The following is a 72,089-nucleotide window of genomic DNA, read 5'->3' as shown; positions in this document are numbered from 1 at the left end:
GAGTAGGAATAGGAAGGATAAGGTAGCAGGGAATACTTTATATGATTCAAGGAAATGCAATAATAGGAAAGAATGCAACACAGAAATAAACTTAATATGATTTCAATCAAAAGATAATATGGTCACTTTTTCCCCTGTGACTACTCACTCCCCCCACTATTATGCAATATGAGAGATGGAAATGAGTGCACACAGGTTTCAAGAATACAATCAATAATGCAGTTCAATTCCAGTTCCCTCCAGCAAGCTTAGAGAGACACAGGAATGATTTAAAAAAGGCAAAAATCCTTTTGAATGTGATTGCAATGAAGGTGAAAAATATGCTAAAATGATTCTAATTCACTAAATGAGATTCAGGATAAGTAAGAATCACTTTGGATTGGTTCAGGTCAACCCTAGTAATGATTCATGAATGTTTATCAGATGGAAAACGAAATTCAGCAATTGTAAACAAGAAACAGCTATTCTGACATGCGTTGAAATGGAGCTAAATGGCAATTCGTGGCAATTTTTCTTCGTGCGTGAAACGCGATTACGGAAACACTATAATGAATTGGATTGCCGTCTTAGGTTCGTTGGAAAGCTTAGGATCTTAGCCTCAAAATGACAGTTACATTTTGGTTCTAGGACGTACGGTTCAAAAGTTACGGAGGTTTTTGTGAAGGTAGATTTTTCAGAAATAAAGTCAAGATTTCTAGTATGACAGATCGCGCTTTAAAGGTTTACCAACAAGAATAGGCTTAAACTAAGGAGCTATGAAGAAGCAAGACATTCAACGGGCAGCCACAGAACTGCGGCACCACCGCCCTGGCCTCTGTCCATCAAAACACTTGTCCCTCTTCAGAAAATATCAGCGCAGAGATGATTATTGCTACAATTATCGAGACAATATAATGAGAATAATTCAGGATGCACAAGATTCTATAATGCAGTTCTGGACAGGTTGAAATGAATTGGATATGAATACTTTAAACTGAGAGATGACTATGTACAGTTCTAGACTAAATACTCACTCCTAGGCTTTGGGATAGAATGGAATGGGCCGTCACAGATCTGGTCAAAGCTTTGGACTCGCCACCGGACAGGTCTCAGGCACTGGGTTCTGCTCACAGCATGGCCTCTGGTCTGCTCGGTCTCTCAGACTGGATCGGACGGGTTCTGGGTTACAGCACTGCTCTCTCTGGGTCTGGATCTTGGTTCTAGCACAGGGTTCTTAGCTAGAAGCAACACAGCTCAGCCAGGCTGTTGAATGGTTTGGTTAGGCCCCGTGGAAGTTTAGGGCTTAGAATCAGGTTTGCAAAAGATTCTGAAGCCTGCTGAAAGGGGTTCAGCTTCTGGGTTAGGCCTCTATGCTTCAGGGTTCTAGAGTTTGGGTTCTAGAGTTTGGATCTATCTGGAGTCTGGATCTATCTGGAGTCTGAAGTCTGGAGTCTAAGTTCTGGACTCATGCAGGGCGCTTTGCCAGGAATAGTTGAGTAGTGGAAAAAAGTGTGTGTTATCTGGGTCTCAGCAGTCCCTATTTATGTGTTTCCAAAGTGGGTGGGGAGGCTGATAGGTCAGAGAATTTCCTGTCCCCTGATTTGAGACAGGAGCAGTGTGTCATATGTGTCAGAGTGATGCTGTGTTTTATGGCTTTACTGAAATCCCTCCCCTTTGCTTTTACATAGAAAATCTATTTTTCCCAAAAAACATATTTCCATGATGCACCACTTGTTCATAATACATATATACATCACAGATTAATTAAGGCGCGTCTCTGTTCAAGTCCCATGTTCCTACGAGCTTGGGTTCAGAAATGACCACTTATTTGCACTTTTGGTGGGTTTCCCAATATTGGTTCTGCACCAAAGTTTACACAGGCATACACACTCCATCTGAGCATATCTCTGTAATTGTTCCTGTTCATAGCAAAAACACTGCAGCTGCAATATTAATAAATTCCGGGGTTTGGTCTCAGAACATCACACGGTGTCCAGCTTAGTCTTAAATCGTGAGGGAATTTTTCATTTTAAGAACCTCAAAGTTTCCCATTTTTGTCAGCTTGGTACAATTTGTTATAAGCATTTTTATAAAACATACATTTGCTTTCAATTCAATTCCCACAATGGTTTGTCTCCGCCTCCTAGACCTGGTTGACTCAGAGGGTCATATGTCTTGCTTCTTGCTAGCAGTTTGAGGTCAGTCACACCCGAAATTAGCATTCCCTATTCAGTTGAAAAACACTATTGTCCCTTTCTCCTGCCAGCAGAGAAAATCCCCTCCCCATCTGATTAACATGTCCTCCCTTTTGGTGGGAAGGCCCAAGGTGTGAAGGGTTCTCAGGGGAAGCAAGCCTTTTGGAGTTTTAACTGCATCTGGTTACTTTCTGATCAATTGCAACATAGTTCCTTGTAAAAATAATACATTTATACATTTAAAATAAGCAACATATCTTTAAATCCAGTCGTTTTCAACATTAAATCAATGTGTGGCACTCTATGTCCTTTTGATGGATTTCTCTTCTTTTGGCATAGTTAACTTCTGAAACACAGCTCTCCTGTCAGAATTATAAATCGCCAGCACCTGTCAGAGGCGAGTAACGGTACTACACCCATTTTTGACAGCTGTCTTTCCATCAGTATCTTTAAAAGGGGATGTTGCTCTGATAGCATATGATTCTTGCTGACATTGTATTGATATGGATTCTCGCAGTAGAGTAATGTGGAACACCCAACAGAAGGTTGGATCTTTTTTGATGGTTTTGTGAGCCATGATTTTAGCACATTTTTGACAATCAAGAAAATGGATTCCCAAACAGCTCTGTGTTTCTTTTGGCAATCAGCATTGCTATTTCCAAGTGGTTTCTGGCTACTTTGTGGGTAGCCTAATGGTGGTTTTTGGCAGTGGTCTCCTGTGCTCACTAAAATAGGCAAAAGTGGATGGTGGCCTATTTTTCAAGTTTTCACTGTGCATTTTCTGGTGGTTTCTGGCGAGCAGCATGCTTTCTAGCGGCCATTATGATGTTTCTGCTGCCAGCAATGCACAGTGATGTTGCAGGGCTTGGACGAGTGGGTTGATACATCCCACAGTACTCTCCCACTCCACTAAGCATGCATCCCTGGGGCCTTTCTGATACCACCTCTTCATTACTTCTGCCATCTACCTGCCAATAAATCTGTTTAACATCATAACAATATGTCCCCTCCTCACAACACTACCAAAGTCTGATACAAACCTTTACAGTAAGTCATCTTAACTACTTTGCCCTCCTCTTCCTTGGCCCCATACTCCCACTTGACAAAGTACTCAACTTCGCCAACTGTACCCTCTGAAACCTTGCCAGATATTCTCTCACCTTGAAAAACTGCCTCAATGTTGGTTGGATTTCTGTGAAAAACTGGTCCCTTATTAAATGACTGCTTGATTCAATCCAATCTTTAGGCTTGTGCCCACCTACCCAACACTCTCCCTCTAATCTCCATGCACACTCTGCTCTAGTACAGCCCCTAATCCAGCTGTCCCTGGACTAAACAGTACCACCTCTTGCTTCTCTTCCTTCTCCCATCTTGTTCCCCACCATTGCAACTCCCTTTCTCTACATTTTAAAAAAGCAACTACTGTCCACTCACTGAAATAAGCACTGAAAACCCACCCATAAACCTAGAAGGAGCACCCTTTACTGACTCCCACACTTTCCCAACTCCCTGATTGACACAACATTTAATTTTTCGTACTTTCCTGTATATCGTCAGTCCCCTAGGACCACTGTCTGTATCGGTCTGTGCTGTCCTCGGTTTTTGTATGTTCTATTCCTTATCACCCCACAGTCAGCTGTTCACTAACTCGTCTACTAATATTCAGCTCCTGATATAGGACTTTGTTTTTCTCCCTCATGCATTGTGTGCAAAGAAGGAAAATGAGGGTCAATAAAACATTCCAATATGGCTGCCAAACAACTGGTGCTCAGCAACAGATTTGTGTTGTTTGACCGTAATGGAAATACTCTTGGTCGAAATGACCATAGCTAACTTACCCGTTACAGTCAAACAACCCATACACTACATATACACTCTCCCCCCTTACTTACCTTTTGGTGGCATTCACTGTGTGCTGCTGACTCTCTTGACTCCCTGCAACACCGATTCCCTGCACTTACGTGGGGCCTTTTAAAAAAAACTTGATTTCTCCATGCGAGGGACAGCCCGCAACCCCTGTTCCCATTATCGTGACCAAGGAGAGCAGGGGACACCCCCGCAACCCCTGGTCCCCTCGTTTGCTATAATGGATTTCAATGGCATATTTGATCACATTTTTGGTTGTACGAGATTTTCGTACAGCCTTAATTCGGTCAAATAAGCCATTCATGCTTTTTTATTCAGTTTTTGAGGGTATTTCCCTCAGCAGCCACAACACAAACATGTTCTCTGTCATGGAAACTTTGAAAGAGGAGGGGGCAGGCAACAGTGGCGACAGAGGTAGAGGAGGGCAGAGAGGAGGCCGCCATGAGAGGTCTGGGAAGTGAGGGACAGAGGGTCGGAGAAGTAGGCAACCAGAGAAGTTACTGAGATCCTGTCGGCCATCAGGACTGTGGAACCTTGAGTCACATCAGTGATTTTTAATTCGAAAGCCTGGAATCCGAGTGCCAGACAGGATCCCAACTTTCTATCCATGCAGCACATTTATTGTGTTATATTCTTGTATAGAGGATGCTGTATTAGGTATTTTTGCTTTAAAGCAATTTCTGCATAGATTTGTTAAGAAATTGACAGTCACTGTAAAAGAAACAGCATGGACCTACCATTACTCTCTGTTCAACTACTGGAGCACAAATCTGATCCAGCAAACACCTGGTAAAGAATGAAAGCACTTGGGTCAAGGTAGCATATGATTTAGAGTGCAGGGGATCAAAACGAGCAGGAGTGACCCTGGCACATGGGAACAGTATGACAAACCTTTTACACACAATAATCTTCTTATTCCTGGAAGTGAATCTTTTTTAAGCCATTTGCTTACAACCCCCAAACATTACTACTGCAGATTTCTCTGCAACCCCTTGAATTACTTTGTTGTGAAAAATACCTTTTTAATTATTTGAATTGTATTTGTATTCCCAGATATTTTGGGTTTATTCATCCTTGCGTGTTGTGGCCCCTATTTCCATTTGTATTTGATTGTATTATGGCGGACATGTCTCTCTTAGAGAAAACACCTACAACATATCAAACAGTAGGTTGGACAGTCCTGAGGTTAGGTGCCTTACAAAAGGATTTACAACCATTGGATAGTTGTAACATGATCTGGTTATTGGATCAATACATGAACCATGGACAAATACACAGGAGGACATATACTGAGAATTTAAGGGAGGGGGCATGTGGGGCAGTTGACAGCATTGATGGTAGGAAGGGAGGGTTCATGGGATTATGGCATGTGTGATGGTGGGTGCTTCTTTAAGGCTTAGGAGGTGGAGCTTGAGTGCTGATTTAAAAGAGGGAATAGTGGTGTTTTAATGTCAGGATGAAGGGAGTTTACACACATCAAAAACTCAGGAAATGCAATCAAACTAAAATAATAATAAAAAGCACAATGGTTTTAATCAGTAAGCCCGTGGTTGAATTCTTTGAGGTCCTTGTAGCTGCCTGTCCCCAGTTGTGTGTTAATGTATTATGCACACAAGGGCGGCATGCTATGGCGAGAAAAAGAAATGTCCAATCACTGAAGCTTTCTTGGGTTGGTGTAAAAAGGATTAGAGTGTGGTTTAAAAAAAAAACGCATGTTGAAAATATTACCACATGTGTATACTATTAAGACAAATGGAAGTTAAAACTTTTTATTGTTTCCTATGTCATATAGTCTAGTGAGTAAAAAAGTGCTGTTTGGACTTCCTGTCTATAATCAGGAGTGCCGCTAGCAAACGGCCGAGCTATACTCAGATTTTTGGGGAAATGGAGCAGCATTGCCTAGATTCGTATTTGTTGAATGGACGCTGTTAGTAGGGTGTTTCAGGTGGACCCCACGCCGTGTTGAGAAGAAATCCTGGTCAAAAGGTCCCGAATATGATTGCCGGTTATCTCTGTGGGTCTGTGCGGGTATTCTTCCGCATACCGCGGGGCTGTAGCTCACTGCTTCCCGTCAAATCTGATTTCGTATCTATTGTACATTCCTTTGTGATCAAAAGAGCATTGCTCCTCCTGTATATAAAATATAAAATACATAAATACATTTCCTTTACATTTAACAATATGAGTTGCGGGAAGTGGCAATGCATTCAATAAGGCTGACACATATTTCCCATTCAATATTGGGGTGTCTGTGAATCTTAAATACCCACACTGTTTCCAAAGTACTCTGAAGTCGTGAACAACCATGTGAGCATATCTGGAGTCTGTATAGATCATGGCCGATCTATTCCAGGCCAAGGTACAGGCACGGGTGAGAGCCACGAGTTCAGCAACCTGTTCAGATTTAGCATGGGTAATCAATATGCTTCTAGGGTGTATGGTGGGTACAGACAGAAAAAACAGAAACCAATTCCCCAGTTTCTGGGACACAGAGACATGATCCAAAGAATCAGATCGGGGTTCTGATTATTCATCTCAGAATGACATAAGCATTTTGACAACAATCTGACTGTCATGCATTTCCTCACATTGCAGGGTTGGCAGCAAAGAAGCAGGGTTCAGGACTGAACATCAGTTCAAAGTTACATTCACTGCAGAAATGAGCAACTTTTCATTTTGGGGGAGATTGAATCAGACACATGCTGTGTCTTCCCTTTAAGCAGTAATGACAGCACAAGCTGGGGAACTGCAATCGTAACAGGCTGACCCTGTACCAGTGAGTTTGTCTTTTCAATCACAGAGCGGCTACAGCGATGTGTAACTGAGTCAACACACCTTGAGCAAACCTGTTGCGTTTGTCCCAGTACAACACAAAGTGCTTGCTATAATTGGGCAAATCTTAAGCAAATCGTAAGCAGGAGACATTGTGAGTGCTTGCTTAATGGTGACAAAGCAATCTACTGCTTCCTGAGACCATGCCAGAGGTTTAGGGGGTTGAATAATGCATGAGGTTTTGAAAGGGCTTACTGTGGATACATATTCCATAACGCAATGTCTGCAGGAACTGACCATCCCAATCTTTCTGATCTTGTGCTTGGGGACTTTCAGGATCGCTGTAATTCGATTATGGGATAAATGTCTTTCTCCAGCTTAAATCTCTAGGCCCAGGTATCGCACATATGGCAGACACAACTGTAACTTTTCTTTAGATGCCTTGTGACCCTTTTTAGCAAGCGCTGTCAACAGATTGAGAGAGTCTTCCTCCCATGCTTACAGGCAGGGGGAGGAGAGGAGCAGATCATCTACATACTGCACCAGTGTCAACCCTCCTAGGAATCCAAATGAGTTAAGATCTCTCTTTAAAATTTGTGAAAACAGGGTCAGGCTCTCTAAGTATCCCATTAGAAGATGAGTGAACATATACTGCATAGATTTATGGGTAAACAGATGCTGGCTCTCAGGATGTATAGGTATGGAGAAAGATGATGAACACAGATCTACAACTGTAAAGTACTTGGCTGAGTAGGCAATGCATAACAGGATGGTGCCCGGGTTAGGTACAACAGGAAAAGCCGGTAAGACAGCTGCATTAACTGCACACAGGTCCTGAATGAAACGAAAAATGTCTTTACCTGACTTCTTTGTGGACAAAATCATAGTATTGCAGGGACTAAGGGTTGGTACAATAACACCTTGTTGGAGAAGAGGATTCTATTACAGGGAAAATGCCTTCTTCAGCCTGTTGGGAAATAAGATACTGCGGTACACATGGCAGGAGTTTGGCAGGATTTAGAGTAATTCTAACTGGTTCGCATCATTTGCATGGGTTGACCATAACTTGGCCGTGACTTGGTCCAACAGTTACTGTCATGAGCAGGGAGTGTCTACACGGTTCAAATGGGCAATTTCCTGTAATAATGCCAGTACCTCATTCTCTCTGTGATTGGGGAAGTCAAGGTATACACCAGAAGGGGAACAGTAAATAGGGCAACTTAACTTACATAATAAATTCAATCCAAACAAATTGAAGTGAGAACAGGGACTCAGCTAGAATGCATGTTGTTCAGAAATTGGACCTTACGTAACCATAAGCACAATAGACACAGGATGGGTATTGGCCTACCCCTATAGAAGCAGCATTAACAATTTAATCCGAATGCATCATTCGTGGAAACTCAGAGGCTTTTAATGTGGAGCGTGATGCTACGATTTCAACCAAACATTAAATCTTTTGACCAGCAATAACACAATCAAAGTTCAGGGCAGTAGAATCAATCGTTATAAGTGGTGCAACAAGTTCTGAGACCCCTGGAAATCCTAACCATCAGTCTGGAGTGGTGTTGGTGGAGGCTGGGGCCTAGTCATTCCACTTTCAGGGTTCAGACTCTTTGCAGTCATTACACTTATCACTGTACGTGTTTGTATAATACCTTTCAGCAGTTTGCTCTACTTCATGTGATTGGGGTGCTCCTCTCCTTCTCGCCCATCCTCGCCCTCTTTGTATGGGGCAATACCCTCCCCTTCCCTGGGAAGGGTGTACACTCTGTATCTGATATGCTATTTGTTTGGCTTCAGTAGTGTCTTTCTGTCTTTCGACCTTTTCATTAAAGTTTTGTTCAGCTAACTAAAGCACTAGTAAACCCTTTCCTTCCCACCCTATTAGCGCTGCCTTAATTTCCCTGTGATACATTGGGTTGCAAACCATAACAAACTGAGCCACCACAGTTTAAGGCGCTCTAATGGCTGCATCAATGATCAGAGAGAATATTATTTAACACATTGTTTCAAACGCTCAAGATATTCTGCAGGATTTTCACCCTTGGTTTGCTTGCATGCATTCGTTTTAGACCAATCAGTCTTTAGAGGGTAGATTTCAGGGATAGTTTGTACCAGCCCATCAGTAAAGGTGTTCATATACCTGGAGAGGGCAGGTTCTTTAGCTGGCCAATTGTGCACTTTTGGGTGGGTAAATGCATCTGTGGGCAGTAATGCTCAAGACAATTGATTCAAATGAACACACATGGGGTAATTACAGTCTATTACAACCTCAAGGTGAAAAAAGTTTGGAGAGCTGGGCTGAATGGATGAATGGGCCAACCATAGAATGTATTGGGGTGGACTGATGATAGGTTGGCAGTTTGGTAGATTCTGGCTAGCCGATTGTTGTTCGGTGCATCATTTAAAATAGTGGGATTGTAAATGTCCAGAAAATATTCAGGACTTTCCTTTGGCAGGGATCCCCTTGGATTGCAGGATATAAAAGTTTGTACCTGGCTTTGTGGGCTGGTACCTGCAGGCTAAAGTACTTGGTTTTCTGGGATTTAAGTTGCTCCTGTATCTTTTCTTTGGGGGGTCTTTCAGTGTCCGGGTCTTGGACTCAGTCTGTCTTTTACTAGCTTCAGTATGCCAATCTAGATAGCTGTCCCATTGTCGTTGATGTACATGTGCACCTTTCCTTTTTAACATCTTACGTAGGTTTGTTGTCTAAGCCATATGTGCCTTCCTGGGGGAAGTGTCTAGGTGACTCACTTTGTGTATATGTGTGCCATTTATGCAGATACTTGCAAGCTTTGGGCGAGTAATGAGTAAACATGAAGTGTGCTTGACTTCCTTTAGGAGGAAGTGGCACTTGTATAAACTGACCTGAACCCATTCTCACAGGGTAAGTCAAGTTATGACTTATTACAGATCCAGGTCCAATCTTAACTCAATCTGCATCGGGATGTTATTGTGTCCCATGGCTGGCAGCGTTGGTACGGCTCATAACTGACCTCTCTGCATCACCTATTCAGAGGCTCAGGTATCACTACCTGACCTTTGTTCCTCCCCGTACACAAATTTCAGTAACACCCATAGGGGTTGGTCAGATTCAAATGACTGTTACGCTACCCACAATGCAGAGCAGTATTTCAGCTTATTTCAGAGACTTAGGTAGGTGAGAGCCAAAGACAAGACACATAATTGGTAGAAACAAAGTCTGTTAAAGCTCCCATGCTAGCATAGAGGAGAGTGTGAAATATAAAGCAGAGTTGCACATTTAGGATTTCAAGTATCAAGGTACGGGTTTAGAAAGGATAATCATGGGGTTCTCTTACAACATATTTTCTTCACACTTACACAGAACACATCTATCCTAGTCCCTGATACATACTACAATACTCTGACCAGTGCAACGGTCTCATGTCCTCTTAAATCAGTAGGGAGCTTGGATGCACTAGTTTCATTTTTTGTTCTAAACTGTGATGGCCAACCGCTTTTACTTTTTCTTGTTCAGATAAACAGTTCTGTCGGCAGGGTACCTTCCTGCCTGTATCCTTGGATATTCATAACAGTGTTTAGATTTCAGAATTCTTTAACCAGAGACAAACATTTACCCCAAACCGTTTCGAACAATACTATACAAGACATGTCAATACACTGATGTAATTACGTGTATTCACCAACCCACAATTTTCGGTCTGCTCTTCTTCCGCATCTGCTCTGTCCACCTTCCATGAGACTCCGGGCACTCCAGCCAGCTCTCCCCTCTGACAAAATCATCTCTTCTGGGCCCACTGGTATCACCGGGAGGTGTGCCTGGTGACTCTTGGACTCGACACAGGGCAGTGGGAATCCGACATCGCAGCCACCAAACCTGTCGTCGAAAATTGACCACTGACTATTCTGGTAGATTGGTGAAGAATGTATTAGTAGAAAGCAAGCAACAGGACAAAACAAACGAATTACAGTACGAGACTTCGACGCAAGTGATAACCCCCCTCTCTCCGTGCACCATTCTCTTATGCCCAATGGAACACATGCATGTCAATGGAAGGGGAGGTCCAGACAGGGCCAGGAATCATACTGAAACAATTTTACAACAGGAAACACAGCCCCGCTATGCAAGTCTTTCATACCAGCTGCATTCTCGCATGCTGAGACAGTGTTATCAGGGAGGACAACATAAAGTGACACATTAGTGGAGCTGGATATACTCCTCAGAGGTTAACACATGGTCTGTGGCAAGCGAGCACACTTACAGTATGATGACTTCTGCCTGCTAAATCTGCCTTTCGTAAGAAAGCGGGAGCCTAAAACACACTTACATATGCCAACATGGATACATGTCAGAAGCGAGAGATGTGGAGGCACATTAGGCAAAGAGCCTTCCTTACAAGAACATGTGCACTAAAGCCTAACGCCTAAATCCTCAGCTCACATGGTCAAGAAACTGTTGTTTAAACATGGCAGTTTGTAGTACCTATTCAATATTATGACGCAGCAGGATGCAAGGGGAGTACAAGCCATTTTCAATTTCAGACTTCCCCCAAAGGGACAAGGGCACTGGTGGGGATTCCGGTGAGGAGAGCATTGCCATTGTCCATCTTGGACAGAATCAGTGCTTGAACTGCAGTGTAGAAATCGTCATGTGTCTGATCTTGAATAGAAGGTGTAGTTGTAAATTGCATGTTTTGGTGAAAGCAGCTACGTGGTGTGTGAAGCAAAGGTGGGTCTCAACGGTGAAGCTAAGGGATTTGACAGGTATATTAGTGGTTTGTCCGTGATGAGTTAATTGATCCAGGGGGTGAGGTCGGATTTATGTCTGGGGCAGGTATTCTGTTTTGGAAGGGTTGAGCTTGAGGAAGTGGGTGGCCATCCAGGTGGTGATTATGGAGAGACAGCTTTTGAGGCTGTGGAGCTGTGAAGGGGATGAGATTTGGAAGTATATGTGCGTGTCATCTGCGTGTTCGTGGAAGTGGACATTGTGTTTGCTAAGTGTCTGTCCAACAGATTCTAAATATAAGTTGAATAGAAATGGCAAACTTTGAGGGACCCCATACTTGACTATAGTGAGGTTGAATCGATATGGGTGCATGATGACAAAGTCTGTTCTGCCAGTGAGTAAGGCGGTGAACCTGTCGTGGATGGTGCCTAAGAGTTTAATCCTTTGGGATAGGATTTTGAGTAGAATGGAGGAGTACGAGTAGGGCTGTGTGTTCTTTGTCAGTGATGTTGTGGAGGTCATCAAGGATGTGAAGTGCAGTGGTGCTGGTGCTGTGTTCCGTGGTTCTGGTGAGGTATGGCAGGATAGTAAAGGGGTGGTCATCCACATATTTAATGAAAAAGGAGAAGAACTAGAAAAATCTCAGCTGTCAACCCGTGCAAAATGCTGCATCAAAGAATTACAATGCAGGAATATGAGGAGATCAGATAGCATCGATACAACTACGGGAAGGCAAAAGGAAACCTGGGCAAGAGGCAAGTCCACCACCATAATTGACTACATATACATGACCGAAAATATACATGAAGATCTGAGGGAATCCAGAAACATTAAAACAGAAGTAAGTGACCATTACATACTGTAAAGAACGTTGAACACTGAAAAAACTGCGAACAACAAAGCTGACTCAACCAAAATTGAAATAAACAACGGAAACAACAGATTAAGAATTGGGAAAAAAAGGATGGAAGAACTGCCAAAAATAATGAATAACTCAACACTAGACGAACTAGAAATAATCAATTATGGATGGCTACTTTTACCATACAGATGCCATAATATACAAAATGGAAAGTTAACAACAAAGAAACACACTCATGCATACAGCAATAAAATAACAATCAAGAAAAGAGAATTGAGAAGAAAAACAAACCTACTAATGAAACAAAACCTACCTGGCAAATATAAGGAAATCAAAACAGCAAAACAACATTACAGAAATTGGATAAAGAACAACAAAGCCATGATAATACAAGAGGACGCAGAGAATATGCTCCAGACACTAAAGAATAGAAATACGAAACAACTTTGGGCGTTATTACATGACCAAATCCAAACACAAAACAGTATGGTCACTGACGTGCCAGAAGCAAGATGGACGTAATATTTCACAGAGATCTACGGGAACAACAACACAACGAAAGAAGAAAACAATACACAACAAAACATATGGCAATGGGAATGGGACCACGAAGATCTAAAAAAGGCGATTAATACCCTAAACACCTCCAGAGCCCCAGGCCCAGACGGCCTTTCCAACACGATAATCAAGCAGAATGCAGCAGTGTGGACAGCGATATGCGAGAGCATCTTCAAGATGATACAAAACACAAGAAAGATCCAAAACACATGGAAACAAGCCACTATAATACCCATATTTAAGCAGGGAGATACAAAAGAACCACAAAACTATCGACCTCTGGCGCTCCTAGATCCTTTGGGTAAAATTTCTGCAAAAATACTACTAGAAAAACTGGACAGATGGGCAAACAAAGAAAAGAAATACGCAACAAGATAAACTGGATTCATCAAAACATTGGGTACCAACATCAACCTATTTTTATTAAACATACTGAAACATGAAGCCATAAGAAACAAAATACAAATCTATGTCGCCTTCGTAGACTTACGGTTAGCTTTTGACTCAGTGAACAGAGACATCCTATGGGAAAAACTGATTGCATGGAAGTGCCCAACTGACATCATCGAACCAATTAAACTCGTATACGAGGACACCAGTGTTAGAGTTAGACTATCGAAAGATGGATTACTCACGGAACAAATCAGAACATGGAATGGACTAAAACAAGGATGCCCATTAGCAGCCACTTTATTTCACCTCTACACGGCAGACCTTGAAATAAACATCTATTCACCGCAAACAAACCCTCCAAAAATTAATAACACAGCGATATCTTGCATTATGTACGCTGACGACATAGTGCTTCTGGCAAAAACCCCGAGAGGATTACAGATTGCACTTGGCAAACTAGAAACATACATGACAAAGAACAAACTGAAAATAAATATGAAAAAAACAAAAATCATGACTCTAAAAAAAGAAAACAATATCAATCGCCAGCTCTCTCCCTTCTATATAGGAAAGGAAAAAATGGAAACAGTAAAAACCATAAAATATCTTGGAATATGGATATCTCAATTGTCAACAGAAGAAGAATGGGCTGTACACCTTAAAGAAAAAACCTTGTCCCTAGCCCGGCAAGCAAAAATAATCCACCGAAAATATGGAAAATTCTCTATGACCCCAGTAGTTACATTCTACAAACAAAAAGTTACGGCCATCTTAACATATGGATAAACATTAACAACAACATCTGGGAGAAACTAGAAGGGTGTTTCTGGAAAAAAGTGCTAAACCTCCCAGCTTCACTATCCACCATACGAATCCGAGCTGAACTTGCACTTCAAGCGCTCGAATCCATTGTCTTATGGAAACAACTTGACTTATACAGGAAAATTATGACTAAAACCAACACCCCACCTCTGGAAATATTCAGAACAGAGAAAAACTGGAACAGAGATCATGCCTTAGAAAAATGGAAAACAGCGACAGAAAAGAAAAGAGAAGAGCAAGATATATCGATGGAAATGCTGTTAGAGAGACCACAAAAAGCGAAAATAAAACTAAAAGAGAATGACTGGCTGAAAACCAATCAAGAGAAAAATAAATACCGGCACAATATACACAACCCATCTGACAACAGAAGACTCAACAAACTACCTTCATATTTAAAAATATTTCCATCGTCAAAAACAAGAGATACATTCATGAGACTACGGCTAAACATCCTCCAGACCCGAGAAATAATGGCAGCCAGAAAACAAATCCCCAAAAGCAAAAAAATACTGCCGATTTTGCAAGAACCCCCAGACGACCGAGAGTCTACATCATATAATCATGATATGCCCGGCACTGAATGAAAAAAAAACAACAATCGAGAGAATGGTTCATGAACATACAAACTGTCCTAACACCTGAAGATCCCTGGGCGAGGATGATTTCTGGGAACGAAAAAAAACTGGTGTTTGCCCTAATATCATTTTGGAACAACATCATGAACAACAGACGAACAGAATAATACATATACACGAGAAAAGAAAACAAGAAGCAAGAAAAAGGACAAAACTCCAATAGCCCACGCTTTGTAACTTGAGCAATAACAATATGGAAAGCAAGATGAAAGGTTTAAATGCAAACCAAACATAAAAAAAAGGGGGTGGTCATTCCTAGGGAGTATTTGGCCGAGAGATGGTGTTTTGAGAAGGGGGAGAATCATCCAGTTTTGAGTGCAGAGGGGATAGCACCATTTGTGAGACAGGAGTTGATGTTGTTGAGCCTGTGTGGAGTGAGGGTGGTGATGCAATTGATGCAGCTTGAATTTGGCATGCATCTTCCATGAAGTGTGTAGGTTTTGTTTTAGCAGTAACAGTGATGATGGTGTCTCTGTCGGTGAGGTGGAAGGTGTCCAATGTATAGAATGTTTGGGAGCACAGGGTGACAGTGTGTCAGCAGAGGGGAGGGCTTGTCCAATGTGTATTTTGAAGTTGAAGCAGTGCACAAGTGAGTTACATACTGAAGTGGATAGCGATATGGAAGTTGTAGATGGTGGTTTGGGGAGGGACTTGATGATGCTGAAATGTTTCTGGATACGATTGTTGATGGATTAGAGATCTTGGAGGTAGGTCATGGCCTTGGCGTGGTGTATGGCTGTTTTTTTATTTGTATCAGCATTGTTTGAGTGGTGTTCTGGTGGTGGGTGCATGGATTCTTTAGTCAGGTTCTTTCTAGGCATCTGGCTTCCTGCTCAATAGAGAGGATCTGATTTCCCACAGAGACATGGTTTTTGCTTGAAATTGAAAGGTCAAGGGTGTTGTCAGATATGTGTGTGGTCCAGGTGATGAGTTGTGTGAGGTCATGGGGGTGAGTGGAGTGAGGATACTGTTTAGTATGGGACTGCTGTCTGGATGGGAACTACCAGGGTTGAAATCGCCAAGGTAGTTATTGGTGCAGGGGGAGCTGTGGTTGTTAGTTGTGAAATCAGTGAAGTCAGTGTAGAGGTTAGAATTGTATTTTGGGGGCTGGTAGATGAGATGGATAAAGGTGAGGTGTAGGTGAGATGGAGGCTTGCAAGTGAGAGCCAGCGCTTCATGGTGTATGGTGCGGGGCTGCTAAGTGTGAGGGAATCTTTGTAAATGATGGCAATGCCACCACCTTTTTGCATGGGCGGTCTCTGTGGTTGATGAGATAGTGTGGTGGGAGCATGTCAGGGATAATTGGAGTCATGTTTCTGTTAGAAAGAGTATGTCTTAGGAGTGTCTGTTAATTCGGTCATTGACTTAATGTGTTTGTGCACGTGCAGAGTGACAGCTGAGGAGAATGCAGGTGTATGTGATTAGTTATTTCAGTCGAATGTTGTGTTGGAGTTTGATTTGAAAGTTGTTTGCATGTTTTGTTTGAGGCATGTTTTGTGGCACCCACCGGCAAACAGGGGCTAACAAGGATCCAAGAATGAAAGAGAGAAAAAGATCATTCCAGGGTTCCTCTGCTCTGTCAGTCCTTAACAGAGGACAACAGCTTACAAACAATGAAACAGAGAAAAAGATAGTTGCAGGAGCCCTTAGTTCCATCAGCCTGTTGCTCTGTCAGCCCCAGCGAGTAGATGCCATAGGCAAAGTACATACATTCCCAAAGTAACTCGGAAGTACTTCAGCAGGAAACAGATGCAAACAGGAAACAGGAAGTCAGACTTCTTTTGGCAGTAAAGGCAGCGTCAGTAGAATCACAGAACGCAGGTAAGGAGCAGGGGAGGGTTGAAAAATATCATTGTACGTTGATGAAAGGAAGAGACAATACAGTCAGATACACAACAAGCCCTAGTTTTAAAAAGGTGAGATAAGATTGAAGTGCCATTGGCCGCCCATTATCATGCTATGGGTGATGAGTTGGCTGCGGATGGCATAGCTGGTCAGAGCTGGGGAGGTGAAGGAATGAGTTGGGTTGCCACAGGGGAACTGTAAACATTAGAATAGTGATTGGTGACAGGCATTAAGATTAGGTACGGATAGGGCGCGTGTCTACGAGGGCCATGTAGGAGGACGTGATCTGGAGGAGCTCCCGAGATCCTGAAATGATCCGGGCGAAAAAGTGCGCAACGATGGCCCGACGACCGCTGCAAATACACATGTCGGTGTGTGAATGATTGGGCCACGCTTGGTGGACTTCTGGAAGGTGTAGGAAGAACGGCGGCAGAGATCTGTGCCGAAAGGATAAGGAGCGCCAGAGACAAAAGACGACACAAAATGGCCGACCAATGTCCGGAACAAAGGAAGGAGCAGGCCACACGGTGACCGAGCGAAAGAGGCGTACTGGGTGCGCATTTGTCATTCGTGCAAAATACAGGTCCTCTGGGTCATGTCGAATAGAACGGTGAGGCCGAAGGCGAAACAGCCCACCTTAGACGACTTCGCTAAGATGTCCCCTGGTCAAGACAATACCAAGAGCAGGGATAAGCCGCCTGCAAGCGGCATGACGACAACGGGCGCTAACCAAGAAGTCCTGGCTGCGATTGCGGACCTAAAGGCGGCCTGGGAATCTAAACTCGAACTAGCCGTCACTGAACTGAAAACGGCACTGGACCTCAAGGTCAGAGAGGTGCAGGAGGATGTTAATCTACTCCGACAGGATGTCAGGGCCTTGGCGGAGCGCACGGAGTCCCTTGAGAAGGAAGTTAGCCCGAATACCGCGGATTGTGCCTCCCATAAGGCCGAATTGCATGCCCTGATACAAAGAGTGGGCAACTTGGAGAGCAGAGCGGAGGAGGATGATGGATGCGCCCGACGAAACAACATCCGCATCGTGGGCCTGCCAGAGGGATTGGAGGGCCACGATCCCACGGAATTTATTGAGTCCATGCTTCTGCAAGAGATACCCGGAGGAGCCCTATCTCAAGGATTTGCGGTGGAAAGGGCACATAGAGCTCTAACAAGGAGGCCGCCGCCGGGAAACCCGCCTAGGCCGGTGATAGCCAAAATTCTTAATTATCGAGATCCGGAGAGGATATTGGAACACTTTCGCAAGGGAGGAACGATTACACGAGGAGCGGCAAACATCACGGCCTACCCGGACTATACCCTGTCTGTGCAGCGTAGCCGCATGAACTTTGGGACGGTAAAGCGGAGATTGAGAGAGGCGGGCCACAAATATATGTTACTGTATCCGGCAAAATTGAAAGTCATACATAAACACAAAACTTTGTTTTTTGAGACCCCGGAGGATGCCATGGGATGGCTCGATGCGCAGGGATGGCCCCAGGAGTCAGAAGTTCGGACGGAGAAGGAGCACGGAAGAGATAAGTAATGCACAAGGAAGGTGCCACAAGATGGCGCGGCACGTGGGACTTGAATATAGTCATTTGCACAGCCTTCAGTAGAGAAGGTCAGACTATTGCACTAGATGTTATGAGCACTGTAGTTATTATTGAAATAATGGGAGCCTTACAGAGCGGATCTCTTTACCCCACAACAATTTTAGTTAAGTGGCCATTAGGGCGACTTCACCCTACTGAGCTCTGTGCATTGTTTGGTGCTTGCAGGGCTAGATGTGGGGGTGCCTGAGTTCCGAGAACGGAGCTGGGCAGCAGTTGGGGTGTGTGGTGTTGGGGAAGGGACGGGTGGAGGGAGTGGAGGGAAGTTGGGAATTTGCTGTGTACATAGTTATGGATAGTTTGAGCTGGTACAAGAAGCTACAAGTAAAGATGGAGAGCTGTATCTGTATCACGTGAGCAAGGGGGATTCGCTACACGGAAAGCAAGAAGACACTCATGAGCCATGGGGGACCTTACGATCGTAACATGGAATGTCAGGGGACTTAACAGTTACTTAAAGAGAAACAAAGTCATGATGTACTTGAAAAGACAGAAGATTGATATTGCGCTGTTGCAGGAAACACATTTGACCCGGCAAAAATTGGAACTGGTGGGGAAGAAGTGGAGAGGTACTGTAGTAGGCTCTCCGTATTCTGCCTACGTTAGGGGACTGCTGGTCTGGGTGGCCCCGCACGTTCCGCTCCAACTTACACAAGAAGTGGTGGACACGGAGGGGAGGTTGGCCATATTGAAGGCTTTGGTAGAGAATAGAGAGGTGTGCATTATAAATACGTATGCCCCCAACCAAAACACTGCGGCATATTTTAGAACCCTGTGTACTCATCTGGGCGCGTGTATGGGAGGAGCGGTTATCTGGGGAGGGGATTTCAACTGCGTGCTCAACCCAAAGGCAGACAGATCTGATGGGAAGATTGATAGGCCCACCCCAGCGGCCAGGGTATTGCAGACATTACTAGATGACTTTGGGCTGGCAGATGTTTGGAGGCTGAAACACCCTAATGAAACACAGTACTCGCATTACTCAGCTCCGCAGCAACTGTACACGAGACTTGATTACTTTTTTGCCACGCCAGATGTGGTGATTGAGACCACACAAATAGACTATAGAGCGAGGGTCCTGTCTGACCACTCGCCTCTAGTGCTGAGTTGGCAGTACTGCCGCATGCCGACATGGCGCCTCCGGGCGGAGGCGCTCCGGGACCCGGTCTTCAGGGAAGATATTAGGTATGCGATCACACGGTACGCTCTGGGAAGCCTTTAAGGTAGTATTGCGGGGTGCTGCTATTGCTAAATCAAAAGGCCTGCAGGGTGGGGTCCTTACGGAACTAGAGGAAGCGGAAGAGAAACTGGAGCGGGAAAGCAACAGGGCGGAGGGGATGCGGAACTTGTACTCGAGTAACAGCAGAGGTGTGCAGAGCTTTGGGAAAGGTTCTGCAACCTTAACTATAAGAAGTATGTCGAGAGGCAACATGCAGGAGGGGATAAAACTGGCCGCTTGTTGGCCTTGGTTATATAAGAGCGAAACCCCCAGGCCCCCGATTAGGACAATAACTAGAGAAGACGGGGAGGTGGTTGACACCCAAGAGGGAACGAGGCATTCTTGGACTATTATAGGACATTATATGAGGACAGAGGAGGGGACAATAGAGAGGAGATTAGAGAAACCCTAGAAGACATGGACTTACCTAAGATTAGTGCTGAAGAAAGGGAGGAGCTGGACGCACCGATTACCTTAGAGGAATTGGAGGAGGTGGTGAAGCAGCTGCCCACCTGTAAGACTCCGGGCGCGGACGGATTCCCTTGCGAGTTTTATAAAAAATATAGAGAGGAAGTACTCCCCCCTATGTTAGAGATGCTCAATGAGTCTTTTGAGATGGGTCGGCTGCCGGAATCGCTCAGAGAAGCGTTAATTGTGCCGCTCCCTAAGCCCAACAAGCCAGAGCATAGCTGCGGCTCCTATAGGCCGTTGTCAATGTTGAACCAGGATAGCAAGATATTGACGGCGGTCCTGGCCAACAGGCTGCGTAGAGTTATTAGCAAACTGATACATCCGGACCAGACAGGTTATGTCCCTAACAGAAATATAACCCACAACCATAGGCGACTCCACCGGGTGATTGAAGCGGGAAACAGGAGCGAGGGGGAAATGGCGGTGGTGTCCCTCGATGCAGTCAAAGCTTTTGATTCAGTGAGGTGGCCATGGTTGCTGGAGGCCCTGGAAGAATACGGGATGGAGCCGGGTTATGTTAGGTGGGCAAAATTACTATACAATGAACCACTGGCCAGGGTGCGCACAGGATCGGTGATATCTGAGAGATGGCAACTCAGCAGAGGCACCAGACAAGGGTGCCCCTGGTCCCCGATGTTATACATTCTAGCCCTAGAGCCCCTGATGGAGACATATTGTTGTCTGGTACCTCAGACAACAATATGACAAGGTTGGTATTGAGGTAGGGGGAGAGAAACACCTAATATCCTTGTATGCTGACGATTTACTACTATACTTGAAATATCCGGAGGAAAATCTTCAGTATATTCTAGAGGTTATGGAAAGGTATGCAGAACTGTCCGGCATAGCGGTGAACCCCCAAAAATCGAGCATGTTCCCATTGGGGAGCTACATAGGAGCCCCTCTGGAGCGGTTGCCAGTGTTGTCCGTACCTTGGGCGGCTGATTCCTTCCGCTACCTCGGAATAGATGTGTATCATACGGTGGAGGGGGAACACTTGCATAATACCGAGGTGGCTGTGAAAAAAATCCGAACAAGTATGAAGTTTTGGGAGAAGTTGCCGCTGGCGATGATGGGACGGGGGGCGATGCTCAAAATGGTGGTCCTGCCCAGGCTGTTACATTTCTTCAGTAATATATCATACTTGATACCCAAAAAGTTTTTTGTCAAACTGAATAGCGTGTGCAGGGACTTCCTATGGCATGGCACTCGCAATAGACTGGCTCTATGGAAGCTGCAGAACTTCCATGATAGAAGGGGCATTAAGCTGCCAAATTATGAGGCCTATTATGTAGCTAGTCAGTTGCAATATGTAACCAAATGGCTTTCTGATGAGGTAACTCCTGAATTTGGGCTGTTTGGACAGGACTGCACCCCGTTTTACCTAAAGGAGATTATCTGGGTGCCTAGACTTGAAATGAAAGAACGCCCGGGTATGATGTTGCTTGGGTGGAAGATGTGGCGCAGAGTATGCCGGCTGATGGAGAACTCGTACCCGTGTTCCCCACAGGTACCGGTAGTCGCCTTAGCTGGGGGAGACAACCAACTCAGAATGATAATTAGGAGCTATTGGGAATCGGTCGGGCTGGTCACATTGGGAGATGTATGGCAAGAGGGGATCATTAAAGATTTCGAAGAACTGGGAGAAGAGGCAGGTTTGCACAGAGGCCAATATGTCACATATTTTAGGCTAGTGCAGATTATTCGTAAAACCTGGCCAGAGACTGTACTGGCGGAGGAACAATATGGGACTAATGGGAACAATATATGACATATCAGAAGGAGGGCACGAGATCTCTAGACTGTACGAGATGGTGATGACCCGGGTGGGGAAGGATTTGACTCATTTGAGGCTGGACTGGGAAGCGGAGGTGGGGGCACAGATGACTGATGGGATGTGGGAACGTGCTATGGGATACCACAAGAAGGTGTCCAGAAACGCCAGATTGCAGCAGATACAGTTATACATAACGCATAGAGCCTATATGACCCCGAAGAGAATATCTAAGTTTGTAAACGCAGGAAGACAATCATGCCCAAAATGCGATGAAGAAGATGCTGATATGACACACATGTTCTGGTCTTGCCCAGTGATTGAAGCTTTTTGGGGGGAAGTGGCACGGAAACTAGCGGATAAAGGGGTCACGCTCAACATAGATACGGCCTGGGCCTGCCTATTGGGAGGGTTTCCCAGACCACGGAATACTAAACATGTTGGGAAACTGAGAGACGTGGCATATGTGCTTGCTAAAAGAAGGATTGCCATGGGCTGGAAGCAGTGCCACAAGCCACGGGTTGAGGTATGGTGGTGGAATTTGCAAAAATGGGCGAAGGCTGAAGCGGTAGTGTGGCAGGAGGCATGTAGCAAGTGCGTAGAAGAATAAGTGGGTAACCTGATGGCTTGGAGAGTGTTAATAACAGGACTGTTTGGCACAATAATGGATCCTGCAGCTTCGGAAGGAAGCGATACCCGGCCACATGCAGCAGATACAGAACGAGAAACGCAAACAAGCTCTTGAAGGGGGAGCGATTTGGGGAGCAGTAATGTGCGTTAATTGATGTTCACGAGTCTGTTGTAAATAATTCTGCAAGTTTGGTTTGTATTGTTTATTTGTTTTCAAAATAATAAAAAACCTTTATAAAAAAAAAAGATTAGGTAAGGATACATGATAAAGGAGGGGAGTGGGAGAGCTGCGGCCCAGAAGCAAGCAACCAACCAAAGTAATTTTGTTTACAATAAGGCTGGTAGCATCAAAGATGCAATTCACTGTGTGATGTACGCTACATAAGTGGTCCACATCTGATTACTTTTTTTAGTTATTTTGTAGCTAGGAAGACATTTCTTCCACAGTGTTATATTTACAGTACATAGAGTTCAGGCAGTCCCTAAACAGAGAGCCTGTACAGGATGCAAGGAATTTTGAGTCTCGCCAGGATAGCTCAGGGGCAACGCAGTCGCCTTGTGGGTCTGGGTCTGCACTTAGAAACCTCTGGTTATTAAGCGCGTTATAAATAACCAATGAAAATTTTAAATTAAACTTCACATTAGCCCATAATATTACAGTTCATAGTACCGCGCTTTACGGTCCTGGTCGCAGATCAAAGTGCAGCCAAATGCATCTGCAAATGGAATCGCGCCTTGTCCAACGAAAACTGTCAACCAAACACTGCATGCTTCAAGTGAGCCAACAGAATGGCTAAAGATGGTGATATTTGACTAGATGGGATCAAACCAGGGGAGATGGTGATTCGGCGCATGGATGAGCAAGTCAACAACTGCATGCAAAGGGCTGCATCGATTCACACTAGTGAAATAGTATCACCACAGAACTAGAAACAAGACAGAAAAGGGAAAACATCAAAGGTAATGTACAGTACCCATAATGGGAGCGACACCTAGAAACACTTGTGCACATGCGCGTTATTAATGCCATATCATTTGATACCTCGCTGTAGGGGGTACACGTTATATAGACTTACATAGAATAGTGCTGTAGACTGATATTCAGGAACTTGTATCCGCCCAGTTCTAATTGATGTACAGATGCGTTGAAAGCGGTAAGCAGTGGTTTCCTTTGTGTGGTCAACATCATGCCTTTGAGCCACCAACACAGAATTGACATGGTGCGCACAGCTGCTTGCAGCAGATGGAAAACCTCAGACCTCATCAACAGAAAGAGGTTTCAGACTTCCGTTAAGGAGCAACATGAGGCAGAGGAAGGTAAACACAGTTCATGGTTCTATGAAGCTTTGCCGGAAAATGTTTAATAAGATAGGTTATTTATAATGTGCTTAATGCCCAGAGGTTTCTAAGCACCGACCCGGATCCGTGTCGCCCTGCTTCCAAGGCGAGCACGTCCCCCCTGAGCTATCCTCCCAAGACGACCTACGCTTTCCCTGAATTTATGTTGCCGATTTTTTACCACTTTTATATTACTCTAAAATGCATGTCGTGACCCACTGCACCCTCCCCTTACTACCCTCACCCTTCAGCCCCATATATACCTTAACTAATTTACCATAAAAAAAAAGTGGGGGAAAGAATTGGCAAACATGCATTCGGCGAAGCTGTTGGTCGGCCAAAGTGGTCTAGTGGCTAGGCCCCAGTTCATGACCTCTATGCACTGTGCATGCCAGTACATCACTCCGACACCCTCAGTATGGCTCCCCGTGATATACAACAATGGCGTCAAGACACCACGCCCAGGATGCCCTCCGCCCATTCAGCAGTTGCCACTGATGTGCGCACATTTGAGGAAAAGGCGCCTTAATCGAATGTCGATCACACATGTATGTGGATGACTTTGTGCGGTTCTGTATATTTGTATTTTGTATTTATTGATTTAAAAAGCGCCTGTATAGCAGTGTAACCGTAAAGAAAAAGTGATGCCATCCTACAGTAATGACTACCAATCACATAGGGGCGACCAATGGCAGGGTACATCAGCTTTCAGGGTTCAAGAAGAAACCACTCATGGGAAAGGATACATAAGCTCTGGAAACAACTCTTGCCACATGCCATATGAGTTAACGGATGAGAGGATCATTACGTGTTCGGCTGCATATGGTACCCCGGTTTTGAAAAAGAAAGGAGCTGGTGCTACCAGCTTCCAGGTACAGAAGCCATGTTACTGGCTAAGCCCACATGGGTACCTTTCTACATCCCTCGCCCCCTGCAGGCTATCATGCTGTCTCAATTGGGCTTAAACCTTCGCTCAGTGCCTCCAAGGGTCTGAGTTTGGGAAGAGAAGGACCTTCCCTGAATCCTGCAGTGATCTGGGCAAATTACCCTCATTTCAAGTACATACATGCGTTAAACAATTTAGAAGAAAAGACTTTGGGCCTCATTCCGAGTATGGCGGTAAGGGATAGCGGCCACCGGTAACGAGACCGGTGGCGGTATTCCCTTACCGCCATACTCCGAGTTCCCTCTGCGCCCTCGCCCTTAACGCCTGTTTTGAGCAGGTGTTAAAGTCAAGGGGGCAAAGGGGCCTCCAAGCCAATAACGGTGACCGTAATGAACGGTCACCGTTATTTGCATCTTCCCCATTCCCATTGAGCCCTATGGGGGCTCATTTGGGAATGGGGAAGAGCCTTGGTGAATGGGGAATTACCGCCCCGCCAACCTTGGAATGGGGCGGTGATTCCGCCATCCACCAAGGCGCTGCGGGTCCGGGTACGGCGTCAACCAAGGCGTTAATAGCACCATTGGTTAGCGCCGTACTCGGAATGAGGCCCTTTGACTCAGGTCACAAACACAGGACTCAATCAGATGGGCGTTTATTAAACAATAATTTATTTGCCTTGCCTGGTTTATACAATAACTATGTACATAGCTTCCATCCAAAGCAGAACGGTCCTGTGCATCACATTTTAAACATCTTTCTCCGTCCTTTCTTCATCCTGTTGTCATAGGTGCAGAGTACATGGGGGCAGCGCCCCCGTTCTCCACCAACAACAAGGGCAGGAGAGCCATTTTGCCCCTGTGGAGATGCTGCAAGAATTTGTATGGGGCAACCAAAAACGAAAACAAACAATACAGTCTGGGAGAGGCAGAATTTCTGGCACCTCTCGTAACGGACTCAGGGCTGGTAAAATATTAGCATGCATCTTGCAAAATGAGCAAGTACTACTCACTTCAAAGTGGAAGGCTGTCTCATCAGTGGACCACCTGAGCCTTGATTGCAGGATTGGGGAAAAGGGGCAGGTCAAAGCAGTTTGGCAGGAGTTGTAGTGAATCCTAAAACAGATTGCTGCAAGGACAGCTCAGCAGGTTTGGTGGCTGTTATTCAGAAGTTACATGTTTAGGCTTAACTGTCAACACTATAGTTTTTTCCAATTCCTGCTGCACCATGTGCTGTAAAATGTGTTGTTTTGACCTGGTGCTGGTTACGGGACGCTCACTTTGCCCAGTGTGGGAATTTCTGCTCCTGTAGAGAAAATAAAACGTTGGTACCCATGTCCACACTGCCTCTGAAAATGAACAATGCAAAACAAAAGAGGTGATGTCGGGAAGGTTTGGAATTAATCCAAACCTCTGGCATTGCTTTCGGCAACCCTTCAGGCCATTGTTCTTCAGCCTGACAAGCCATTACAGAAGGGAAAAGACCATATGCAAATCTGAGGTCCATCCCGAACTGCTTGGTCACATACCCTCTGCATGATGTGCTTGGCATGCGAAGAACAATGGTCTGGAAGGTTGCCCAGAGCAATGCAAGTGTTTAAAATTGATTCTAAACCTTCCAGCCATCACCTGTTTTGTTTTCCAGAAAATGAACAAGCCAGGTTCACTACTATCAGCAAAATAACATCCCACTTTCACACTGCCCCCCAGAACATTGAAATGTCAGATTGAAGAGTGGCATGCCACTATTGCCGCATTAAGCACAGTGTCATCCAAGTGTTAAGGATTTCAATCAGGTGACGCACACCCTAGTCTCGGCCCAGTATGCAGCGCGCAACTGAAATGCTTATGGTTATAGATTAGATTCAATATTGATATGGTACACCACTCATATCACACGCCCTTTTCAAATAACCCAGGTCACAATGGACCAGGAACCAGGCTGGTTGATAAAATGTAATATTTTCATACAATTTTTAATATGGGGCAGCAATCACCAATGGGGTGATAAGAACAATATGAATGTAAGCAATGCACTTAGTTTAACCCTCTATTGACACAACTAAAAACACCAGGGAATAGGAGCACTTTTTGATTTTAGGTAAGATAGCACTTGAGTTAGACTTTCCCCCTGCAATGTTCCCTCACCCCACAAATAATCAATTCTAAGTGGATAAAAGAAGCAGCAGGTAATCAGGAATGACAAATGGAAAACAGAATTGAAATCCGACTTTTCCCTCCCCAAACAAGAGAGAAAAACAGATTTTAACCCTGGCAATGCTAAAAATGACACTTAAAATGGAAGAATGAAACAATGAATGTGTATAAAACTCTTGAAACAAAAACAATTCTTTACTGGAGCAACACTGGAAAGATACTAGTAATCACAAGCAATGGATTGAGCAAAAGCATACAATTCAAAATTGAATTGAAGATTTAAAACAGTTTGTACTCAAATGACAGGTTGTAAATTTAGCAAACCTTTGCAATTCCCGCCTGAATTTACCAAAACGGTTTTTAATAAAAACGGGTGAAATATTGCACATGGCGATGCTGGGGTGTAGCTATGGATCCCAGGTACAATATGGAAGTGGAATGAGCTCTCTAGCTGGTAAATTGAGTGAGTTATGCAAGATCTAGTGATATGCGTTTTGAGAAAATGAAGGCACAAAAAAGGAAAAGAAATACATTTTGACAAGAACAGTTTTACTCTACACTAGAGCATTCAGGCTAGGCTACCAGATTGAGACACAGTAAGCTCCGGGTTGACTCGCGAGTTCAACCCTAGCACCCCCGCGCCTGCCCTGGCAGAACCAGTCCAATTACCCGAAAGAGGATTAAGGGTTTAGGATTTCACAAGACAGAATTATTAAAGAAGTTGGCGCTAGCACAACAAATGAAAGGCAGGTTTTCAAGAATGATTTTTGACTAGATTATAAGTTATCAGGATAGGGGTAGGATGACTTAAAGGATGGAACTAATGACAAGGCAAGGTATACTATGATTTTCTATGGTTCCTATTGATACTTAAAGTCCACTTTTTAGTTTGGATTTTGGACAGTCAGCAGTTCTGGTCACCACACGGATCTGGTCTAATAAAGGACAGCCAGACAAAATCAGCGGGACAGGATCTGCTGGGCAGGGACTGGATACCAAAGTATAGTTCTTCTGGACTGGCAATTCTGGTTATTGGATGCTATAGGTCATCAGGGTAGCAAGATGGCATCAGCATGCAGTGTGTGGCGGCAAGCCAAGCTGGATTAGGATGCCAAAAGTACCACAGTTTCTCCTGGTTACTGGGAGATTAGTGGGTTTTAATATTGTAGGGTAGGCCTTGCTGGAACAGGATCAGCAATGTTTGGGTTTTGCAATGGGCCCTGGAATAGGAACAGCAATGCTTGGCCTTGTAGTTGGAGTCTGGAGTCTTGAAGATGAAACAGCAACAGGAACGCAGCGCAGGAAATCAGGAAGAGTGTGTGTCTGTCTGTGTGTGTGTGTGTCCAGTGTCTTGTAAGGGACCCTTATTTATAATGCAAAATGACATCAAGGTAGAGGCTGGACAGGGTTAACTATGCCCGCCCCTAAACTACTTGGATTGGGCAGGGGAGCTAGTCTCCGCCTCGCTCTCAGTTGGTTGGATTTCTAAGGGGATGATGTCAGGTTTATGAGGGGAGGTTTACAATGTCCCAACACTCCCAGATTTACTTTACTTAAAACCTGATTTTGCAATAAACATACATTTCTTCACTTGTAATCTCTTGGCAAATTATACAGACAGGTTACATATTATGTGCAGCCCAGATCAGTCCAATCCTTAGGTCTGTGAGACCTTGTTTTGCCTGACACATTTTGGTAATTTTACACATTAAAGATTTGGCATACAATTCCAAAATTTTATACACAAATGCGAATTGTCCCCAGGGGTATATGTACAAAATGTTATGTTTGCACATTAAAAGAATAGTGCGCTCAAAATTATTAATGTCCCGAGAGTTCGGGCATGTGTTTTTAAGTATGCGTTGATCGGTCGCACAAACATTTCCAATGTAGCTTACCATAGTTTTCCTCTTTTGTACACATGCGAAATTAGGCAGCAGGGCGCAGCCATCTTGTGATAATCTGATCAGTTGCTGCAATGCCCAAGGTGGACTGCCCTGGTGGTGCTAAATCATATCCCTCAGCCCGGAGGCTGACATCACCAAACCTAGTGATATTCTCCACCTATCTCCTTGACGTTACTTGGCAGCGTAGCCAAAGGCGCCCACTCATCACCTACGTGATGTGGCGCAGAACCCGGTAATCCACACCCATCAACCCCCAACACAGCACATCACAATTCAGAATACAAAACTATACTTTAAAAGGAAATAGCAAAACAGTTCAATTTTTAAGGTACTTTTATTAAAAAATCCACGCTCCAACAACATCCGGTGATTGCTATATTCAATGAAATGGGTAATTTTTTTCTTTTTTCTCATTTTATTCTCGATCCACAAATGTTTCTCGTGAGTCACGCGATGTTCCTTTTGGGTAGGTATAAGAAGCGCATCAGACGCACCGTGAATCGCAAGGCTTGGGCATCAGCTTGCTGCTAGTCCACTGTAAACGATGTCAGGTTGCTCCTTATCGCTTGTACCGCGTAAGGGCATATGGGCCCGTGTCGATCATTCCAAAAAAGGGTCACTGTGACCCAGCCATTCAAAAGTATCTGCAGCTGGCGGTTGAAAAACTCCATCTGTTGGGATCTGGAATCGATGACAATCGCAGAAAGGCACGATGTAGCTGTTTGGAAAACATAACCGAAATGTGTCTCAAAAGCCGATCTTTATTAAAATTTATAATTTTACCGATTAATTCTGCCCCGCATTAAAACTAATCATGAACCCAGACGTAAAATAATGGCAACACAGAGAAAATCACGTGAAAACGAGTCCACAATTATATTCAGAGGTTAGTGCTATGGAGTATGTTCAGCGAAATGGGATGCGGAACCTCACGCTACAATTCAAATAAGACATAGATGGCATTTTAATTAAATATTAGCGTTGAACCTGCGGGAATTGATTGGTGGTCTACATGCATCTCGATGCTGAACTGCCCATGTGCCGGGAACAAAGACAAGTACACACACAGGTTGTACTTGCGTGTCATTGCAATATGCTACAAAGAACAACCCAGTACAATGTAACCTAGCAATAATGGTGGGCTAATGATAAATTGAGTCGTTGGTCTATAAAATCGTCGAAAGTAAAACTTACATTATGTTCGGCATTTCCATTCTCTTAGAGTAATGTAGAGACACCGTTCTGATCAACGTCTTTTCATAAGGTTAAATTGCATGATCCTTTGTCCAGTTTTTGAATGGTGAACCTTATCATATTTGACGTTATTACACCCCTCCCTTAATTCATTCCTTTGGGGATCATGCCTTTCTCTCAAGGTCGAAAAACAATTGAACCTTATACTGTGTGCGATGCGTGGGCTTGCTGAGCGCGCAAGCAAAAAATCAAAGCTGCTGACCTTCACTCAGAATGAAGATACATTTTCAGTTTGCAACATCTTGTCTTGGCGCATCCATGAGAAAGGGACTTGTGAGGCATAGGCACAGGAGGAAAAATGTGGGGGCTGTCAGTGCTCGCTGTTCTTTGCGCTGCTGAGCGGTAGTGGAAACTTTGCAATGACAGAATGCGGCCTAGTCCAAAGTTGTAGTCGAGGGTACAGAAAATGGAGTCCAAGTGTGTCTAGCAATAGCCCCACCTCTGCTTATGTCAGGACCTTCTTCCCCATGGCAGCAGAAAGGCGAAGGATACGCCCCCCATGAGTGCAAGAGCAGGGTGTCACTTTCGCGTATAATATAAGGGGGCGGGGGGCTCAACCAACCCACTCCTTCCTTACATTAGCAATGCCCCCAACACATGCCCTCATGAATATATTGGTCAGAGTGCAGTTATTTCTCACCAACAACCCACTTTTATCAGTGAATGTCCCACAGTAGGTCGACGAAACTGGGAAGTGTGAAAGCACAGTGTTACATTGTATGGCATTCGTAAAAATGGAACTTGTTGAAAAAGAAATGACAAAGGGGATAGATTTCAAAAACAAATTGGATGCTTTATTTGGATACTTCATAAAAACATTGTTGATCAAAAAAAGAGATAGTAAACATTTGAACCTGGATGTGAACCGTTCCACGAGCTCTGCTTTGGGTGGACAGGGCACGTTGGCAATGTTTTGTGGCAATGTATGTGTACTCGGAACAAAATCGCACGCAATTCCGAGAGTATGTATCTCCAAGACAGTCATAATAAGATCTTTCACAAAATCGAATTCTATTTCCTCATATACTGGCTTGACCACCCATTTTTTGCTTCTTTTCATAAAGGCCATTGCGTAGCGAAGCATCCCAAAGTTTACCGCAGTCCTCGATTGTTCACGCCCTACATTCTCGTTATGCGCTAATACCGCTAATAATGTCCTATATTTCATATCGTATACGCCGAAATGCAATCTCTTTGGCTTGTACTTTAGGCACATATTGTGGAACACCTCCAAATCTCCCGTGTGACAGAATTCTGTGAGTCCCTTCAGATCTCTTGATAGAGTTTTATCATACACAATCTTCTCAAGGGCTTTGTGTGGAGGTGAAGATGGAATCAACCACTTCTTCTTCCGTTCCTGCTCCGGCGACAAAGAGCCATGTGCACATTGGTGGAAATGTTGGTTTTCTGTCCAAGAGCAAACGTTGGAAACGTGGTGTATTAGTGACCGCCATTTCGCTAGTAGAATTTGTACAGACCCATCACAAGTTTTGGAGCTTCACCAAAGATGGTTGCTGAAAGACTGGGACCACTGTAAAATATTTTCGGAACCTTTTTTTTTCCCTGCTGCTGAGATTTTTTTATTGATGGATTTGGCAATGTGCCATACATCAAATTGATGGCGAATATTTGGGAACTGCTCTCGCATTTTCTTGGCTATTGAAACATGTCCGTCCATGGCTATGAGGTCAATTTGCATTCCCCTCTATTGGAGATCTCCCAGTGATTTTATAAAACCTAGTTTTTCCATGGCCACTGATGATTTACATTCGGACACCTGCACGACCACCAAACTCACAATTTTTTAAATTTCCATGTCCTGAAAGTGGGATGTGCAGTACTTTGCTGAAAATTTGGGGCTGTCACACTGTCCATCGCCAGCTAACCTGAACCATTATTTGGAGAATGTACTTTCAATAGATATTTGTTCAATTTTCCAAACTTCACTAATGGCAGGGAATAGAAATTGACGTTGATCTTTATAGTACTGCGTTTTAGCAATGAAATGGAGTCCCACAAATTTACAGAAACTGGACAACTTACTGAAACTAGACCCACTGAAAAGTAAAGCAGTAGATTCCCAGCTGGCAGCTTCCCCAGCATTGGTTGAGCGGACCATGACAATTTTCCATGGAGCATTTCACAGGTGGCATATATTTTGAGGTTACTGCCTTGTGATACACAAGTCACATTCACCAATGGCTTCCAACATACTTCCCCTCTCACTGAATGCACACATTTCAGCATCATTATAATCTCCATCAAGCAGCTGTTGAATACAATGTATTTGGGCTCCTTTATTAGACTATTATCCTGGTTTAATGTTGTTTCTGACTGAACTGTGGTTGACATTTCAGCCAAACTGGACATACTGTAGTCGAGATCTTGGTCTAGTTCTTCGCTCAATTGTATTGATGCTTCAGTCTCTGTCATTTCAGAATCTGTTACTTGAACATGAATCAGAGAAAACATCAATGTCGATTGGTTTTTGGGTGGCCTTTGTTTGGCGGGTGTCGATTGTGTCATGTGGTCTGCGACTAATTCAAAAGCACCTTCATTACATTCAGTTTCATCTTCATCTGGTGGAGCAGTCGCATTGTAGCAATGGTCCAACAACACTTTAAGGGCTACGCCGGTCAAGTTAAATTCATTTTCTGGCCATTGGGCAAAAGCATCTCGAGTCTGCTTACTGATTTGAACAGGCTGTGTCTCAAATAATAGTTGCTCCATGGTGAAATCAGTTTGGCAAACAGCATCTCTGATTCCTGTCGCTGTCTGCGTCTTCATAGTTCGTACACCATCGGGCAACTAGAAGACAGGTTTGAAAAACATGTTCAATGTAAATCCAACATACAGTATTTGACAAGTTAGATTTTTAAAAAAGCATGTTATGAAGGCACCAGCAAAGCATGTTATGAAGGCACCAGCACAAAACACTGTTTGAAAATGAAATTGTTTGTAACTTACCCTATCTTTCTTGCTTTTCTGTGACGACAGCACCAGCAAGCTGGTCCACCAACTCGGATCCACGTGCCTCCACTTCTATATCCAGATCTTGTATACATCCCTAGAAAAGAGTATCCATCAAAAAGAAGTCATTCGTATTTGAAATCAAATTATTCCATCGCAAACATGCCTTACTTACCCAGATACCCTCTTACACCGTGTATGTCATTTAGTCAAAATATGCATTTTGAATTTCACCTGATTGATGGATAGTTTACTCGATCAAAGATGACTGAGCGAAACACACTGATTGAAATGTTGCACTCAAGTAATTTGCAAAAGCTGCTAGTTTATAAAAATGTCACTGTCTAATAGTATTAGATCTAGGACCTACTTTCTTTAATTCGAGGGAACTGTCATTATGCATACCTCTTGCTCCTGATCAACAAGGAGGGATGATGTAATTGTAGTAGAAGTATCAGCATCTCCCTGTAACAGAGTACTTTTTTAGTATGGCTGAAAAAAATGTAAATTGAACACACACAATTGGACGCAATAAAAATAAAAAACCATGAATGAAAAATTATGTAAACAAACAACACGATACATAAATCTGATCATATTATCTCAAATTCCATGCATAAAACAATTCCGGAACTGAATAACTAAATAAGACTACCTGATACGCGCTCGAGGTTGTTGTTGACTCCAGGCATGACATGGATGCAGAATCTTGCTCCTTCATATTCAGTGCATAGTCATGGAGTTGTAAAGGGAAAATTTGATTTGATTTAGAAATGCTAATCTTAAAAATTGGCATGTAAAGAGACAGATTACGAAAACAAAATGCTTATTTCAAAGGGCACTATAGCATAGTTATCTGTGCCCATAAATCATTTTCTATGATGCTCCTAAAACCAAGGACAGATGTTTAGCAAAATGGGGTTTAGTTATAAAGCAATACAATCTTGTGAATACGTATTATAAGGGACATTTACACCTAAAACACCTATCTGTCCATTTAGTTACCTGTTCACTACCCGAAGGGCTCCAGCTAAATCCGGAACCGTGACTCATCTGAGGCAGCCTGTGCATGAATAAAGTTGGAATTGCATTTGGGAGAATTTCACGAGTCGTTCTGAGTCGATTCTTCTTTGTGTACTTGAATTGGTCGTACATATTCGTGGCAAAGTGCAGGCTTCAGGCACGGTATCCATCAGCCCTCGTGTCCTCCAAGACTTTATGGGCTCTACTTTCAAGCTCTTCCGGCGCAAATCCGCAATATCTGACCGATTCTGTTATTAGATCTATATTCCTCGGGAATACATGCATTGTAGTGCCTTTAGATTTGTTATGGGTCTTAGAAGGGCATCCGAAAACCGTACATGCAGGCATTGTTGGAAATTATGTAAAAAAAAAAGGTCAACAATGTTCAAAAATTACTTTGCATAAAAGCGTAAGAAAACCAGAATTATACCTTACGTTTTTTCTATGCAAACTATGTTTTGGTCACCGAAGCAAAACCAGTGTAGACTAGCCGGCTGTATTATAGGATAACTTTCATAAACAATTCATTATTGTGACGAAAATCATAACATGCTACTCGTCCTTTGAATGTACTATCGAGCATCAAAAGGAAACATGCGTATAGGCACGGTCCGCAAAGGATGCAATTCGATCCCAGCTGACACTGATGACAATTGATATATATCGATAACATAACAAATTAAAAACAAGTCAATGGCAATGAGATGAATGAACATAACACTACTGTGTAGATAAAAATTTAGAGATCAAGGAGATATGATTAGGTGACCTGCCCTTACCTTGCCCTGCTCTTAGATTCAGCAAGCAGGGTACTTAGTGGCAGGAGAACAGGGAGATGTCCACAGGTAGCACGACGACGAGCTGACTCGCAGTGGTCACAGAGGTTCTCAGTTAGCACGTTCACGAGTTGAATTACAGTGCTCAAAGATGTTCTCATGTTAAATATCAAGTGGTTTATAAAGAATTAGAAAAGAGGGTATGCATGTGAATGAATGAGGTGTATATGGGGTGGTCTTATGTGGATAGCAGGGGCACGGCCTACTTCAGGGGATCCTGTCTGGAGACAAGGAGTCTGGCTAGGCCATGTGAACATTGACCCCTGCGCGTAAGATACCTTTGAAGTGTACATGGTGTTTGGCACCTTAGCGGTTCCCACCCCTGCCAGCACCCTTTGGCAGCGCACATCCACTGGTGCGAACTGCCTTTGATAATGGGGAGGGATGGATAGGCCTGAGGCATGCAGACAAGGCCTGGAACACTGCTAAATGGAGACACACTTATGTGGATTGCAGGGGTGCAGCCTCCTTCAGGGGATCCTGCCTGGAGACACAGGGTCTGAAGAGGGCATGTGAACATTGACCCCTGCGCATAAGATACCTTTGAAGTGTACATGGTGTTTGGCACCTTGGCCGTTCCCACCCCTGCCAGCACCCATTGGCAGCACACATCCACTGGTGAGAACTGCCTTTGATAATGGAGGGGGGTGGATGGGCCTGAGGTGTGCAGACAAGACCTGGAACACTGCTGAATGGAGACACACTTATGCGGATTGCAGGGGCGCGGCCTCCTTCAGGGGATCCTGCCTGGAGACACGGGGTCTAAGGAGGGCATGTGAACATTGACCCCTGTGGGGGGGGTGGATGGGCATGAGGCATGCGGGAAATGGCCGAAACACTGCTGTATGGAGACACACTTGAATCACTGAAAAATTGAAACAACCATTGATGATGGTTCCGTTGTGTTTTATTTTGTTGCTGATTTTGATGGAAGAAATGTACTACACATTATAAAGTTCTGGCTGCAGCACAATGACGGAAAATCCCCTGTACTGACTGCTGTCACTCGGGAAAGTTTCTCTAATGGCACCAACGACACAGGCGGGTATTACTCATCGAACGCGGTGTCCAAGCCTCCCATGAAGCCACCATGTAAATGAACGATAGGCCACCAGCTTGTACCACCTGTGAAAGAGAAAGATACAAACTGTTTTTTAATGAACAAGAAAAGTGTATTAAACCTTAGTTGCCAATGACAATGCGTGTATCCAATGGCATTGTTGCCAGTACAAATGTTACCTAGACACTGTACAATATTGAAGTTCTGTGTATTCCATTACACTTGGGACACAAAGAAATATTGCTTCACGGCTGCACATGACATAAACATAAGGAGACCACTATGATTTCCCCAGATTTAGAGTGATGTATAGAATTGCAAGACTACATTTGTTTTGCAATGATAGATCAAAGTTACGACAATATAGGAGACAACCATGAAATGGTAGTGGCCTAAGAACCATCACAACTAGAGTACACTTACTCTTTGCTTGGATTGCGACGGCAAACTGTTGCGCGAAGTTTGTGCATAAGCACCATCATAATCCTCAACACGGTCCGTGTGAGGCAGGCTGCCTTGAAGTCTGGCAGCTCGGTAACGCATTGCAGCCTTGTCTCGCCTTCCGATATGTAGGACAAGCCGATATGTAGGCCAAGCATCCAGAGTTTTCTCTGCAGCAGCAGTTCTCCTCGTCGGTTGGCATTAGCATGCAACGATTACAGGTACACCAGGTGGAAACGCCGTCCATGCGACTAGGCTCAGATTCTTGATCTGTTGAATCGTCCTCCCAACTGTCGTTCAAAGCCCCGTCATTTGTGCATCTTTCTCTTTCTTGTAATTCCTCCTCGGAGTACTCCGGCTCGTACTGGTAGGGCTGTATTGTTGCCATTATGTGGAGGAAAATAAATTGATAGTAATGATACTAGTATCTGTTCACACAGGCTACAAGCAACAAATGTAGCTGACCAGAGCACAGAAACAAGGCACAGAATACTCAAAAAAAGACAGTGAAAGCAATGGAAAAGCAAATCTGATGTTGTCTGTTGAGAAGCGGTCTGTTTATACTTATTGAGGAAAGAGGCGTCCTGCCTTTTCCATGGAGACAAATCATTAGCTGAAGCGCAGAGAACGTTGACACGAGATGTGCATTGGCGCTGTGAAATGGGTGGTACGTGGCTAGTGATCTCAGCCTGAGTGGCGGGGGATATGATTTAGTGCCGCCAGGGCAGTCCACCTTGCGCGATGCAGCAACTGATCAGATTATCACAAGATGGGCGCGCCCTGCTGCTTGATTTCACATGTGTACAAAAGAGGAAAACTACAGTAAGGTGCATTGGTAATGTTTGTGCGATCGATCAACGTATACTTAAAAACACATGCCCAAACCCTCGGGACAATAATATTTTTGAGCGCATTATTCCTTTAATATTTTTCTTGGAATCTGTCATATTTTGTAACTTCTGTTCCCCATTCAGTAATGAGTTCTACCAAGTCTTAAAAGATAGCCTACAAAATTAGATTAAAAACGGCAAACTTTAAGATTTCTGCTAATTCTTGCTACAGAAATAAAAGTCTTTAAAGTTTCTTTATAACATAGTCTTTGGCACCAAAAGGCAGTCCCTTTGTTACTAGATCCTGTTTTTTTTTCTTCCTTCAACTGCAAGAAGCTATCATTTCCTTCCAGGCAAGGGGGTTGTGTGTCCCAGGATTGCTATTGTCCCAGCCTGGAGCACAAATGTCTGACGAGCATGTGAACTTTCATTGTCCCGTCCCATTCAAAGCTTTTTAAGCTGGCACTTCGCACCTACGTGTCCTGGATTTAGGGTGTATCTCCCTTCCTTTGGGAAGTTTCATGGCTAGCAACGGGAATAACAGGTTTTTCTGAGAGCTTGCAACTCTAGCCTTTGTGTTTTAAACTGTTTTATTTCTTACTTTGGGTCTTGCATTAAACAAACCTATGACAGAAGATATCCGATGTGTATTTTCGCCACTACCATAATTCATTTACATTGCTAAGTAAACAGGCTTTAATTAACAATTGAGTTTTAAACGGGCCATTTTTTTCTCTTCAGTCAGCACAGCCCATTTTTCCACATGTGCTAAAAACTGCTAGCATTTCTTTCTTTAATTCAATTTGCAGCTCCTCAGATTGCCACTGTCTTTGCAGCTGTAGTCATTTCCTTGCATGCAGTAGTTTATCTAAAGTATAGATACATTTATCCTTGACCTGACTCAGAGAGTAAAAAGTCTCTTTGAACTGCTGTGCCTGGATACAGTTTGGCAAGAAATAAACATGTGTTCCCGTTGCTTGTTGATTTCTTTCAAATCTACTTTGACAGGACCTGTGATTCAGGAATTATGCCTGGTTTTTCTGAGGCACAATGCATTATCCTGGGCCTGGCAGGGCTGTTTCCATCACAGTGGTTTCAGAAGGCACAGATGGAAATAGCATAACACAGCATTTTGAAAGGGTGAAAAAAAGGTTTCCTTTTAAAGTGGAATTTGTGGCTTTTGCAGCAAAGCAGTGCTGCCTTTCCACTTGATTCCTTATATATGTCTCAGAACACACTTGCATACTTTTTCAGTGTGTCCCCTGGTTCCATTTTTCCTGAAGCGTGCTAGGCAGGATGGTGCAGCCATCTTTTGTTGCTGCCAAAATGCAGTTTTGAAGTCCTGGTGTGCACAGGAGCCAGCGCAGCCAGGTTGCTGTTTCTTGCGCAAAGGCAGCTTAGTGATGTGAGGCAATGCTGTTGAGTGGGTCAATATATCCCACACAAGTTTCTATATTCACCTTGGAAGAGTATGTGCTAGTCTCACAATTCTCTGAGGAAATGACAGTGTTGTATTGTATTGTATTCATCATTTATATAGCGCCCTTTCCCCATTTGCATGGCCTCTATGCACTTTGTGGTTGGAACGGCCTCTGGAACCGAAGTCCATGTGTGGGAGTCTCTAAGAGTGAATTTTTTAGATGCGTGTGTGCATTTTGCCAGGTTAGGACTTAGGTGGTCTAGGCTCCAGTAAGCAGCCCGGAGGTCAGGCACATGGGTGCTGATGTTGCCGGTTTAGGATAGAGTGCTAGTGCCAGAGAGTCGATGTGTGCCCAGCTAGACCGACATTTTTACATAGGTTGTTGCTGTATATTAATGGCAGAGGTGTTGAGGTACGTCAGGGGTTTCAGTGTGGATGGTTATGCAAGATTCTAGACCGGAATTGCATAGTCATAGCTGCATTCTATAGTGCATGGATGGGTGGCTGTGCCTGCAGCATGTGTCCACAGAACGTGGTGCAAAGTATACATACCTTGAACTCGGGAAGAGTTTGCCTTTGATGTCTGTCCCTAGGTCCAATGCAATTGGCTCATCTCAGCAGTTGTGGTCTCGCTAGATTTAGTCTGAGCAGTGAGAGAGGGGCCCGGTGGAATGGCGGAGTGATGTATGGTGGCCTGGAGCCATAGGGAGGGCACATTTATCATGGTGTGCTGCTGCAAATGCTGCTGGCATCCGTGGAGGTAGAATCACCTAGATTTGAGATAGCTTGGTAGAGGGAGACACATCTAAAAAGGGGGCACAACAGAAAATGCAGTAACACCTAGATTTGGAATACCTGGATAGAGGGAGACATGCCTAAAATGGGGGTACAGCAGTAAATGTAGAAACACCCAGACTTGGGACACCTGGATAGAGGGAGAAATGCCCAAGATGGGGCACAACAGCAAATGTAGAAACACTGGACCCGGACCCCTCAATAGAGGGAGAAATGGCCAAAATGGGGGCACAACAGTAAATGCAGAAACACCCAGATGTAGGATCCCTGGATAGAGGGGTAAATGGCCAAAATGGGGGCACAACAGCAAATGCAGAAACACCTAGGCCTGGGACACCTGGACAGAGGGAGACATTCCCGAAATGGGGGCACTACAGTAAATGCAGAAACACACAGACTTGGGACACCTGCATAGAGGTAGAAATGCCTGAAAAGGGGGCACAACAGTAAATGTAGAAACACCTAGATTTGCGATACCTGGATAAAGGGGGAAATGCCTAGAATGGGGGCACAACAGTAAATTTAGAGACACCTAGAATTGAGAAGGATGCCTAAGGTGGGGACCAAAGAGTTAATGAAATGGTACTCAACATATGGAGCGCAGCAGTGATATGACTATTACTTACTAGCTAGCAACCTTGGTAAGCTATGTTATGAAGCTGAGAGGAGCAGTAGGGTTTTCCGGGAAGCAGTAATTTCTGTATTCCCCTCCCAGACCACTCTTACCTTGTCAGTTGCTGCTGGTTGACGGCGGCTGGCTTCCCAGTAGAACACAGGCAAACATGGTTTGGAGCTGCTTCTACAGGACCTGCCCTTTTCCTTGGGGCCCTTTGTCAATGGGTTGACCGGGCAGAAGAGCTGACCTGGGTGGTTGCACTAATAAGGATCTAGGCAGCCGATGGCGGCAGGGGCGGGAAACAGGGACAAGCCGGGAAGCAGTGTAGAGTACATAGAATGAGAATGAGAGAGAGAGTGAGAGAGAGAGCGAGAAGGTAGACAAAGTTCTAAATGCATGGGGGGGCATTCACCTGAGGCAGGTTGCTCAAATTAAATACATTGTCATGCCATTTTCACTCTGAATCCAGAAAAAGGTTCTGCCAGTATCATACTGCTCCCAAAGAACTTACATTTTAGTTTCAACAGTTCCACATCAGGGTTCCCCAGTTAAGCACACAATCATACTAGTTTTCAATTTTCATCCAGAAAATGCTCGTGTCAGTTTCACATTGTATCCAGAACACTGCCATGCCTGGTTTAACAGTACCATGCAATTTTGCAATAATGAAACACCATGCCATGCTAGTTTTCATATTAGACCTAACTATTGACCATGCCACACTAACGGTTTCTTTGGCAAATTGCCATTGCATCATCATATTTCCCCAAGAAAATGGCCATGCCTGTTTTGCCCCTGTTAATCACATTACCATGCTAGTTTCCACTAGAAATGACCATGCAGATTTCGCATTGCTTTCATGCCACTATCACATTGGTACCAGTGCATTTCCCATGCTATTTTCTCATTTATTCCAGAACATCGTGCTCCATGCCAGATTCACATTGCCCCTTGCCACTTTTACATTGCCCCAGAACACTGCCCCATGCTCAATTTTCATGGCCCCTTGATATTGCCTCCATGGCCCTTTCACAATAGCTACATGTGACTTAGATGTTGCTTCAGAACATTGCTCATGCCACTTTCACATTGCCACCAAATGTCTGTGTCCATGTGTCATTTACCTCAAGAATCTTGTCCCATACCAGATTCACATTGGACCATGCCAGTTTCACATTGGCCCATCCCACTATCACATGGACCTCAGAACATCTTTCCATGCCACTTTCACATGGCCCACAGACATGCAGGCATAGAACAGATTTAAATAGTCAATTTCCTTATCCTGGCACAAAAAAGACTCAAAGGGTGGGGAATTTGTGCAGGTATATAATTTCCTTGCAGCTGTGGGCTACCTGGTACTGTGCACTGTGCATGCATCAGTGACAGCTGGTAATGAAGTGTGCAACCAACCCCTGACCCTTACGCAGACCAGCGCGTGGCATTCGGGGAGTCTACAACTTTACATTTGCAAATAATCTGCATGCCTGTTAATTAAATGCAAACACATTGAAACTTTTGTTGCTTTAGAAAGTGGGTGCCCGACTTGAAGAAACATACTAATTCAACTTAAGTTATGCTATATCATGTGACATTTGTATAGCACCTAGCTGCCATTGTCATGGCCTCAAAGCACTTTAGGTTATCGGGGAATCCTGCAGACCACAGTAGACATTGTATATGAATAAACAGTACATTACATTGAAGAAACGATATTACATGACAGGTTTGTACATTACAATTGCAAAATAATTACAATTTCCTTGGCAGAGTATGCTCATATTGTAACATTAAATTTTGCAGATTTAATGTGTTGGGTGGAGGTTCCTGTGTGTTGTATAATATCAGCGAATAAATGATTGCTGTCATGAGAACCAGGTTTTAGTGGGGGCTTGGCCAACTAACATCGGGGTGCATCACTAAAAGGTGGGGCGAGTAGCATGTACACATGTGACTCACTATCTCTGGGTCAACTGCATGCAGTTGGGGGCCCTGCAATTTCATGTTGATCTGCACATTACATTGTTCACATATTTCATAGACCAGAGTCTGGCCATTACAGTTGCTCTGGCAGATGTGGCTAATGAGTATAGTTTTGAATTGGGGAATGGTATCCTTCTTCCCCCAAAGTGCCAGCAATCCCTGCATAACAAGTTCAGTCATCCACACACGAGAACATCTGCGTTTAAGCAGTTTGCCAAATGATCACATAATTAAGTGGCCTGGTAAATTCTGCCAATATAGCCACATGATTAAGTGGCCTGGTACATTCAGCCAATATAGCCACATAATTAAGTGGCCTGGTGAATTCCAGTTGAGGTGTTCCTGACCAAGAAAATAAAGGTATGGGGAAAGAGGAAAAATCAATCCTACTTATATATCCACCTAGTTTTGCTCATCCTTTTTCCTATCACCAGACAACCATACTTACCTACCCCCTCACTTTTGCTTCCTCTTTTTTTTCCTCCTCTGATTAGTATCATGACATGGCATGATATAACACAGGTTGAGGATATCATGCTGTTCACTTAAACCCTTGAGTCATAGTTTCGGCAAATCAATAAGGGACAGTAATGCAAACCAGGGCTATGCAAACTTGAGAAAGACATGTTTTACCAAATTATTTTAATATTGTTAAACAGAAAGAGAGACATTTGCCAGACCGGCAGGTCATGATAATGTGAAGCAGCATAACATGAAAGTGGGAGGCATTTGTTTGGAAAACAAAAATTATACAGTATTTAAAATAGAAATGCTGATTTTTCTTTTACAGAGATAAAGGTCAGAATCGCGTGAGAGCACACAAATAAAGAGAGGCATTTATTTATCAAATAGCAATTTGCAAAATGGAAAGGTAGACATTTACCACAGTGGTAGGTTAGTGATTGTGGTGGAACCCAAAATGTTAGCAAAACTGTTGCATGATTAATTTCATTTAAATTTAAAAAACAGAAAGAAGGGCATTTGTCAGAGTTGACATCTGTCAATGACCATACACACTCTGATGCTGAAATCATCCCACTGGACAGCCAAAGTCCAACAGAAGATTGGAAGACAGGCTGTAAAAGGCTAGTCTTCATTATTGGGTCCCTTATTGCCTATGTATTCACTTTTTATATACAAATAACAGATAACTAGTAGGGCTTGGCTAAATTTTTACAGTCCATTCCGCCAGCTGCCAAAGCAAAATCTGTCCAATTTCGTTCTGCTTCACCCCAATCAGCCGTTCTGCCACCCCTGTGTATCGAAAGAGCAGCAAAGGTTCTCGTGCTGCTGCGCAAACCGAAAAGAGCCCTGTTAAGTCTTTCGTGCTGTTGCACAAACCCTGCATGAATCAAGAAGAGCTGGACGAAATTTCACGTGCCACTGAGCAAAACCTAGAATGAATCGAATAGAGCAGCACAACGTTTCTAGTGCCGCTGTGCGAGCCTAGCGCGGATCGAAAAACTTGTGCAAAGTTTATCGTGGTGCTGTGCGAAACTAGCACGGATCGTGGAAAATCACATGCAGTTTCTCATGTTGCTGTGCAAAACTAGCACGGGTCAAAAAAGAACCGCGCAAAGTTTCTCAGGTCGCTGCGTGAACCTAGCACTAATTGAAACCCCACACAAAGTTTCTGGTGTAACTCTCGCTACACAAAACCAACATGGAAATGAAATACCACGGTCTGCGCGAAACTGCACAAAACCGGGCAACATTTAAATGGCAGAGAAACCATAATTCTGATTTCAAGGAACGAACAGGAGCGGAAATATTGCGAATTCTGCAATTTTCGCTTCATCGGCTGAAATTTTGGCCACCCCTAACAACTAGTAACATTGGGCCGCATTACAACTCTTCCCGGACCACCATGGTTGTAATGAGGCCCATTGTTTTTAAACTGCAACACTAATAACATAATATAATGACGAGAAAAGCAATATCTGTATAATATCAGCAAGTTGTCCTAACTCAATAGTCCTTCTGTAAAATAGGATGCGACTGGCTTGGAGCGGCTATCCAACAAAACCCATGGACTGGCCATATTTGTTAAATATATCTTTGAAGAATCAAAACAAAGCTATTTCATGCCTCTTCTCAGCAACAAAAAGTAACAACAGAACATAAATCAGCAGGGCTTCGGCTGTGATGCTGAAGTAGGTCCAGATGCATTTTTCACATTGTATAACTGCACTTATTGGCAGGATCAGGCTGTTATGCAAGTGGATATTATACTGGAATGGCACAGATATCGAAAACATAATTGAGATCTTTTTGAGAAGCCAAGAGAACAAGCTATTTTGATTTGGTGTGCTCTTAGCAAAGGATGTATCTTAGTGTTGCCTAACTTTGATACACATTCCATGACACTGGACTACCAAGCCTAAGCTTTCATATCGGTCTTCAATGCGAAGCATGTCCATAGATCTGCGATTGTTTCTAGGACATGTTCTGCCCACTGATCTGTGCATGCTCTATACAGTAATGGAGAACCATTGCACATGTATGGAATGATATCAACAAACAGATACCATGGAGAGCCTGAAGTCTTCTTTTTCCTTTGCAGGGATTTCAGAGAGGGAGCCAGGGGGAGGTGAAAGCCTTCTTTTTCCTTCAAATTACAGAAACGCCTTCTCAACTTAATCCTTTCTGGAAAATCCTTAGCAAATTCTCCTTTTTTAATAGCTGAGTAACCTCAGCTACATACTGAAAATGATTATCAATAAACTGTCTATAGTAATTGAAATATTGAACAGAGGAAGCCTATGGCCGCTCTAAGACAGCTGACTCTTTCTTAGGATTCACAGGCACGCCAACTGAAGATATAATGAAACTGTGGTACAAAATAAGGCTAAGTGGCCAGATATCCTGGAAGCAAGCGATGGTAAGATTTACTAAGGAAATGTTTGATGATGATTTTAAGTGTGCTAGATGATTTTCTCTTTTTCTTTTTTGTCCTTTCTCTTTTCACATCCTTTTTGTTTTTCGCTTTTAGCGTAAATCAATTTTAATGAAAGTGTAATTTGGAATTATTCTGTAAATCGGAGGTTGAAATTTATCTTTCGCATGTACTTTGATCTTATGTTTCTATATGTATTAAGTACATTATTTTTTTTAAATGTGTATCTTTAATTTGTATTAGTTCCAAATGGAACTTTTCACATAAAAACGAAAACAAACAAAATATTTTCATCACAAATCATTTCATAATTACAACTCAATAAAAGGATAAAACCAGTTAAAACCTCCTGTATAGCACTACACCTTTGGACCATTCCACTCTTTAGATCTTCATGACCTTTTCTTCTTCAGACTCAAATTCACATCGGACAATCCCCCAAATGTCAAGCAGGGCAATCCACACTGAAAGATTGTCAGTGTTAAGACCATATTGCCAGAACTCACTACTGCAAATAGATTCGGGGCCACGTACATATTTAGACAGTCTATTCATGTATTCATTTATTTATTTCATTGAGCATTTGTTAGGTGCTTATACAACAGAATTGTGTTGCAAAGCACCATGTATAAGTCACTCAATCTAGCACATGAAGGTAGCACATGTTGGGCTGATTCAAGAATGTTAGGCTTTTTACAGGATCTATGTGATCACTGAGATGGCCGAAAATGCTGACTTTTGTTTTTTTAACCCTTTACACCACATATATATGCGGGGGGAGACCCCCGCAGCCCCCCCATATTAAAAAACCCCCACATATATATATGGTGTAAGGGAGGGGTTAAAAAGAAAAAGAAAAGTTGGCATTTTCGGCCGTCGCAGTTCCCCGGTCGACATTTTTGTACGATTCCCTTTTTACACAATCTGCAAGTTCTTAAATCAGGTGGGGTGTGCCACTGTGGGCCCCTAATGGTCGGGGTTGGTAAATGGTCCAGCCGGTCCAGTTGTATAAACCTTCTGATATCCAGAGAGGCCTATTTGATTAAATAGCGCTGGGGTTTCCTGAATATCTCTTTAGAGATGCCACATAGGGCACTCTCTCTTCCCCAATCCCAGAAGTCCAGTTTCTGATTTAAGTCTGCATTCCACATCACGAAACCCAAGGTCCAGTCCATATTCCAATCGATCTGATTGAACAGATCTAACACAGACCTTTCCCATAGGGGTTGTCTAAAGCCACTAGTGCAGTTCCTGATCACCTTACCTAGACAGTTTAAGAGAGGACACGTAGGATCTTTAACGTCTTTATGTACAATGCACCCTTCTTTTATAATACCATGCCTTCCAATGATCTCGGGAGGATAGCTCAGGGGCAACGTGCTCCCCTTGGAAACAAGATGACATGGAGCACCACAGGTTCGATCCCCGGTTCCGCGCTTAGAAACCTCTGAGTATTAAGCGCATTATAAATAACCTATCATAGCATAGTTTAGTCTCAATTCTAAGCATGTAAACTCTATGGGTACAGCTTGGGGTAGATTTAAGTTTGACCACCAGATTTTGCCCTCCACAATTTTTAACCAGCGGTAATCACTCATCCCCATAACCTTTATACCATATGTTATCGCTGCGCTAAAGCTTTGCTTGTACAACACGATGATTCCCATTACACTATAACCTACAGACTCCCTGGCAAATTTCCTGATTAATGCTGTTAACACAATGGCTCTTTGACATTTGCCGCCCGTCAGTATAGTGTACCTTCCACCTTGCTCAAATTGCAGTCCCAAGTATTAATTAATACTGATCGACCAGTTCCACCGTACTCTTGGATAGATGGATCAGATTTCGTACTTTATTTTTAAATTATGTATTGTTGTTTGATATTGAAATATTTGTGAAAGGGTTACTTTTCTTTTACCCAAAACACAATAATGAAAAAAAGAATGAAACTCTGCTTGCGCCATTTCTTGGCTACTACAGTTACCAAGAGGGGTGGCACATCAGCCTGCTCTCCTGATTTGCCTAGTGGGCTGCTCTCTGTCCAGTCCCCCCACTTGAGTGAAAGCGGTGGGGAATGTTTTATCTTCTCTCTCTTTCCTTTGCTCATAGTCAACATCTCCTGGTGGAAAGAGTGAGTTGTTCACATGGCCTATCACCTCTAGACTACCTTGAGTGTTATGTCTGTCTGGTTCTATAGTAGTTCAGAAGGAGCTCTCTCTCTTCCTTCCTCTTGTTCTTTGCACACTACATTTTGCTCAGTTTTAATTTTTAGTTTGGGTAATAGGTGGTGCTTAAGTTGAAGCTATTGCATTAGATAACAGATAGAGATAAATGGCATAATTGGAGGGGCACACAACTTGTAGATGTTATTTGGTTATTTGCCCACCCATTGACTACCGTTGGCCATACTCATACCTATGACCATCCCCACCCGGTTCCTGCCCGTACCCACCCAAAAGACCTCCCCATGGGCACTCTTTCAAGCTCACTTTAAGCAAGCCTTACCATCTTTGCATTTGAAGTGCCTGTCAGTGTTTTTTCAAAGCAGTCTTCCGAGAGCTAATTACTTAATTAGAGCTTGAAACATGTTACTGGTGTTATAGAAATGTCTTAATGAGGTGTTCATTCAGCCACTCGATAAGAACTATGCGTGTCCTTCGCTGATGTCCTGTTAAAAACAAGCATTGGTAAAGGCAACAGTTTTGGCTTGTGTGTAAATATTAGCCATTTGCCAGGCACTGCTATTAGATGCTCAGGTACTCACACCATTTTGCACCTGCTACCATCAACGGCCAGTTAATAACCCTATGGCAGTGCCTGGCAAGTGCATTTCTCAAGCCTACACAAAAGCCCAAACGGTCGGCATGGCCAGTGCTTGCTTCTATGCGTGTTCACGGTGCACTGGCTCTGTCCCTTAGTTCCACTGCCACTTTCTCTGTGGGGTAGTTCGTTATCCCTCGTGCACTACCCTTTGTTTTTTTTGCTGGCAATCATTGTAGCGTTGCCAGCATACACCACTTGTCTTGCCTTCCTTTCGGATAGTGGTTTGGTGAAGGCTGTACTTTTTCTAGCTGCAACCCTTGACCTAAACCGATGCCAACTTCACTGTCCTTCAATCTCACTCCCTGCTGGTGGGGCTTCCTTTTACAGACCCCAGTTTCACGCCTGCTTTTTCTCTGCTGTCTTCGTCTGCCATGCTCCTGGCTCTACCAATGTTTCTTCCCCTCTCACTCCCATTTGCAGGGAGCTTTGTTGCCTGGTGTGTTCCATCTGAGATGGCCCCTGAAGGAGGCAGCAGCATGGGCTTTGCTACCCACGGCTCTGATGAGGTGCTAGGCCTCTGCCATCGATAACTCTCTGATGCACAGCAGAACAGTCTTTTCGCTTGTGCCATGGGCAACAGAAAGCGTCACGTGCAACCCCACAGATCACATGGTCTCTTGCGCAACACTAATCTAGCCATAAAGCAGCCGTGTCCTCACAGCAGTTCCCTGCTGCCCCCTCAGCCACTAGTAGCAGGGTGAGTGAGACATTGGGCCACATTATGACTGTGTCGGCCACGGTATGAACGGTGCCGGTAAAGGACCGGCACCGTTCATACCAAGCCGCAATATTGCGAGTTCTGCAGCGGGTCCCACTCTGTACGCCTGGCCAGACCAGACGTGCAGAGCGGCACCCGCTAGCAGAACAGGATTCTAACAACGGACCCGTCATTAACAGGTCCGTTGTTAGCATCCTCTCCATTCCCATTGAGCCCTATGGAGGCTCAAATGGGAATGGGGACATACCGGGTCCTGCGAATGGGATTTACCGGGCACGCAAATGTCGGAATGGCCCGGTAAATCCCATTTTTCGGGACCCATACCCGAGTTTGGCATGGCTACCTCCAAACTTGTAATGAGGCCCATTCTCTCTCTCAAGATGCCTTTCTACTGCTGGGGCACATGCAGAAAAAAGTGATGTTAGATTGACGCCCTAGAAGCTATGCATGCCCTTAATTTGATGTGTGCTGGTGTTGGTGTGACGTTTGTTACTATTTTATTGCACCTCTGTGCAGAGGTGCTCTGGCTTGGAATGCAGTCTAGGGCCATACACGTTGAATCCAATGGACTTGTGGCTCCGGCGTTATTGAACCTAACCAGGCTTAAGCACACCATTCAGTAAGATCATGACTCACACCCACCACAATGTGGTCACGAACTGGCTGTGACAATTAAGGTGCATAGGCGCAATGCATGAGAGAATGTCAGAACAGCTAATAGAGAGAGCAAACATAACGAGGGAGAAAGAAAGCAGTAGAGAGAGAAAAAGAGAGGGAGACAGAGTGGTGTGTATATGTATTTACTGAAATAAACGTGTTAAAAGGACGTTTTGGTTAAGTTGCACTAATAAAAACCTATGAAATTCAGTGAAAAGATGTTCTTAAAGGGACGTTATGGTTACAAGTAAAACCAAAAAAACAGAGCTCGCGCCACCACCGTGCACTGCTAAGACTAACACCCATTACAAATGTCATTGATGACATCTCTGATGACATCAGATATCTGGGCCACTTGTTTTTGTTCACTGACATATCTAGGCCAGGTGGTTTTGTTCATTGACAGTCAGAATATTAAAATTCAAAAGGTGCTAAACATATAGACATTAACCTTGTATGTTTTTATAGTACTTCCCTAAGGGTTTGGTCTCAGCTCATCGTACACATACATGGGGCATTAAGCAGGCCTCAAACACGCAATTAATTTGTGTACATGAAGATGAACTTTAATGTTATTAACATCTTCTGTTGATGCTGATTCTTTCTTCCTTAGTTTAGTTTCCTATATGTGCCTCTCATTTGTATGCATTGTGGATATTCATATGTATTGTTTTACTAGCACAAGTGTGTAGTACATCTTGAATTGTTAGCTAGTCATTACATGTTTAACATTACTGAAAACTATGATAAGGTAGCATCCAAAATTACAAGATTATAAATATTGTACTTCTATGGTGCATGCTGCAGCCATTGTCTATGTGTATGTATGATTAGGTTCCTGTATTAACAACAACACTCCAATACAATATTTTGTTTAGATGAGTACATTCTTTAGTAGATTAAGTAGTTAATGATAGGTCTCCCGATCAACCCTGACATCTTATTACCAACATTATAAACACAACCCCCTATAGGGACTTTTCAACAAATTTGAGTTCATATGTGATGTCATCTGTGATGTCATCAATTACATTTGTGATGTCATTTTTGATGTCCTGGGTGTTAGTCTTAGCAGTGCATGGTGGTGGCATGAGTTATGGTTGCTTAGCTTACCATAACTGGTGAATTTCTGGAGTTTTTCAGCTTTACTTTTAACCTTAATGTCCCTTTTAAGAAAATGTTTTCACTGAATTTCATAGCTTTTTATTAGTGCAACTTAACCATAACGTCCCTTTAACAACATTTTTTCAGTGAATTTCATAGGTTTTTACTAGTGCATGCTAATTTCCTACAACCTACTAATCTCATACTTACCCCCAATATAGCAATATTTTTGTCCAATTTACAAAGTTTCACCTTGAACATCTGCCATTTCCCACCTTCCAGCATCATTTTTAACAATTCTATCCAATTTCTGCTACTGATTCCACTGGTTTTGCATCCGTCGACATTCGCAAACGTCTGACTTTATAGCGGACCTTCCGGACATTGTCACGTGACTCTGTGCGGGCACGCAGTATGATGATGTGTTCGCAAACTTGTCCGCACTTCGCGATCAGGTCTGTGCATCGCGGACAGTTTGGAACTGCACTTTCTACTGATCTACCAACGTTCAAGCTCAAAATGTACCCTTGCACAGCTCCTACACCTATTCTTACACATTATCCATTATCCATTAACAATCTAGCACACAGCACATACTTGGAAGAATATTAGTAAAACTGCTATTTATCTTAAAAATGGCTTAATCTACTGCCATCCTTCCTCCCCAAGAGCCACCATCAGCACTACCAGCTGCAGGACAAATACAACAAAAAAGCACAGCACTTCAAAAGACAACAAAGAAGATCAAGACAAGGAGGTACAGGAAGTGCCTACCTCTAGCACAAGAGAGAATCATGGGTGCGGCAGTGCTGTCGGGAATGTACCAAAGGCTAAAGCTACGGAAGTGAAATGCACTGAGTTGTACTTAGCCACAGACTACCTAGATAGTACTCCTACGGGACGATGTCCATGCACCGCCACACCCAATTCAACCACCGCAGTGCTCTCAGAAAGGCTGTTCCTTTCTTAGACTATCTAGGCTATCTCCCTCCACCACATATTGCGCAACCAGTACCGTAACCACATAGCCTACTTTTGTGGCACACAAAATCCCACCACCTACCTTGTAAGCAGTAAAAGAGGCTGTCGATCCATGTCTTTCAAAGACAACCATCCTCTGTATATACTGCAACACACCACTCTGCAGGGGGGAGAAATTTCAAAGTGCTTTTGAAGCTGTAATCAAAGAACATGAGAAACACTGCCCCCTACCTTAGATGTAACACATGTGCAACATCTTTCCCTGTCCACCTTCCCCTCCATATTACTTGGTGCCTATTCCCTCATTTCCCGCTCCACCTTACATTATGACCTTTCCTGCACACAAAAAAAGAACAAAAAAAAGGTTCCTTTAGGAACCACCTCTCACAGTGAAAAAATAGAACTAAAAAGGTAATCTTATAGAATACATCTACTTTACATTTCTCAATGAAGTAGATAAACTCAATAAGATTATATCGGCCGAACTTGAAAGGGCTTTGCAGCACTGATTACATTCACCTGCCCCTAACGCTACCATCACTGTGCACTCAGAATGAGCTCCACCTAATTCAATGACGTTAGTGGGCAGCGTAGCCAAGCGCACCCGGTCATCACCAACGTCATGAAGCTATGTCCGCAGAACAAGGTTCTTAAACACAAACATCCACAACAAACACAAAAAGTTTGTGTCTTTTTAAAAAACTAATAGAAACATTTTATGTTGAAGAAAACAGCAATAGTCGGGACCGTAACACATACTTTTAATTTTGACATTTAATTAAATCCACGAAAACTTCATTAACTTTTTCGAACACAGTTTATAGCTACTGAACTTTACAGCGTTCCCATTTTTACTGAAACTGTGAACTGTGATCTTCTACTGCCAAATCCAATCATCGATCCATCAATGGTGAAGAACGTCTTTGCGTTCTTCACCAAAAATTATCTTCAATAACTGACAAATTATCTACGCACATGGTGCACCATTACAGAGGTGAAATTACTGCTTTCACATCCGAACTTTTCTAGAACTTATATGCGCCCATGTTGCTCCTTGTTACTGCAGCCGCAAAAGGACACATTGTGCCTCATTATGAGGCGGGCGGTAAGGGATTACCGGCACCAGTAAGGGCACCGGTGCCGGTAATCCCTTACCGCCATACTACAAGTTCTTAACGCCTGGTTTTTCCAGGCGTAAGGACAGGACCCGCAAAGGGACTTTAGAGCTAATAACGGTACCGTAGTTTGCGGTACCGTTATTAGCGCCTTCACCATTCCCATTGAGCCCTACGGGGCTCAAATGGGAATGAGGAAGGGCCCTGGTGAATGGGGAATTACCGGTCCCGCCAACCTTGGAATGGACCGGTAATTGCTCCATTCAACAGGGCGGAGTCGGTAAGGTTTTGGAGGCAGCCATGGCGCTAATAGCGTCATGGTTACCTCCAACCTCGTAATGAGGCCCATTGTTCAAAACCCAATAATTGTTATGACATATCCGTTGTTGATAATTATTGTCCAAATACTGTTGAAGAAGCCGTCGGCCGGTGGACTGTACCAATTACACGCACAGAGCGGGAGAATATAACTATGTAAAATTGATAATACAAAACATATTTCAGTAGTCAATTTACAATTAAATATATAAGTACATTCTTATTTTGGTTATAAATTAAAGTTTCAAGTAACATGTACGATGTCTACTCTTTGTATCAAATTGAACATTCATCCGTCACAGCATTCATCCTATGGCAGACAGTACACTTTCCACACTTCAAAAGCTATTACTTAAAATCTTGTTTTCATTGCGTTTTGCGAATGCATTTTTCTGATGTTGCAGAGGACCAACCGCTTCACAACACAGTTTGCTGAAATAGAAACTTTACTTTCCGATGTCTGCTTTTAATACAGTGGATCTTATCATTTCTTTGTGGATTGTTGACACATTTACTCTGACAAATTCTTAGTCCGGCGTCTTGATGAACACATAACAATGATACAATTCATGTAGCATTCACAGCGTGCCCGAGTCCGTTGTCTTTCTGGAAACACATGCCACAAAAATTACCAATATTACTGGCAAACAGTGTAGTACAAAAACAACCAAATATAAACTACATATAACAATATTTACTTCCACTTTACTGGTATGAACGTGCCTGTTTAAAAAACATTTACATTTTCTTTAAAAAATAACCTTATGCACAGTGCACACAGACACAGATTTCCATATACGTCAATAGTAATGTGCCGACTGCTCTGAGCTATGAGAAGCATTTCCCTAGCACAGAGTTGGAGCGGCAAGATAGAATGTATCGAGAAGATAAGTAGTTTGTCAGAAAGACCTGCAGGTAGTGTGTTCCCATGGCCCTGACAGCCTTGTCGATAATACAAGGATCTTCAATTTCATCCTTAAAGCAACCACCAAGGCAGCACACTTTGTCCGGCATAATTGCTGGAACTTCAAGTGATAATAGTGATGAAAATACAAGTACAGTCATCACGTAAAAGTGTAAAACCATGAACAGTGCAGAACAAGCTTACTAGCTTCTGTGTACATCTATTCCCGCAATCATATCAATTTCTGCATTAATGCATGCACCCCTCATTGCCCTCTGCAGTAAGATGTAAATGTGCAAAGACCGCAGTCGCATGTTGATAATGCACATTGGCAATACAAATCCTTTCGTCCGTTGCTTCAAAGTTGGCTACCACTTTGGCATAAAAACTCTTTGGGCCTGATCACGACTTTGGCGGTAACGCCGGTGGTATTACCGCCGGCGGTATTAGCCCTACCGCCGAACTCCCCGGCGCTAATAGCGCCGGATCACGAGTTCAGCAGTAATGTAATTCCCCATTCCCCATTGAGCCCATTCGGGAATGCCCCATTCCCCATTGGGCTCAATGGGGAAAATGTGCGCTCTTACTGCCGGCGGATTTCCCGCTGGCCGTAATAGCTCAAATTTTTGGCGGATTTCCCCCAGCTCAGAGCTGGGGCGAAATCCGCCGAAGACCTGATTTGGCGGACCCTTAAATCCGGCGGTAATAGCGCTACCGCCGGATTTCCAGCGTGTCCAAACTTCATTCACTTTTTCATTTATTTCTTTGTTATTTGTGAAGCCCCTAAAACCCCCCAAAAAATTTGCACATCGGCACAAGAACAAAAAAGAGTGGTGGGGCCAGGGAACAAAAAACAATGATTTGATATAATAAGTCATTTGTAACGCACCTATACACGGGTGTTTCAAAGGAAGGGAACAACAAAAGGAAACAGAATAAATTATCTTACTTGTTTCATTCATATCACGCAAGTGCAACAGAAAACAAGAGCAGAAGTGCCAAGGGGGCGCAAGAGGAGAGTGCAATAAGGATCTTCCAGTAAGTGACACCGGGGTGTCCAGTTGTAAGTGCAAATAGGCATGGCATCATGTGCTTGCAGATACAGTCCATAGTGCATGGTGGGCCTGGAGACAGTGCATGGAATACTGGTGATAAAGACACCTGGTCCCCATAAGGTTTACCGTGTAGCCAGGTAACCAGTTAGTACAGCAGAACAAGAACTTCTGCAGGGGAGAGAAACAGAGAAAGCAGAAGGATCAGGGATAGTCTTCAATTACTTGCAGACCCTGAGGTGTTCCTGCTCTATTCCCTCCACTCTCAACCTACAGAAGCACCTAATCCTCATAGAGTTGGAGATGCAGGAGTAAAGAGCTCAAGAACAAAAATGCTCAAGAAGATAAAGTTGCAAGTAGTGTAGTCCCTAGCCCGCGAAAGCCTTGCAAACAATACAGACGGTCTTGCAATTGCAGCCAGTGTAGAGATTTCAGGACTGGAGATGTATCATCCCTTCAGTTAAGGCCCAGGACAAGTCTTGCAATGTTGTCTGGATATGTTGCAGAGGTTGAAGAGTGCAGGCAGTAAGAAACCACACATTTGAGCCCCCTCTATAACTTTGACCCCCCTTTGCGTGATCCATCGGACAGAGCCATATACATTTTCTGCAAAGTTTTGTGAGGATTCGTTCAGGGGGGGCAAAGTTATAAGCCTATATATGGGGCTGGCTTTCAACAGTAGTCTGCTTTATAAAGCTAACTTGGAAAGTGCACATAACATAGTGTCACTCAAATATATAAATCCATATAGAACTATGTTAGGCAAAAGGTGTACAGTTGTGGCATTATTGCTCCCATCTTGACTTTGAGACTACAACTACCAGAATGTAATTCAGCAAAAGGCAAAGAAATTATCTCTGAGTGCAAACCTTTCAAGGTATGACAGTTGCATGGTTTAAAAATCAATAATGTGGATGCTGTGTGCTATGAGATATTTAAAGCTAAGAAAACACATGGCAATCGGGATTCTGGACTATCGCCCATCCATGCAGTAACCGGGATAAATTCTGCTTAGTTTCAAAGCGAGGAAGGATCCAGCCCCCTTAGTCCATGTTTCTCTAAGTGGTCTTATAAGGTGGTCTCACTTTAGGCAACATGGCCTTTGGGGGCGGACTCCTTCCTTGCTTTGAAGCTGAGCAGGGTTTGTCTCAATTACTGCTGGGATGGGAAACCCAGTGTTGCTGTAAAAATATATTTTTGTTTTATTATTGACTGGGAGACAACAAATACAAGAATGCAATTCAGCAAAATACAAAAATGGTCTCTGAGTGCAAAGCTTTCAAGGACTGACAGTAGCACGGTTAAAAAAAAATGAACAAGTCAGATGCCCATTTAGTCACACATCCACGCAGTAACTGGGACTGGCCCTGCTTAGCTTCAAAGCAAGGAAAGGGCTGGCTCGTTTCTCTAAGTGGTCTTGTAGCTTTGGCTCATCTATTAGAAAACATAGCCTGAGGCGGCTGGCCCTTTCCTCGCTTTGATGCTAAGCAGGGTCTGTCCTGGTTATTGCATGGATAAGAAACCTGGATGGCAATCATGTCACTTTGGCCATGGCCAGTGATTTATCACCCCTGGCATCACTATAGCTGTAAAAATATTGTTTTTCTTTTTACACGGTCACTGCAGGTACTGAACTACTCATACCCGTAGCTTTCCTCAGTCCTTTATAGCCTTGGTAAACACCCACAAAAAAAGGTTTTCCTGACCCCCCATACCCACATCTGTGCCAGCTCCCCCACTACCCAGAAGGCCTCCTCACCTCCCCAGCTCTCTCCCTTTCCCCCCGACAACACAGGCTGTTTCTGTGATGCAGTTTGCTTTGAGATGTCAGCTATTCAAGGCTATAGTCAAGACTACAGAAGGTTTTTTGTTAGAAACTCAGTCCCTAGACCCCCTTGAGCTCCCAAATTTCACTTGGTGCCCTCTAGTTACCTCCCCACCTCTAGGCTGATGGCATTTGTATGTTTTTTGACCTGCAAATAGGTGTCTTTGTGTGTTTCATTTTCCCATATCCTCAGCTATAGCCACGGTTATCTCTCGCATCGAGAGAAAAAGAAGATGGCGGTTGTTTAATTTCTAAAAAAACCCGGTTTTGGGTAAATCCAGAGATATAGCTATCTATTTTTGAGAAGTGGGCACCCCTTCTCCATCAAATATTTAAATAACTACTGCACAGAATAACCCCAAACCACGCATGGATCGTGAGCCAACGCTTCATACCCAAGTTGTTGCAGACCTGGTCCAATTCCATCCAGCAGTTTGGGCTGTGCGCTTTGGGAAGAATTGACCTTTTTTCTCTATGGGAAAATGAATGTTAAGTAGGCGCACTTTTAGAAAAAGGAAATATTTTTGATGCTTAATAACTTTTTCATGTTTTTACTAATCTTTATGAAAATTTGCAGTTGGGGGTCAGGGGGGCGAGTCCTTAATCTCTCTCGAAATTTCGGTCAAATCTGTTACTCAAATTAAAAGTTATTAACAATAACATTTTGAGGGGTTCCTATGGGAGTCCGAATCACCTTAACTATAGGGCGGCTATGGCCACTCTATCATGCATACATGTATATGTATATATATTAAAGGGTCTGCGGTAGCAATCCTGTAGTTATGATCAAGATGCACTTCTGATAGGAATTGCAGTTTTTGGGCGGCTTTTAACTTTGGTGCTGTTTGATGAATTGTGCTGTCTTGTCAAGGGGGTAAAAGTTATAGGGGGGTCCCAAAACCTTAAAAAAATGGATAGGCATGAATGGAAAGAAAATGTGCTCACAGCTACAGGCCAAACTGCTGGATGGATTGACACTAAACTTGTGCGAGGAGTGGTGGCCTAGTCTCGAAAGCATGCTTTTGCAAATTTGGTGTTAATCCACCCAGTAGATTTTTTTAAATGCCCAAAATGTATTTAAAAATAATATTGTGATATCTCCATCCGATCCATGGACTACTTCCTGATTTGGTGTCCACAGATGCCCCTGAGCCAATAGAGAGTCGAATAACGTTCACAGACAGAGCACGTGGCCGCTGATTATTCAATTGAGAAACGTGAGGTGCGCCAAAACCTTTGAAATGGACGCCATATTGTATTCACAAACTGCACCCATAGTCTGCAAAATATCACAGTCAAAACATATTACAACAACCACATTACACTTGTCAAACAAATAAAACTATCTCTGGGGAGCTCAGGGGTGATGAGTGTGGGATGGTATAGGTCCAGAAAAAGCCAAAAATCAGGTGTTTTTCCTTCTCAGGGACATTGCAGAGATGTTCGTGAACTTGACAAGTATTCGAGGACATCCATGCACATCTGTGCCTTGCAGGGTCGGTGAAGAGCAGTTTTTAGATGGCTTATAACTTTGGCGTTGTTCAATAAAACTGCAAAACATTTTACAATAATAACATAGACCCAATATTGAATGTTGTTGCAAAGTATAGTGCCATTTTGATAATAGGGGGCAAAATTCCAGAGAGGGTCCCAGTATTTTGGATGGCTTATACCTTCGGCGCCATTTGCCATATCTGCACAAACGTTTGCAAAAGGATTATAGGCTCAACTTTGAATGTTTGTTCAAGGCTTGACAAGATTTTGTCAAGAGGGGGGAAAACCATAGGGAGGACCCAACATTTTTTAAATTGAGATCGGCTTAAATTGAGGAAAGAAATTCTGCTCGTGACTACAGCCCGAAGTGCTGTATGGATTTGCAGCAAACCTCTGTGAGGAGCATTGGCAAGGACCTGAAAACATGCTTTTGCAAATCTGTCCTGTTTTTTATTTTTTGAAAAGGGTCAAAATGTAGGCACAAAAAATAGTGTTATCATTTTGGTGTCTGTGGCCAGATTGTCTGTGGCAGCCATGCCACAGACAATCTGGCCACAAGGGCTCTAAGGGGTTCGGGTGGACATGGTCACAAGGACCGGCTATGTGATTAAAGTGGACCGTGGGCCAGGCCCTGGCAAGGACAGGTGCAAACAAAGTGATACACCTTTGGTGCCTGAGGCATAGCCTGTGGCCATCGGCCATGCACCGGACAATCTGGCCATAGGACATGGCCACCAGGGACTGGCAATGGGGTCAAAGTGGGCATGGTAAGGAATGTGGTAAACTTTTCCAAATCGGGCTAGGCTTGAATGGGGAAATAAAATCTGTGCATGGCTACAGCCTGAATTGCTGGACAGGTTTGCAGAAAACATGCATGAGGAGCATCAGCAAGGACCTGAAAGCATGCTTTTTGCAAATCTGTATTGCGTTTTATTTTTCCAAAGTGTAAAATTGTAGATGCTAAAAATAGTGATATACCCTTGGTGCCTGGGCATTGGACCTGGCCACCGGCAAGGACAAATGTCCATTCTGATTTGCTTATTGGGGCCTGCATCATGGCCGAAGCCCATGCCCCATGTATTGCAAGCCATGAACACTGGCCATTGCCCACATTATGCGGTATAGTGGGCACTGGACCAGGATGCTGGGTAGGTGCAGTGGATAACAAGGGTGGTTTATTGGGGCCGGGGTCCTGGTCGAGCCTCATGCCCTAGGCAATTCAACCATGATTTGCAGCCCCAGCATGCGCTGCTGAAAATGACACACATCAGTACGCACTGTATAAAATATGTTTGTTAAAGGCAGTTTATAGTCCTTTCATACATGTTAAAAGAGGAAATATTAACAACTTTCATACAGTACTGTAACATCATATGACATTTTCACTTATAAAAACCATTGAAATTCAGTGAAAACACTTTGTTAAAGGAACGTTATGGTTGCAAGGTAAAATTGAAAAACCAAAGAAATGTTCTCATTATGGTAAGCTGTGCAATCATACCTCGTGTCACCACCATGCACTGCTAAGACTAACACCCAAGACATCAAAGATCACATCACAAATCACATTATTTCTAGAGGACAAGCTTTATAAAAAATAATTTTATTTAAAAGAAAGTATGTGCCTTGTGCATTGTGATAGTACAGAATCTATGAATTCAAAGTTTGGTTAATATACAAAAAGAATAAGTCACTTATATTACATAATTACGTTTATAGAAAAGAAATGAAGATTAGAAAGTAAATATAATTATAGACATACCAATTGCATTGCTAATATTCTTAGTTATTCATTTTGAAAACAAATTATTAATTTGTGTTCAAATATAACAGATTGCCTTCCAAAGTACATAAATATGTACATACTATTCTTCTTTGTAATAATGTCTGCATGCACTTACAATTGTATATGTTATGTTACATTTAAAGAAACATGGGCAGACTACAATATACTATCTAAGTATGTAATATGCACTCTTGGATGTAAATGGTATGTAAGAAGGAAGAGTTGTCATAGTTCAAAATGAAATTAATCAAATCAGCGATGTTATGTATGATGTAATTAGTGATGTCACCAGTGATGTCATCTGTGATGTCATCATTGCGGTCATATGCTACACAGCAGGGGGCGTAAAGATAAGATATGCTTGCTTCAAATGTGAGTGTTGAATTTCAAGGGTTATGTTGCGTTAAATCTGATCACAGTAACTCTATCTTAACCAAGGTGTTGCTATGTTTTCTTCAAATAAAATCTGATCACCTTAACTCTCATTTGAGTAAAGGTTTTTCACAAACTTTCAAGGGTTTTGTTATGGCTGTGGCCACTGTACTTGTTGAATTAGTATGTTTCTTTGGAGCCCACTAGCCATGGCCTTTGGCCATGGCCAGTGGCCACGGGCACTGTACATGTGGCACCAATAGGATTCTTTAGGGGTGTTGCACCAATATGTTTCTTTGGGGCACACTAAACCTGGCCTTCGATGGCCTTCATTCATGCCCACTGTACATGTTGCACCAACAGGTTTCTTTGGGGCTCACTAGCCATGGCCCTCAGCAGTGGCCACTGTACATGTTGCACCAATACTTTTCTTTGGGGCCCTGCCAAAATGTATGGTGGGCTCTTACATGAATAGACGGATGGCAGCAGTGCTGGTCATTGGGATACATTTTCCAGGTCTGAAATCTGGCAAAAAATGCCTCTCCTGATCTCAGATCCAGGAAATCTGTTTGTGCCCATTAATGTAAATATATCTCCTTTTGTTTCCGAAACCGGGATTGCAACTGGGGTCATCAGGACTCTGGATTGTGGCTGGTGGAATACCAAAGTTAACTATTTCCATTTCCAGCACTGGATGGCAGGCCCCTTCATGCTACACAACTGCTTCTGGCATGCCCTGTGCACACTATTCAGTTCCCCGGCCTGTACCTTCCTTGAGCCTGTCTGCAGGGTGATTTTCTGCCTTGGGCATGCAAGCTGGTGCCCTGTACGTCCCTCCTACGCCAGTCAGCTGGGCTACAGAGGACCTCTACTCCTTACAACCCAGGCCTCCTCGCCCCGCAGGTGTCCTGGAGGCATCATTTCCTCATCATCTCCTCGACCCACATCTAATGCTGCATGCAAGGGATTTGGAACTGTTGCTCCACAAAAGCCCAGCAGTAGTAAGTTGGAGAAAACAAAATCTCTAGTGGTCTACCTTGGTGCCTGTCCGGGGAACAGAACTTTTTTCAGTAGGGGATTATGGGTACTGGAGCCATCATTCTTCGTCATGTGGGAAAGGGGGGGACAAATTGGATTAGGGAGTTGGTCCTGTCAAGGAGTTTGATACGTCACTGGGAAGAAGAAGAGGGGAACAGGGGCTTGAGAATAAACACCCGCTGAATCCAACCAAGATGAGCATGATCGATCAACAGTGGTAGGTAAGTGTGTTAATGCCAGGCTGGACTACTGCAATGTGCTTTTGGTAGGTAACCCAAAATATCAGCCACAGCACTTTGCAGTAGCCCAAAACTCAGCAGTATGCCAGATTTTTTCCCTACCTCGGAAGGCGTCATTTTCTGAGTTTCGCAGAAGCCTCCACTGGCTGCCGGACCAGCCGAGGATTCTTTTCAAGCTATTGTGTCTTGTCTTTAGATGCATGCGTGGCTTAGCTCCACCATATTTAATTTAAAGAAAATAAGATCTATAACCCTACACGTTCCCTGCGATCTATGGTTCAAGGCCTTTTAGTAATCCCCCCGTCTAAAACTACCCGCTGGGGGGACAGACATTTTTCATTGGCCAGTCCTCGGGCCTGGAACTCACTCCCATCCCACCTGCGATAAATCGTATCCCTGGCTGTTTTCAGGAAACAACTAAATACATACCTATTTGTGTAAATCATATAGGTGATGTACTGTACACTGCACAGATGATACTCAGATTCTCCTACCGCTTACAGGTGATTACGACAAGGATTTGGCCTTGGTGAACAGGGTTTATCTCAACATCCAGGCATGGATGGCCACCCATGGACTATGCCTGAATGATGAGAAGACGGAGATCATTATCTTGGGCACCCCCTTCACCCTCCAAAAATTAGGGCCTAAATACTCTTCATTCAATATCGACAGCAACCCCATTGCGGTCGCTAGCAAGGTCAAAACCCTGGGTTTTTACATAGACTCGACCCTCTCCTTCAATAAACATGTCAATGCACTGGCATCTGCCACAGCATACACTTGTAAATTAATCAGAGGAGGCAAACCTTTCCTGTCCAACAATAGCTGCACCACCTTGTCAAGAGCTCTTGCTCTGCCGCAGCTTGATTATTGTAATGCTCTCTATTTCGGAGCCAATAAGGAAATTATTATGAAAATCCAGCGCCTCCAGAACAATGCTCTTAGAGCTGCACTAGGTATATCCATATCTCTGAAACAACGAGAGCAAACAACTGGCTATCCACGCAGGATAAAATCCAGTTGAAAGTGGCTTCTCTTACATACAAATGCCTAAACAATGCGGCGCCTTGTTACCTGACTGAGAGAATCATTTGAAAAAACCTCTATAAAACCTTCCAGACTATCGAATACCAATTGCCTTCTGGTCCCAAGATTTAAACTTTCTAGAGTTGGCGGACGTAGCTTCTCAGTTAAGGCAGCCCAGCTGGGGAATTCCTTAGCCCCTTCTCTGCGAGAAGATCAATCCTACCCACAATTCCGGCAGAACCTCATAAGGTGGCTCAAAGACTCAGACCAACAAGTTGGCATATGATTCCCCTTTACCCCCTGATTCACCCTGTACATAATAAACGTATGATTATACCCTGTACATAATGACCATAAATTGTACATAGCTTTTTAGCTGCACCCTGACTATACCTTGCATTATGTAAATGTACTTTTGCTAAAGTAGTATCTGTAATAATTTTCACCATAATTTGTATATAGCTTTTTATCTTTATCCTGACTTGACTATGCAACATCATCCTATCCTTGATTGCATTTCTGTTTCATGTAATTTTACCTATGCAAATGTACTATTTCTAACCAAGCAAGCTGTTTTATGCAAGGCGCCCTTACCTTCGGGTCTGGTGCGCAATACAAGTAATAAAATACAAAAATAAATACACTGTATTCTCTTTCTATCCTCCTCAGAAATAATCTGCGCCTAGATGCAGCCTGCTGCTTGGTTCCCTAGGAATATGCGCAATACAAATTCAACTCAAATCATGTGTAGAGATAGTATACAAAATAAACTGCCCCTTTTTTTAGTAACGCTAACCTAACAAACACTGCTAGTGCACTCCTGGTCTTCAATGATGTCGCGACACACTGATGCTTCTTTGGGGATCTAAACTCATTGCTGACCCAAAGCTGCGGTACTTTCAGCAAAAGATGACTGTTTCCTTGTCTGTTTTCAGTCCAGTAACTTTCAGCTGGAAAGAAATCAATTTCAGGCATGCCTTGAATTTCTCGACTGGATTAATAACGAATGTCACGCACACCTGGTGCCACGGACTCTTGCGCTGACAAACGTTAGCAACAGAGATGCTTATTTGCAGGCACAGGTGGCTTGCTGGTGCTGAGTGTACAGTTTTTGGGGTTTGGTGATTATCTGCGCTGGTGCGTTTGGCGCCCATGACAGCTGCCATGTGGACAGCTCTGGAAACGGAAGGGCCCTGTGTGTACACCTGGGCGACACCGGGCCTCAAACACGCCTGTGAGAATGCAGTCCGACTCCGAGCAGTCGTCCAGTCCCCTCGCTGCGTCACTACCGGGAAAGGCGCCAAGTGCTGTGGTGTTTTAGTGCACTTTACACATGTCCGTGGGTGACAGGTCTGACCATTCCACATATGGCGCAGCGCAGCTGTCACGGGGGCACAGAGTTCCTGTCGCTGGGGAGCAGGATGGAGCTGATTTAGTGACCCCGAGGTGAAAGGCTGAGTCACCCCGAGCCCAACCACGCAGCCTCCCAACCCAGCTTCCACCGTTCGGAAAGGTTATTGCCCTCCTTACACCAGTGCTTCCGCGTGCGGACACTCAATCCCACCCACTATATATAATATGCCAAGATATAAATAAAACCCATCTAACCGTTGCTTATAAGTGTATTCAATTATAAGTCATAATTAACTTAGGGTTTAAAAATAACCTGGTGTAGCACGGTTTTCTTGCAGTTTGGTTGGACTGTGTCTTTTTGTGCTTCTGTATCAGACTGTCGGATGTCTCACTAAGGCAATGCTATTCAACATTGTTTACTGCCTGCTTGAGTAAACATTTGTTTCTCCCCCCCCCCACACAAGCTGTTACTGCTTATATTTTCTATTAAAAGCAGTCACAGTAATTCCTTTTTAAAGAGCCTCGTGCCCCCCTCGACATACTTCAGCCCCCCTCCCCCCTAGGGAGCTGGTCCCCAGTTTGAAGACCACAGGTTGAATAGCCCAGTGTGCAGACTTTCACCATAATTCTGATTGTGATGTTCCTATTCCTTAGTTTTTTAAAGGGGGAAAAGGCGCAGAAAAACGCTCTTGATACTTTCCCCGTATCCTCTGCACCGGAGCTCGCACACGTCACATTGCAAGAACCTTTTAGGCTGCCACGGGACACGCAATCCCCACGTCATCAAAGTGCGCAAGAAAAGCAGCCTGAGTTCACATCGGGCGTCTGCCATTGGGACAGCATTGGGGAGCCATCTCACTTGCCTCCACAGCAAGCCTTGCAGCCGGCTAAGTAGCTCCCATTCCTCCAGCTGGAATATTTCCAATCCACACACTATTCCAGGCCCTACCTTGGTTTTACAACGATTAATAATAGGAATGAACAAAAAGTGTCTGTGTTTAGAATTTGTTATTTACATTTGAATTGAAAAGAGAAAATGTGTCATCTTATTTTTTAGAAATATAGCTTTGTAGCTCAATTTATTGAAAACAAGGAATTCTAAATACATCAAATGCTTAACTAACTCTCTTTTTTTCCATTTTGATTTTGTATTCATATATTTATAAAATGTACTTAATGGCAGACAGCAAACACCTCCCACCCAAGCCTCACCCACAGAATCACCTCAAGTCTTGACTTGTTGATTTTCTCTGAATACCGCTGGATTTTCCTTAGCAAAGAAAATCATATTATTTTGGACTTAAAACTTTTAATAACCCAATAATATTCCTCTATAAATGACTGAAACGTATAGATACAACTTTGCAAACCAACTGCCGTAGTATCAAGAAGTAAAATATCTTCTGCATATGCAAGCTATTTTATCCTCAAATGGCCCAAATGTGTTGGTGGAGAGTTCACACCTTGTTCAGTACATTGCCCAGACTCGAGACTTAGATCTTGATTCATGGAAATGGATGCAGAAATCCCACAGGTGCTGCGTGCCGAGAAGGACACTGCCTGAGCATGCGCGCAGAATGAAAAATGCGTGCCCCGCGTTTTCATGGAATTTACTGCGCAAAGTAACCAAAGTCACAAGTTGCAGCTGGAACGCCCCAGGGGCCCACATGCAAAGCATAAACAGCCAGAACGGCTACCTTTATGCACTCCCCTGTGCACAAACACACAGACCCTTCAAATAGTGCATGGGGTCCCTTGCAAGCAGGCCTGCATCTTGGGGACCCTGTGCGTGGTCCCCCGGAACTGTATCTGGTACCATGACAACATGTGTATAAAAAATCAAAACTTAGTAATTACTCAGGATATCTGGGTGCGAACACCCATAAACCGTTCCTGCTCTCTGCTAAACTGCGTATGCGCACCCCTAAGATAGATCGGAACCCCAGTTGAGTACACACACCCCGAAGTCCGACATGCAACCCCACCTCCGCGCTGCAAATCCTACGTGCAGGTGAACTTAAGCCTGCCTTCAGGTGGCGGGTAGTATGAAGGACTTTCACTGCCATTTCCTGGCTGAGAGGTTGCGCAATCGAATACTTGAATACATCTTGTGCCGTGCAATTGTGGGCATGCGAGGGACTGCCCGCAGGCCGTCCCTCGACATGCTCATTGTTTAGCAAGTTCTTCCCCATTTCTGGTGTTCCGCCCCATTCCCAGCCCTATGCGACGGCTCACAGAGATGTGCCAAGCCAGCGCGAACTCCACGCAAGTCCAGGAAAAGTACTGCACATTCGATTCCATGAATCTATGAACTGAGATTTGCACGCAGAAAGGCATGCAAATAACCTATTTTCCACACAAATAATTCCATGAATCAGGCCCTTAAAGATTGAACACACAGGGAGCTAATGCAAAACCCTGTCTGAGCCTATGATGTGTCTCAATCCTGGAAGACAAACAACACTGACCATCGAGTCTAACTTGGATTAAAGTATTGGTATATAATTGCATCAAAATTCCAAGCGGATCATTGGATAACCCCCAATCCGCAAGATTCTTCTATACACGGGATCTGTAAACACAGTAAAACGCAGCCAAATGATCTATATAAGCTGAGTAGGCTGGAAAAGCAAGCTTCTCCCATGCCTGTCTCTGTAAAAGAGTCAGGATTAACCCATTCAAGGTAGTGACCAACTGTCCAGGGAAAGCTATTTGAAGTTTTTGCAGTCTTCCGCTCTTAAGGGCCCAGGCCATCAGGTCATTCAGAACAAGAGATGCAAATAACTTGCAGCTTACATTGAGTAGATAAATGATTGTTTCTATGCCATGGTTTACAGCGTTTCTTGACTATCTCTTTGCCAAATGCTTTGTTTATGGCCAATGAACCAATTACTGTACCGTTGCTTAAGCACCTTTTGTTGAAATATACCATCAACCTGATCGTATCTTTCCTTGGATAATAACCTTCCATTTTGTCTAAATGTTTATTTTTTTCATTTGCACCTGATCATCACAAACATGATTGTGGTGCAGGGGTCTGTTTGTGGTTCTTAAAGACTCTCGACTAAATGACATCACTTGTCAAGTCCCAAAAAAATAAGAAAAAATTGTGCGAATAACTAATTTCTTTGTTCAGGAGAGAGTGATTTATAAATGGTAGAAATATTCTTATTAACTGTATTTGCAGTCATCAGGCATCACCCAATACGATTAGCCATGGCATTGACTACCAAGGAAGAAGGCTCCCTTACCCTTAAACAGGTGAAACACATTTCTGGAAAGTAGCAACCAGGACAGCGTGACCACTCAGATCCGTCTCAACAACCTTTAACTTTATGCAATGCTTCAAAAAGGAAGCAGTCGCAAAGTCATTTACAATGGTAGAAAAACTAAGGCCTTGATGCCAAGCAGGTTAACTAGGAATGCTCCCCATCCATGTTACAGTAAAATTTCCACATACCAATAGTCTCCATTGATTCAGCCCATCTTTGCCCTTGGGACTATAAGCTTTACTTGGGGGCAAGGTTGATGGTTGTTCAGGGGGACTCCCGTGATCTTAATCCAAACAATGATCTTTGAAATCCCCTTCTGTTAACCTCACCTAATGGGTCTAGAAAGGTCACTTGATTGCTGCAAGCAGGAATCCAATAGATATTAACCAGCAACATATCATCTGGAATAAATAATGATTCAGAGACAGCTTTGCTGTCAACAGGCCCATACGAGTCTCATGCCAGGGCACAGCGGTGGCCCCCAAATAATTTCTAATTTTAAAAAGTAAGCCCTCAGGAGGTCTGCCTCATGGGCCTTTAGAGGTCTGTTGTAAAAAACAGTGTAGCTGTTGTAAAGGCCCATCCCCGTCTTAGCACGTGCAATACCAATAAATAGACACACCCCAACGGGGAATGAGTCTAAGAGAACAGGTCGCAAGATTTAGTCTTTCTTTTATAAGAAATTGGCATCCAGAGAACTCTGCTGCCCGAGAGCGCTCTGGCAAACAATACACTTACAATTGATTATAAGGGCAGAAAACGTCATAAATGATGTCAGACATAAATGTTGCAGAGTTCATTATGATTGGACACAAGCTTGCGTTGTATAGGCGCATATAGGTGCTGCTCCTCTGTGGTTGGCTGCTGGGTTGGCGAGAGGGTGAGCGTCACCAGGTCCATCTGTCTGTGTCCAAGCAGGGGTGAGGGTCAGGTCGCTGCTGTGAGACAGGGTGGCCGCTAACTAAGCTAACATGAGATACTACCATTGAACATGCACTGAACAATAGTCATTACAGCTCCTTTGAACAAATCATCATAAACCTAATAATTGCATGTATGTAATCACACCATCGTGGGGTGGGACTGGATTCATCAAAGAGACTGGGGGCATGTTGACGTTTGTTAGTTGCAGGATGCAATATACTGTGACAGAGGTCTGATTTTAGCTAGGGGCACGCTGGGGTGGGCTTCATGGCATGGTCACGTATCTGGTACATCAAGAGAATACCTTACAGGGACACAAGGTTATACTGGCAGTAATTTTCCAACAGCGAGGGTAAGAGGGCACGGGCAGGTTTGTGGAGACGGATGAGCTACAAGGCCTGGCTCGGGCCAGTTCACACACGGGACAGAGATCTCAGAGGAAGAACGAGATGTTACATTTGTTTTTGTCTCAATTGCCTCTGGCTCGAGCTGCGAAACTTTCAGACACAGTGAGAAAGGGTTGGGGCCATGTGCGCGGTACACGCGGCACTGCACAGGGGAGAGAAGCCTTTTTGTATTATCGCAGTGAGGCCTAGCCCAAAAAGATGGAGTCGAGGGTGTACAAAATGGATGCCAAGTGTCCTATGTACCCACCTCATCCTCTTGCTGACCTCCCTTGCCACTAGGGCCCTCCGTACTGTTCCTCTCCATCCCACTGCTCCTGTCCACTTGCATCCCATGTTGCAGCCATTCTGGCTGGTGAGTTTCCCGCTCCCTCTTCTCCTTCAACGTGCCTGTCAGTTGATGTTGCGGCATTCAGTGCTGCGACCTTCACTAATTTATTTTGTACTAGCTCTGCCTCGTTTGCCAACCTTCGCTGTGCTATCTCTTTTTCTCTTTCTTTGATCCTCCTACAATGGTGCATAACTATGCTCTGAATCTCGAGCCAACCCTTTGATTCTATCCCAGCTATTTTATCCAAGGCCTTCTGTACCTTCTTTGGGAGCCCTTTTTTGATTATAAAGTAGAACAAGGTGGTAGGTTGGTCCCACGCCGTACCCGTTTCACTTCTCCACAGGTCTTGCACCCGGAGGATGAATTGCGTAGGCTCCTCCTCCTCTCCCATAGTGCACTGCATCACTAGATGTAAGTCTGGAATATCTGGAAATGATCTCCGCAATGCATCCCATACTTGTGCTCTAACGTTGTTAAATGAGCATCCGTCATGACGGTCACAGCTCATTGCCACCCCCGGGAACCCTGCCTTCACCCACACTGCGTCTGCTTGATCACCAACAGCAGACACCAGCAAACTCTTCACATCCCCTATGGCCAATGGGACTACTGCTCTGTTCTTTTCGAATGCATGTATCCATTTCCCCGCCCCACCCGAAAGTGGAGGGAGAAGTTTCAACAAGTTATTCTTATCCATTTGTGCCCACGGTATGTAGCGGGGCCTCCCTGCTCCTTAGTGTATTAGGGGCATTTGCAGCTTTGTTTTTCCACCTTTCTTACTTATCGTTCCCTTCCTTGCTTTACTCACCAGCATGTTTCCTACTCTTTGCCTTAAGCTTCCTAGCCATCTTGGTGCAGCCCTTTCATCTTCTTGGTCGAATGGGAATGGCAGCGGAGATCCCGTTACTGGCACTCCTTCTTCATATTCATCTAAATCACTACACACCTCCTCTACCTCCTCCTCTTGTTCCCTTCCTTCCTCTGCGTCCACTCTCTGGCTGTCTGGGGTTGCTGGCTGTATTATTCTCATGGATTTGCCATTCAAATGGAATAGAAACTCACCTGATTGCCACTCTTGCTCTTGCCCTTTTGGTATCGGCGCCAGCAGTGATGGCGCGGATGGTGTGGATCCCCCTGCGCCACTTGGCAGAGGTGTGAGGTCGCCCACCGTCAATGGTGTACTGCCCCTCCCCCTGGCAACATCTGGCCCCTGTCGCATAAGGCCCGTAACCGTGTTATCTCCAATTGTGCATGCGCAAGCTGTCTGTCTAAATCTCCTGTTAGTTGCGCTAAATTCCCTGGAGGGGCACTGGTTGGGCCGTACAGCCCTAGTAGGGTCACTCTCTGTTGTGGTTGTCGTACATTTTCCCCCTATAGCCCCATCTCCTTCCTCCGGCACCTTCTCTTTCTCAATTATTGTGTCCTTACTCACCTCGCCGGTAGGCGCTACTTCTTCAAACATTTGCCACAAATCTAGCACTTCCCTTCTGTTCTGCAATTGCTTTCCCCTGTACTTTGCGATCAAGTGTGTGGATACTAGATCAAATACTCTCTTGTCAAAAGACCCTCCCTCCGGCCATATAGGCGTTACGGTGTCTCCTTTTATTTCCACCATCCACTGATCATGACATTTCTGTATTTTCTCACTATACAAAGGGAGATGTTGACAAATGTGTGCTAATGGTGTTGTTCTCCCCATAATGGCGTCTTTGTACTTTTATTCGTGATCACTTCGCTTTCTGAGTATAAATACACAGTCAATGGGTCAAAAAAATCTCTATTTTATGACACTTCTATTCAACCTTTTTACTTACACCACCTTGCTGGAAGCACAAATAATTTCAATGAGTATTCATTATTTGCCAATATTCAACATGTTTGTCATATTACTCACACATTTCATTGCCAATTTTCCTGCTCAACCTTGATTCTTTTCGATTCACAGATACATAGGCACTTACTAACAGAACAACATGTAACACTGTCGCACATAAACATAAAACACATAAACATATAACAAAAACACATAAACATATAACATGAACTACCTTCGCTTTGCTCCCCTTCTTAGTTATTCCCCTTTTAATTATTTCAGTTTATGCCCCTCAACCTTCCTTTCTCATGCACTCCCCACCTCTGAGCCCCTCAATCTACCTCACCAAGAGTTCTGCTCACATGGAAAAAATAATATTCTAAATTACTACTCCGAGTCTACTAAATATATGAGACTCCTACTGTTTTCTCTTTATCTTCACTTATTTACCTGCACTGAACGAGACAATGCTACGCGGCTCCGCCTTCTACCCCCTTCTGGCTAGGGTCCCCTGTACCTCTTTACCTCTTTTTTGTTTTCTCCACAAAACCTAATGGCCTTATAAAGGATAGATAAGAAAAAGCCTCAGTGACATTCACACAGACCCTAACTTTGCCCCCTTTTATTTTACCCACTCTGTTATATGTTCCCCCTTCTCCGAAACCCTCTTTTCTCCCCTTGAAGTCTTGCAACCGGTACTCACGTGTTCAGTCGGGTGGACCGAGAGCCACCGTTCACGGTCTATCCACAATCTGGTCCGCACCCCAACCAAGCCGTGGCCCACCTCGGCGAGCAGTTTTTAGTTGGGTATTCGGAAAACGGGAACCCTTGGACCCTCTCGTTGTGCGCACGGATTGGTCAACCGCTGAGGCAATGATTTTGCTGTGGGGCATCTCGGATCTCGCCGCACGGCACAGGGCCTCGGGGCACCTGTCCCAATCACGTTGCGGGGGGTCACCAAATGTAAAGGCCCATGCCCGTTTTAGCACGTGCAATACCAATAAATAGACACACCCCAACGGGGAATGAGACTAAGAGAACAGGTTGCAAGATTTAGTCTTTCTTTTATAAGAAATTGGCATCCAGAGAACTCTGCTGCCCGAGAGCGCTCTGGCAAACAATACACTTACAATTGATTATAAGGGCAGAAAACGTCATAAATGATGTCAGACATAAATGTTGCAGAGTTCATTAATATTGGACACAAGCTTGCGTTATATAGACGCATATAGGTGCTGCTCCTCCGTGGTTGGCTGCTGGGTTGGCGGGAGGGTGAGCGTCACAAGGTCCATCTGTCTGTGTCCAAGCAGGGGTGAGGGTCAGGTCGCTGTGAGGCAGGGTGGCCGCTAACTAAGCTAACATGAGATACTACCATTGAACATGCACTGAACAATAGTCATTACAGCTCCTTTGAACAAATCATCATAAACCTAATAATTACATGTATGTAATCACACAATCACCTGTTGGGATTTATATGGGATTTATAAGAGTCTTGACCAGTTTGATAACCTCGATCATGGGGTGGGACTGGATTCATCAAAGAGACTGGGGGCATGTTGACGTTTGTTAGTTGCAGGATGCAATATACTGTGACAGAGGTCTGATTTTAGCTAGGGGCACGCTGGCGTGAGCTTCATGGCAGGGTCACGTATCTGGTACAGCAAGAAAATACCTTACAGGGACATGAGGTTATACTGGCAGTCATTTTCCAACAGCGAGGGTAAGAGGGCACGGGCAGGTTTGTGGAAACGGATGAGCTTTGAGGCCTGGCTCAGGCCAGT

The sequence above is a fragment of the Ambystoma mexicanum genome, chromosome 9 (genome assembly GCF_040938575.1).
Source record: "Ambystoma mexicanum isolate Mex_15411 chromosome 9, UKY_AmexF1_1, whole genome shotgun sequence".
Lineage (NCBI taxonomy): Eukaryota > Metazoa > Chordata > Amphibia > Caudata > Ambystomatidae > Ambystoma > Ambystoma mexicanum.
The sequence above is the reverse complement of the archived record's forward strand: the minus strand, read 5'-3'. Positions refer to the sequence as shown.